Genomic DNA, 60,948 nt, shown 5'->3' with positions numbered 1-60,948 from the left:
TTTACTCTCAAGATCAGAGACCAGGACACATCTCTATTCTGAGTTGAAGAAAATTACTCCATTATTCACGCTCCTTTGCCTGCTTGATGCTTCTTTATGTACACAGCTCCTGTCAGTGTCTGCTCACACTTTGCTGACAGACTTTATTGTTTGCTGCTGGGAAACAATGATGATGTAACGCTTAAAAACAATTATGTGAAAGAAGCTTAACAAGTCAAAGTTGTATAAGTCCGTGGTTTTGTTAGGCCTAGCACATGTGCTCTATTTAATGCCTATGTGAATCCTAATTAGCACTGATACAGTCAATGCTTTAAGTTTGTACCATCCTGAAGTTTTCCTTCTTTTGAAGATGAAAAGGCACAAAAACACAGATATTAGTCTGTTAAATAACCAACATACCATACCTCTGTTTGCATCTCACATTTCATCTGAACCAGAAAAACCTGCCTTCATACATTTTGTCATGTTGTTATGCGTGACACGAGGCAGCTGTTAAAGCCTCAACCATTTATATCTTTAAATGCCTTGATGATGATCGCTCACTGCACGTGTTCTTACTGGTTCTGGTTGAAAGGCTTCTGTAGCATAACACCTACCACATCCAGGTTTAAACCCATAATTATATTAGAGAGTTCAAATACACTTACCCCACTGCTACAGTGACATTGTTAATAATAAAATAAAATAAAAGCTGCATTGTACACTATTTTTATAAATGTTTTGGAGTTGAAGGGGAGAGTGGGGTGAGTTGTGCCAGTTTTTACTTTAAGTGTCTTTAAAGCAAGGGGATGACAGTAATGCCTCCAACTACAATATGTACATACAGTGGATTTCAAAAGTCTCCACACCTCTGTAAAAATGAGACCAAGATAAATCATGTCAGAACTTTTTCCACCTTTAATGTGACCTATACCATGAACAATTCAATTGAATTTAAAACATATATATTTTAGGTGGAAGAATAAAAAATAAAACACTAAAATAATGTGGTTTCATTAGTGTACTGTCATGATCTGGCTCTTTTGTGTTTTGACCTCCCACCTGATCCTTTTTCTCTTTCTCCCTCAGCAGGTACATGCAGAGGGGCGGGGTCGATCTCCACGGGAGCGAGGCTCACAAGACACACCTGCCTCTCATCCCGCAATCAGCCCGGCTTCTTAAGCCTGCTCCAAATTCTCCTCAGTGCCAGAAGATTCCCGCTCATGCTCGTGTCTCGTGTGTCCTCGCTCTCGTGAAGATCTCCTGTCTTAAGGCTGTGCCCGAAACGGCCTGCTACATACTACTTACTCATGTAGTAGGCAGTAGGTATTGCCTACTACATACTGCGTTTGAATTTAGTATGTAGTATGACTGTTCTGTCCGATCTGTCATGCAGCATGCTGAGCCAGACTTCGCTGGATTTCCGGTTTCGGAAGGCGGAAGTAAACAACGGCGAAGCCGATAAATAAAATGCTTATTTAGCATCCATTTATGATTTAAAAAGTTAGGAAGTGGTTTATATGTAATTTGATAACTTTCACAGCACCCAAAAACGGATCCCCCCCCCCCCCGTCAAAAAATAAGGAAAAAGAAAAAGCAGAACGAGCGCTGTGCATTATGGGAAACAGTACGTGAGGCAGACTGGTCCAATCAAGCGGCAAACTCCGGTCTCAAACGATGAAGCCAATGCGGAAGTGATATAAACTGCAATACATCGAAAATCCGCTTGAGGCTGGCTGCAGAAACACCGGAAACCACATAGACATGAATGGGAAAAAGACGATCTTTGCAGCATTAATAAACATGTTTACAGCCTGGTTCAAAAAACGGCTTGGCCCTACAACGCTAATCTCTCTATCGGCACACACTGTACGGGGGGTGAATTTATTTCTAACGTGACGGTTCAGAAGATATTAAGATTATGAGTTTCGCCCAAATAAGGACATGACTGACGTGAATCCCGGTCGGGAACACACAGCCATTGGCTAAGAGACTCACACTACGTCACACTCTGCCTAGTTGAGTTCCGCATTACCAATATGGCTGCTGCCGTCGATTTGCTTCAAAACAGCTCTCAGGAACAGATGGGTGACGTCACGGATACTACGTCCATATTTTATACAGTCTATGGGTCCGATGCATACTGAGATATTTTCCCGGATCAGTAGACATCCGGGGAGTTTTGGCTTACTGCAGATTTTGCTCTTGTTCACATACTACTTACTACATACTGAATTTTGGACAAATCAGTACATACTGCTAGTATAGAAGGCGGTTTCGGAAACAGCCTAAAAGTATTTTTCTCAGCGTTTCTCTTGTAGTTACTCTAGTTTTAGTTTTCTGGCGAGTTTTTCCCTCCTGGACACTTTTAGTTATTTTTGCTTGTTCGTAGTCTCGTTTTCCCGTCAAGGTGATTTTTTTGTTTGTTACTTTGAAAATAAACAGTTTTTTGCTCGACTCTGCATCTGGGTTCTGGCTCTCCTTGAACACACCTGTAACATGTACACACCCTCTTATAACTGGGGATGTGGCTGTGTTCAAAATGAACCAATCACATTCAAACTCATGACAAATAGTAGTCAGTATACACGTGTCATCATTTAAAGTGACTTTGATTAATCCCAATAAAGATCAGCTGTTCTAATAATAATAATACATTTTATTTAAAGGTGCCTTTCTCTGCACTCAAGGACACTGCACAGATATAAATATATACATACACGAATTTACATTAAAGGAAACAAAATCAGAGTCAAAAATGAAAACAATATAAACTAACAAGGGGTAAGAAAATAGAAACATTAAAATGTGACAGTGCAATTGGAGTCAGACGGAGTAGGCGGTTTGGAACAGATATGTTTTGAGTTGTGATTTGAAATGGGGGAAAGAATCTGTGTTTCTGAGTTGAGGTGGTCATGAGTTCCAGAGACTGGGGAGCAGAGCGGCTGAATGCTCAGCTCCCCATAGTGGTGAGACGGGCGGAGGGGACAGACAGGTGTATGGAGGAAGAGGATCTGAGGGAGCGGGAGGGAGTGGGAACATGGAGGAGGTCAGACAGATATGGGGGGGCGAGGTTGTGGAACTGAACAGGGAGCCAGTGGAGCTGTTGGAGGACAGGAGTGATGTGGTGGATGGAGGGGGTTCGGGTAATGATACGGGCAGCTGAATTCTGGACCAGTTGGAGTTTATGGAGGGATTTGTGAGGGAGGCCGAAGAGGAGAGAGTTGCAGTAGTCCAGACGGGAAGTGACAAGGCTGTGGACAAGGATGGCGGCAGTGTGGGGGGTGAGGGAGGGGCGGAGACGATTGATGTTACGAAGATGGAAGTAGGCAGTCCGGGTGATGTTATTAATGTGTCATTGAAAGGATAATGTGCTGTCAAGGATCACACCCAGACTCTTAACCTGGGGGGAGGGTGAGACGGAGGAGTTATCAATGGTGAGTGAGAAACTGTTGGATTTGGATAGAGTGGATTTGGTGCCAATGAGGAGAACCCCGGTTTTATTGCTGTTTAATGTAAGGAAATTTAGGGTGAACCAGGTTTTTATTTCAGAGATGCAATCAGTGAGGGAGGTGGGTGGAGAGTGGACGAGGGGTTAGTGGTGAGGTAGAGCTGGGTGTCATCTGCGTAACAGTGGAAGTGAATGTTGAATTTGCGGAAGACAGGACAGAGCCCTGGGGCACCCCTGTAGTGACGGAGGAAGGAGTGGATTTAAAGGACTTGAGTTGAGTGTTCTAGGAGGATTTTCATCATGTCCTCGGTTTCATCTTACAGCAAAAGCCATGGTCCACAGAGAGCTTCCAAAGCATCAGAGGGATCTCATTATTGAAAGGTATCAGTCAGGAGAAGGGTACAAACGTGTTAGATATACCATAGACCACAGTGCAGACTTGCTGCGTTGGAGAAGACTTGAAATCAGAGTTTGAGATTGTGAACTTATGAGAGTTTACTGAGGGGATAAATCAGCTGAGGAGGAGCATTTTGTTATAGACTTCTGAACACTCATCACCTGCTGAACATTATAAAAAAGGTTTAGGAAATGTTTCAACATCTGAAACCAAAAGGCAGCGTTGCAGTCAAGTCACAAGACCTCCAATAAAGTCTGGAGTCCTTAGCGTTCGAGTCTCGGTCACCAAAGTCAAGCTTGAGTTGAGTCCCAGTCACCTGAGGTTGTCCCTCGTTGTCTTCTTGACGTTTTTCTTTTTCACATATCCAACATGTTGCACTTCCAGACCAGCTAACACTCCTCATTTAGGCATGAGTCCCACTAACTTATTCTCCCGCTGTACTCACGATTTGTTATTTCTCCCGACAATCTCCCACTGTCACGTTGATATCAATCAAATGAGTGTCCCTCAACTTCCTTTTCAAGAAGTCCTCTACTTGAGCCTTATATTCAAACCTCAAAAAACATCCACCCCTCCTCTCACTGTAGATGGTTTGATCCAAAGACGCTGCATGAGATGGTTTCTGACAGCAGGTAAACACAGACACCGAGAGACAGGTAGATCTGTGACACTGAAGTGTTCATTAGACAGATTGTTCTGAGTTCAACAAACTTCTTCTCTGTTTAAAGATTTGATCCATCCCTCATTAAAGTGGGTCAGCCCTATTCTTATAGCTAACTTAAGGTGTGACGTGCAATAACACAGCATCCTCTTTAAAGTTCATCAGGAGAGTTTAGAGCTGTGTGAGTCTGATGACAGAGTGCTGACAGTGTCACTATCACAATATCACAGGGGAAGTTATGAGATCACTAAACTCTACCTGATAACCTCAGGTGGAGATGCAGAGGAAATCTCATCCTTCTTTAAATAAAGAGCAGAAAGCAGCAGAGGCTGAGGATGCAGAGGTTACTGTAGGTCAGATCACATTTAGCTGTAGGTGATATATATCATTTAAAGGACCCAGATCAATGACTTTAAAAAACACAGATATGTAGATTCATGTTACAGAGACTCCTTCATTGAAATAATACTATAATGGTGTTAACATCCAAATATGGTGTCAACACAAACCTACCTGGAGTATGTGTGTGTTACTCCTCACTGCAGTGACTCACTCTACTCTCACTCTTCAACATGTTGATGAATTTTATCATATTTATAAGACATGGATTTTTTAAATGTTGTATGTTTTCATTCTATATTTTACTGCAAACCTTGAAATGAAGAGACATTTAAAGTAATGACTTACATATCAGTTTATTAAATGTATTCATCTGCAGTTCAGGGTCTATCTACGAAAAGGTGGACAAGCTAACCAAGCACCAGAGTAGCATCATGCTAACAGAGCTAACACCGGACACGAACGCCACATTGGAAGGATTTCACCTGCTGTGGGCGGACAGGATACAGGAGAGCAAGACTGAACTAACTGAGGAAGAAGGCCAGCTCAGTCCTGGACCCTGTGGAGGTGGTGGCTGACAGGAGGATTATGGCCAACCTGTCGTCTTTGATGAACATTTTTTTTCTATATTGTCTATCTTGTTGAAATTCTTCTTCTTGTTTGCTGCTGTAACTCCATGAATTTCCCAGTTGTGGGACGAATAAAGGAGTATCTTATCTTATCTCATATGGATGGGGTTGTAGGCTGATTTTATGATACTCAAGAAAATCTCCCAACTTATAACAGTCCAATGTTGGCAGGTATGCACCTCTCTTGCTTGTGCTTCCTGCAAAATCGTTGTGGTGCTTTTTTAAGCATCCTTGCAGGAGGGGTTGCAGAACACACACGCAGGTAAACACTCAGGCTAGCTGTTGGAAACTGCATAAATGATGGGGTCATATAAAAAACAACAACAAAACCAATAGGGCAATAAAGGAGGCTGTGGCTCAGTGGGTAGGGTTGGTCGTCTATCAATCGGAGGTTGGTGGTTTGATCCCAGCAGTCACATGCCGAAGTGTCCTTGAGCAAGACACTGAACCCCAAATTGCTCCCTCTGTTTTCAGAGGTGTGTGAATGAGATTAGCTAACACTGATGGTCCCTCACTACATAGCAGCTTCTACCATCAGTGAGTGAATGGGTATGAATGGGTGAACGTGACGAGTAGTGTAAAAGTGCTTTGAGTGGTCAGAAAGACTAGAAAAGCGCTATATAAGCACAAGTCCATTTCCCTTTCTTAAACAGTAAGCGGGCTTCATCAAAGAATAATCCCAATCTGACAACAACAATCACGAGTCACAGTTCCCTAAAACAATCCAGGGACAGTAACAGAAGTCTCTCTGTCAGACTCCTGCAGTGAGGCAGAGATCATATGTGTTGCAACAGTTCTCTGTGGTCTGAGATATTAAAGGCAGCTGAGGAATGAGGAACTCTTTACATAAGACATCTGCTTCAAATTATTAGAGGGTTAAATCAGGCTGCAGAAGTCATATTGAAATAAGTCCACTTCTTCACTTCTCTCATTTATTGAAAATGTTACATCATCCAGACAAGTACACGAAAACTGAGGAGATATCTGCTGTGGGAGTGGATGTGTTGGACATAAGCACCCTTCACTGTTTGTTTGTTTGTTTGTTTCACTCTCTGCAGTCCGGTCTGAAACATGTCAACCAAACGTGAAAACTGAAACACAAAATGAGTATGAGCAGAGACAGCAGAGCGCTCGCTAATGTAACTCTGCTCCTTCAGTGCATGTACGCAGTCCTGTTTCTTCCTGGATGGAAGTGAACGCATCGCACAGTGTTCATGACTAACCGCTTTCAAAAAAGCTCCATCTGACATGAGGTTTTCATTTACTTCAGACTTTGTTGTAGCAATGTGTGTGTGTGTGTGTGTGTGTGTGTGTGTGTGTGTGTGTGTGTGTGTGTGTGTGTGTGTGTGTGTGTGTGTGTGTGTGTGTGTGTGTGTCTGTTAGGAGGCCTGTGGTTGGCAGGCCTGAGCTTCTGCGCTGCTGTGTTCGTAGTCTTTGTGCAGATCCAGCGGTCCATACAGACCCTCCAGTACAGCCAGTACTCTGCTCTGGACTGAATCCACCTGCTCTACTGGACAGTACTCGTCCAGACTGGACCTGAAAACACATTTAAACAAACACATTTATGTACTTACACAGGGTTCTCAAGGATCCTTGAAAAGGAAAGCAACCACACTTCAAAAACACTGAAATATCCCTGTAAGATTCCCCATCTGAGAAATAAAACCCTGAGAGGAGGAGATGTGGATTCATTATATTAGACCAGGGGTGTCAAACATGCGGCCCGCGGGCCAAAACCGGCCCGCCAGAGGTTCCAATCCGGCTCGCGGAACGACTTTGCAAAGTGAAAAAATGACAGAGAAGACATTAACTGCAATTTTTCAATAAAAGTAACTACTATTTCAAATTTGTCCTCTAGGGGTTGCATAAAATCATAGCACTGAGGGAGCGCACCTGAACAGCACTTTTTTTTTTTTACCAGGACTTTTTTTCTCAAAGTGAGAAAATAGATTACTTGCTGTTTGCATAATTCAACAGCTGTTTTTGTAGAAAGATGGTTCATTAAATGTGAACATTTTCAGAATGTACTTGTACCTTTTTGCACTAAAACAAAAGGAAAATTTTGAGTTGTCGTTATTTATAGGTTATTATGTTGTGATTTTACTGGTCCGGCCCACTTCAGATCAACTTGGGCTGTATGTGGCCCCTGAACTGAAATGAGTTTGACGTCCCTGTATTAGACGCTCCTCTGTCCCTGCTGAGGGAACAAAACACCAATAAAAGTCCACACATCTTTGAGCTTTGAACATTTAATTAACGGTAGGTTGAATTAAACACAGAGTATTTCAATTATTGTATGTTCAGTGGATCTTGTACTCCTGACATGGTCACTGTGCATGGTCCGATGTAAACAACTCCAGCAGTAACTTGTTGACACCGCTAGCTGACCAGCTAACGCTAGCTTAGTAATAAGGTCTGTTTTCAGAGCCTGACTCTTTAATCCTGACAGTGTGGTGATTAAGTGTTCTTAGGTAAGTTAAGGAGATGGTTCATATTTAATGTTGAGGCCTGATGGTGAACTTTAGGAGGTAGAGACGGTTTAACACGTCTGAATGAATGGAAGCTGTCATGTTACTGCGCTCTTTTTTACCCTCCAGGCTGCTGCGGGGGTCACATGACTGAAAACTATGAATGCAGAATATTATAAATAAATGATGATATTATGTATGGAGGAATTCCCAGGCTACCTATGGGTATGTAAATCATAATATGTATGGAATTCAATTCAATTGAGCTCATTTTTTATAGGCCTCACTAATGCATTCAACATTACATTACATGGTGTGATAAATGTCCTGAGGTGGGCCGGCCTGCTTAATATCTCTTTTTTGGGGGGGGTCTACTAAAGCTGGTTAATTTGTTGAGTCATGATCTGGACTTCACTGTAAGCTGCATTTTCAGCCACGCATAAGTTAAAGCTCAACAGTGACGTTGTTTCTGTTACCCTACATCTGGAACAAAAAACCAATAATAAATAAAATAAGTAATCTGTTGTATGTTGAACATTTTCAGTGTAAATATTAGGGGTGCAGCAATACGTGTATCTGTATCGGACCATTCGATACAGTGGTCACAGTTCGGTACGCCCTATGAACCGAACAATATGCAATTTTATATTTATGTGATCAACTTCTGACGAGGCGCTCTGTGCTGAAAGTTCAGAGGATCTGCTCTGACTCCTCCGGGCTTCATTGTCGAGCGCAGGTCCACTGAACTGTGAGCTCCTCCCACATTCATTCAGTCCAAGCTGGTCACGTTTGTTTTAACTGTGCTTCATATGGAAATCTATATTTCACCATACGACGGTCTGCTGGGTTCATATGTTCACGTATGTGTGTGTGAGCGTGCCCGCATGAAAGGGAAGCACGAGTGTCCTCTTTGGTTGCAGAGCAGAGTTGTTCCATGGTCCTGTAGTGATGCTAGACTGGGTGATGTGGTTTTAAAGTGCGTATATGCATTACTTGTGGTCTTACACTGCATGCTGTGTATGACTTCAGCCTGATACTGGACAGTGTTTCCCCTGCTGTCATATTGGGGCGCACATGCTGGGTGCCGCCCCCCCTTGGAAGTCAAAGCAGAAGTGATTTAAGGTTCCCCTCTCTCATAGATCAGGTCTAAACCTTGTTCTTTTATTTAACAGACTAAATATTCGTATTTATCTTATTTACATGATGGGATGTCATGTCTTCTCTACATGGTCACGCGCTCACAATTCTCCTCTGCTCTCTATCGCGCATGGCAGATGCGCACGTAGACAGACACACTCACACGCACACATGCACACTCACTCACACTCACTCGCACTCGCTCGCACGCACGCAATCCCCCCATGCACATCAAAACATGTGTCAGGTGATACATTTGATTTATTTTAAAAACTGTGCTTTTGAGCTGGAACAAATGTTGGTAATTTCAATAAGCTACAAGTTAATAAAGGCATGGAAATTTCTCTTATTCTGTATCGAAAAAGTATAGAACTGAACCGAACTGTGAATTTTGTGAATCGTTGCACCCCTAGTAAATATATATCTTTCTGACTTTTCTCCCTGGGATGGTTGGGGGAGGAAACAACGATGATGATGCGACTTACAAAGTATTTAAAATAACTTTTGAACTTTGGATTTGGAGTTAGATTTTCCACACCTGGGTAAATTGATGTTTGTTCGGCTGCACAAAAACAGTTTTAAGATTTCTTCCATTAAGTCTTAAGAAGTCTAAAATTGGTTTCAATAAGTGTGTAGGAACTAGGGCTGTCAAAATTGCTCCAAAATGATGCTCGAATATTCGCTCTAAAAAAAAACATAGGTTCGAACCATTCAAATATCTATATTTGCACATTATGTCAATCACAGGTGGACAAACTAATACAAAAAGATAACTACTTTTATATGTGTTTTTATTTAAGATATAACATGCCTAAAACATACCTACACATTACAAAACAAGTAAATGACCTAATGGTCTATACCGTAACACTTTTAAGACCGGAGACTTTTCGCTCGCTCGCTCGCCCCCCTCTCTGTGTGTAATGCGCTGAGTGAGTGCTGAACAAGACTTGTGCGAACAATTAAAGGTCCCGACTCTTGTCCCTAATATAGGCAGGCTTCATTCAGTGATTGAAGCAAATATTATTAACATTAATTGAAGTTAAAAACGAAAAAGTAGTCTACTTACATTCTTGGCGCTTGTATAAAAAAAAGAGGAAAAACTGCATTTTATCCCAGTGTCACTGATTGTTGGGCTCTTTTAGTCCACTATCAATGTAGGGTCTTAGGCCTGACAGGTTATTTGCCAAAAACACAAGACAGTCAGTGTGAAGAGGCCCGATCTCTTTTTATTCACTGTATTCCCAGCAGAGGAAAAGACGCGTTCAGAGCACACTGAAGATCCGGGGACAGAAGATTTCTCTCTGCAGTCTGCTTCACGCTGTGCATGTGTGACTCCTGTGACCTGTCCCTGACCTGTCATGCAGTGCGCCCACTCGCAAAACAGCCGCCGATGTGTTTTTTTCCACAGTCGAATATTAATTTTCACAATCGAATCTCCGTTTTTTTTAAATATTCGAATATATATTCGAATTTAGAATATTCGTTGACAGCCCTAGTAGGAACCCTGTTACAATACACCTCAAACGATTTCTCTCCATGCATGTTCAAACCAAACGCTGACTTAATGTGGAACAAAAGTCTAACTGTTTGCAAATATACCAACGCAACCCAAATTCAGTTTCTGGAATGACATTCTAAACAAGTGTGCATCACTTCTGGTCTGAAGGTTCTTGAACTCTTCAGGTGTTTCAGGGTCTGGGGTATTTACCTGGACATAGTAACCAGCGTGGGTTTAGGCAGAGTCTTCAGAAACAGCTGCACAGCGGACACGAGTCTGTCGATCTCCTCGTCAGAGCTGACGTGATGAGGCAGCTCCATCGAGTCACAAGTCAATCCCGCCTGATGGACCTGAGAACACACACCTCCACTGTGAGACCAAACCGCTGCTCTAACAGAGGTCATTCAGGACTTCATCATCATCTTTACCCTGGAACTATGTGCGTTTTGACCAGAAGAACCAGGGTCTAAATTTAGTTCAGGGGTAGATAATCTCCCCCCTAAAATGCCCCTGCTAGGGGGGTAGTACTTTTCAAAGGTCCTGGGACTTTCAGGGGGCAGGGCCTGCAATGCTGAACGTGTCTGATTGGTAGATTAACCGCAGTGTTTTTATGCCGCCCTCCGTCCACAATAACATCACACACATCTGTGATTCTCTTGATTTCTCTTTCTTTCATTAGTTTTTATTTGTTCTATCTTTTTTGTATGTGTGTGTACTTTTCAAAAGAAGAAGCTGTGATTCTCTTGATTTAGCAGCTTGTAACAGTAGTCTTCTCTCAGCCCACCGTGAATGCGTCTCTCCCGGTGTTACGGTTTTAAAAGTGACCCTGTAAACTGGAGACCTTCAACTGAACGTGTCAGTGTTTGTGGAGTTTACACCAAGCCTGCAGGATACGGCCCTGGTGGTGAGGCTTTCAGCAGTGTGTCTGCCCCCTGGTGGCTGGCTGCAGTATAGGTCAAAGAATCCGTCGCTGCAGTCACACTTTAAAAAATAAATACACGTGGTAAGAATGTTTCTCCCATCTGTATGCTGTGGTGATATGTAGTTAGTATTTGACTGTTTTGTGTTCAAGTCCTCTTTTTTCTGAAAAGTTTCTTTTTCGTTAGTTATTAGAGTTTAAAAAACGGGGTTTCACTTCCTGGTTTCCTTTGATTCACAGCTGCTGTAGAGGGAAACTTCAAAGGACACACAGCTTCATATGACGCTACGCTGTAGGGCGGAGCTTATTACAGTGGCTTCAGAGGCTCTGGCTGCACAATGGCGGCGCCCAGGAGAGGGATTTTTTGGCTTCAGAACCGTACAACGGGAAGAGGCGGAGCAACACTGTCCATTTTTATTAACAGTCTATGGTTTACACAGCTGTTGAAACACAGAGGGAGTTCCTGGGAATGCAAACTAGTTTAGTTTTTATTAAGATTTCAAAATATCCTCATCAGATATTTAATGATCGTCTAAAGACGTTTATGAGGGATGCATCCGGCTGAGAGTCTCCAGTTAACAGGGTCGCTGTTTAAACCAAAACACCGGTCGATCTCTGCCACGGCTTTTTGAGTTGAAAAGGATTTTAAAGGCGTGTTGAAACGTCTTTGCTACTCGCGCTTATCTCCTCTCACGTGTTGATTCAGTGAATCCATCTGTGATGAAATATAGCACCATCTAAAACAGACCAGCTGAGTCTCTTCATGCTAACAGGCTAACTGTTGTGTTGCTCATAATGATACCTGCCTGTCCGTCTGCTTCTATGGTGTCATCTGTGATGAATGGCATTCCTCTTTGTTTTACTGCCCTCTACTGGTCTGGTGGTGTAGTGCATTTACTTTTTTTTCTCCATACATCACTAGGCTGATTTGCACAATCTACCCGGGACTTCAGCCCGCGGTTGAAACCAAACAACAATGGGGGCACAGGAAACTTTTAGTTCAGAGTAAAGTAGTTCTGGGGGCTAAAAGACCCTGGAACTCTTGGTCAAAATGCACCTTAGGGTTCTTGTAGCAGTGGTTTCACAGTTAAGAGGAGTGCACTGATATTCTTACCATTTCATAGTCAGGGGTTGTGTTTCTGGACTTCAGGCTGGAGATCAGTCGGGCTAATGAAGACATGCTGAAAACACGTGAGGAAGAACACAAGAAGACAAACGTTCAAAAACTCACATATTGACACTAAGGGAGCAGGAAACCTTTTCTGCAAACACCCAGCGAGCGAGGCCTGGCCTCCCCTCAGGACTGAGTGGGAGTAGCTCTGTGCTTACTGAACATGTGAGGAGTCCTTATGTTCTGTTGTGTACACTTTGAGGATTACTGAGGTGAAAAGTGAACTCAAATAAACAGAGAAGTTCATCAAAGCTGGTATATGTTCCTCTCTGAGACACTTTGCTGTCATAAGGACAGAGCTGTGCTTTTCTCACTCCTGTCTGCTGTTACATGGAGTCAAACCTTCTGTGGAAACGTGGATTTCTGTGGGTAGAGTGTATCTGCTTTGCTAACTGTGAAGATGGTACACAATGAGACACAGGTTGAGGACTGATGATGAGTGAGCAGGATCAGGGTTTGAAGGTTTCTTTGGATTCAAAGTGAAACAGACTTTACCCGGGGTTACTGGCCCAGCGTGTCACCGTCTCCTCTCCATCATCCTCCAGAAGATCAGCAAACGCTGCCTCCAAGTCTTCTAGCTGACGGACACGAAAATCTACACACTCGCCAAGCTCCTCCTGGACACACACACAGAGACACAGACACAGACACACACACACCTGAGATTAACATTTAAACAGAACAAGTAGCTTCACTTTCTCAGAATCACGTGTGTGGCTCCTAACACAAAGTAAAAGAACAACTCCAGGGACACAGAGAGTTTGTGTTCCTGCAGTCACAGAGAGTGGAGCTGGTCTGGATCAAATAAAGGTCTGTATGTGTGTAAATTCAGGCCTTCTCATCCACTCTCATATCTCTGGGCTTCACCTGAACTCTGCACATTTCCACATATCAGACAGTCGATGCTGTCTGGAGTAAGACCAGCACCTTAGACCATCTGACTCAGGGTTCCTGAGTGGCTTTTATCTGAAACTCAGTCTGAATCAAACTGTTTCATTATTGCATGAACAAAAAATCCAGCACTGCACATGTATGTTTGTCAAAGTTCTCCCTGAGAACAGCAGAGTCAGGGAGAAGATGTGTGACTTTTGAAACCTCTGCTCCTGTTTGGATGTTTTGTTTGACCAATCAGTGAATACATGTCATTCAAGAGGGACTAATCTGAGGTCAGGGTTCCTCTGGGATATGGATGGGTAATGATTTTCCAATATTCGTTTACTTTGTAAAAATGAAAAAGTTCCTTTGAATATTTTCTCATTTTAAGAGAACAATTTCAGATTCAGATTCAGATTCAGAAAACTTTATTGATCCCAAGAAGGGCAATTAATTTAAAGCTTGTCATCGTGTTTACCAGTGCCTGGTTGTAATACGGTATTCCCTCCAGACGGTGGCTACGGAGCGTCTTGAAGCTGTTTGCTAACCGCATTAAGTAACAGAAGAAGAAGAATGCTACCAACATTAAATCGCAAAAGAAGAAGAAAACAGTTACAGTGATTTTCTCCGTTTCTGAATCTTACACGACTACACACGTATTACCATTTCTTCTATTTCATGTATTGGCTGCCTCTTTAAGGTTGCTCAGGGTGATATGGTTTTGAGTTGAAGTGAAGGTGTCACATGTGTTCGATGTGCTGTTGTCCTATGTTCAGGAAGAGTCATTAAAGGCATCACGACACACAGCAGAAGTTGTCCTGTGCTCTTTCTTCCCCACAGCCCTCAAGTATAATTAATTAAGTTTCTAGTTAACGCTGTTAAAGTCTAACAGTTCTGGAGAGATTAAACAAGTTACGGCGTTACACTACCACCATGTAATATCCAACTAACTACACATCCTGTTTTTATAAGCAGCTCAACACAAAGTGATTGAGCTCATGCATCACAACAACAGACGCATTGTCCATGGATCTCTGTTGCAAACTTTCCAGCGTGGTCTGCCTCTGGCGAGAGGGAGGGGTCACTCTAGACTCGACGTACTCCAGGGGTAACTGAATTCACATGGACAGTAAATGCAGATAACTTTGGTCTTGTCCAGAGAACCATCTGGCAGTGCTTTAAAGCTGAACTTGCCATTCAAAACACCTTCTTTACTCTTCTTCTTGTCATCTGAAACGGATTTCACAAACTACGGGGCGGACCGAGGGTCATACACAGAACGTGCGCACATTAATCCCGCATCAAATAAATCAGTGGTGTTAAGGAGAATTTGAATTAACGCGTTTTTATCGCGTCAATTTCGACAGCCCTAATAGTAATACTATGGTCTCGACATGTGAGGCAAAGTGTACCCATAACCCCGTGCAGAGTTAACCCCTGGCTACAATCATAAACGTAATTTCAACAAGCAGGACCTCTGAACAGCTGGAGTCATGTGACCGAAGTTCTCCACCTCCTCTCCTCATCCATGTTGTCTTTCTGGTCCTCTGAAAACCTCTGACCTGTTGACTCCAGGCCTGGCTCCGCTCATCATGACTTTGGTTTGTTGTTGTAGTTAAGTGAAATACGATCTGGTGATAACACAGAGTGTTTTATTCTGAAAATTAACCGGATGTTTTCATTTTGTTTTGGTGAAACCTGACTTCCTGTCCCGCTCCATCTGCTCTGTTGAGATTGATGCGTCGTGCTCCGGCATCCGGCAAAAATAGAAGTCTTGTGTATCTGAACCAGAGGACTCTGACCTGCCGGGTCAGAGAGGCAGCCGGAACCCAACGGAGTGGATCCAGTGGAAGTTAACTCCCTTCGGAAACGGATCGGATACAAATCTGGTGGAATTTGGCCGTGAGACGCTCATGTGAGAAGACAGAAGCCTCAAATGAAGCCCTCTGTCTGACTGAAATACACGCTAACAGAGGCGCTAGTTGTTCTGCGGCCAGTTCAGGGAGTATTTAACCCTTTGGTGGCACGTCGGGAACTAAACAGAGTGGTTTTCTCTCATCCAACAAGTCAAAAAGCTGCCCAGTCCTTTGGTGAATCAGGCCCTGTGATGCTTTTTGAGTGTGTAAAAAGCACGGAGCCCTCAGATCCATCATTATGCGTCTGCGTGTGAAGCAGGGCTGTAATCTCTAGCTTAACGTCTCATAAAACAAACAGTCTCACCTCAGAGGCGTCGGGTCCGGGTCCTCTGAAGTTGTAGAGGACCTTCAGGATGTCGTACTCCTCCTAAACACGGAGGGAACACGGAGCTGAGGTCACTTCAAGGAAACATGTTCAGCTACAGAGAGAGGACTACAGTGATGGACTGAGGTTTAGATGGGGACACATTCACCCTGCGACAGTCTCAAAAAGGTGTTCATGAAGAAGTCAGCTGGACTATTATTTTACATTTCTACAGTTTATAAAAGAACTGATGAGTCCCTTTGTGTTCCTCAGCAGCTGATCATAAACACTTTCTTATATCTGTGTGCACATCAGATTACAGATTTGATAAAGACGGGTTCTCATTACAGATTCAAAGACTCTGAAACAGGAAACGCATCATGACAGGAAAAACACAAAACAGGCCGGGATCTTTCCAAACTCTGCTTTAATGAATCATATCCTGATTTACAGGAAGTTCATTCTCTCACTGCTGGAGAGGAAGAAAAAAGCCCCGTCAAAATAAGATGAGTGTGTATAAAACCTCTGTGTGTGTGATCAAACAAGAAATCACATGACGAGCAGAGGGGAGGGAAAACTGTGTGTGTGTGGTTGTGTGTGGTTGTCTGTGTGTGTGTGTGTGACACACCTGTGTGTACAGCTCCTTGAAGGGGTTCTTGCAGGAGAAGAAATCCAAATCGATGTCCAGGACGTACGGCTCGGCCTCGCTCAGCATCGTTGATAATCTCTTCACTACATAACCAGGGGATCCTTCTTCATCATCAGCCCCCTCAGTGCTCAGACCTGACTCTGTGCTGCCCCCTGCTGGCTGTGACGTGTCTGTACATGTGAAGAGGGTCTCTGAGCAGCCGGCCTCCTCAGCGGCCCCCCAGTCTGTCTTCTGTCTCTTTGAGAAGTGTCTCTCTGAGCCCTCGGCTGGTTTCTGTCCTGAAACGTCAAAAAAAAGCATTGATTAAAGACACGTCCAGGACTGTTTTTAATCTAAGATGTGAGAAATAAAACACCTTTATCAATGAAATGAATGATAACAGAACATTAATCCAAACTTAATAACAATACAGTCATGGCCAAAAGTTTTGAGTGACACAAATATTAAATTTTCACAAAGTCTGCTGCTTCAGGGTTTTTAGGTGTTTTTGTCAGATGTTTCTATGGTATAATGAAATACAATTAGAAACATTTCATAAGTATCAAAAGCTTTTATTGAGAATTACACAGAATTCATGCAATAAGTCAATATTTGCAGTGTTGACCCTTCTTTTTCAAGACCTCTGCAATTCTCCCTGGCATGCTGTCAGTCAACTTCTGGACCAAATCCTGACTGATGGCAGTCCATTCTTGCATAATCAATGCTTGGAGTTTGTCAGAATTTGGGGGTTTTTGATTGTCCACCCGCCTCTTGAGGATTGACCACAAGTTCTCAATGGGATTAAGATCTGGGGAGTTTCCTGGCCAAGGGCCCAAAATCTTAATGTTTTGTTCCCCGAGCCATTTTGTTCTGACTTTTGCTTTATGGCAAGGTGCTCCATCATGCTGGAAAAGGCATTCTTCATCACCAAACTGCCCTTGGATGGTTGGGAGAAGTTGCTCTCGGAGGACGTTCTGGTACCATTCTTTATTCATGGCTGTGTTTTTAGGCAAGATTGTGAGAGAGCCCACTCCCTTGACCGAAAAGCAACCCCACACATGAATGGTCTCAGGATGCTTCACTGTTGGCAAGAGACAGGACTGATGGTAGCGCTCACCTCGTCTTCTCCGAACAAGCCTTCCTCCAGATGCCCCAAACAATCAGAAAGGGGATTCATCAGAGAAAATGACTTTACCCCAGTCCTCAGCAGTCCAGTCCCTGTACCTTCTGCAGAATATCAGTCTGTCCCTGATGTTTTTACTGGAGAGAAGTGGCTTCTTTGCTGCCCTCCTTGACACCAGGCCTTCCTCCAAAAGTCTTCGCCTCACTGTGCGTGCAGATGCACTCACACCTGCCTGCTGCCATTCCTGAGCAAGCTCTGCACTGGTGGTGGCCCGATCCCACAGCTGTAACACCTTCAGGAGACGGTCCTGGCGCTTGCTGGACTTTCTTGGGCGCCCTTGAGCCTGTTTGGCAACAATTGAACCTCTCTCCTTGAAGTTCTTGATAATTGGATAGACGGTTGACTGAGGTGCAATCTTACTCGCTGCTATAAACTTCCCTGTTAGGCCCTTTTTGTGCAATGCAATGATGGCTGCACGTGTTTCCTTGCAGGTAACCATGGCTAACAGATGAGGAACAATGGTGTCATGCACCATCTTCCTTTTAAAGTGTCCAGTCACTCGATCATGACAGATTGATCGCCAGCCTTGTCCTCATCAACACCCACACCTGTGTTAATGTGTGTGACACCTGTGTGTCATTGAAATGATGTTAGCTGGTCCTTTTGTGGCAGGGCTGAAATGCAGTGGAAATGTGTTTTTGGTGATAAAGTTCATTTTCAAGGCAAAGAGGGACTTTGCAATTAATTGCAGTTGAGCTGATCACTCCTCATAACATTCTGGAGTATATGCAAATTGCCATTATAAAAAAATTGTGCAGATTACAACCAGAATGACTGAGTGATCAAATCCAAACACTGAAGAATCTAAATATTATGTAAAAATAAGTAAAGTACCTTGAAATAAATAATCTAACACTCTAAGATGTTTATTTTTTTTTAGCTGTAAGAATTCAAATGTAAAAATGTTTGAAACACTTTATTAAGTGCAGTGAGACGAGAATATATTACATTTTCTCTAATAACTGATTGAAATATTTTCTTGATACTCTAATATTTAAGATACCATCAGTAAGTCCAACGTCTGTTTTCAGTCAGATTAGTCAAGAGTAACTGGGTTTATTGTGTGGAGATTATGACTTTTAAAATAATTGAACACAAATACAATATACTTTATGTTTCGAGCATCTGTGAACAAAAGAGCTGCAGCCTGTTGCACCAGCTGTGAATAAGTTGTGTCCTAAGTTAGGGTGTAAAGTCCACACTAAACCAAACGTTGAAACTAGTTAGTTTGTAACTTAAGTTGTGTCATTGTTTGGTTTCACCACAGAGACGTAAGGTTCATCTCTAGTAGACAGTAACGTCCAAACTAACCAAGACATTGTTGCAGATATGACGTTGACACTTCCAGCAGCCAATCAGAGGAAAGCACCGGTTTTGATGCATTGTTATCTTTCATGCCTAATCGTCTCTGAACTGACGAAACAAACTTACGTTACTGTCACAAAACAACAACAGGAGGTATGTAAATCTTGATGATGTTATCACAGTAAGGTGATAACTATAGCCTAAATCCTTAATCTACAGTCATGGCCAAAAGTTTTGAGAATTACACAACTATTAATTTTCACAAAGTCTGCTGTTTCAGTTTTTATAATGGCAATTTGCATATACTCCAGAATGTTATGAGGAGTGATCAGCTCAACTGCAATTAATTGCAAAGTCCCTCTTTGCCTTGAAAATGAACTTTATCACCAAAAACACATTTCCACTGCATTTCAGCCCTGCCACAAAAGGACCAGCTAACATCATTTCAATGACACACAGGTGTCACACACATTAACACAGGTGTGGGTGTTGATGAGGACAAGGCTGGCGATCAATCTGTCATGATTGAGTGACTGGACACTTTAAAAGGAAGATGGTGCATGACACCATTGTTCCTCATCTGTTAGCCATGGTTACCTGCAAGGAAACATGTGCAGCCATCATTGCATTGCACAAAAAGGGCCTAACAGGGAAGTTTATAGCAGCGAGTAAGATTGCACCTCAGTCAACCGTCTATCGAATTATCAAGAACTTCAAGGAGAGAGGTTCAATTGTTGCCAAACAGGCTCCAGGGCGCCCAAGAAAGTCCAGCAAGCGCCAGGACCGTCTCCTGAAGGTGTTACAGCTGCGGGATCGGGCCACCACCAGTGCAGAGCTTGCTCAGGAATGGCAGCAGGCAGGTGTGAGTGCATCTGCACGCACAGTGAGGCGAAGACTTTTGGAGGAAGGCCTGGTGTCAAGCAGGGCAGCAAAGAAGCCACTTCTCTCCAGTAAAAACATCAGGGACAGACTGATATTCTGCAGAAGGTACAGGGACTGGACTGCTGAGGACTGGGGTAAAGTCATTTTCTCTGATGAATCCCCTTTCCCATTGTTTGGGGCATCTGGAGGAAGGCTTGTTCGGAGAAGGCGAGGTGAGCGCTACCATCAGTCCTGTCTCTTGCCAACAGTGAAGCATCCTGAGACCATTCATGTGTGGGGTTGCTTTTCGGTCAAGGGAGTGGGCTCTCTCACAATCTTGCCTAAAAACACAGCCATGAATAAAGAATGGTACCAGAACGTCCTCCGAGAGCAACTTCTCCCAACCATCCAAGGGCAGTTTGGTGATGAAGAATGCCTTTTCCAGCATGATGGAGCACCTTGCCATAAAGCAAAAGTCATAACAAAATGACTCGGGGAACAAAACATTAAGATTTTGGGCCCTTGGCCAGGAAACTCCCCAGATCTTAATCCCATTGAGAACTTGTGGTCAATCCTCAAGAGGCAGGTGGACAATCAAAAACCCACAAATTCTGACAAACTCCAAGCATTGATTATGCAAGAATGGACTGTCATCAGTCAGGATTTGGTCCAGAAGTTGATTGACAGCATGCCAGGGAGAATTGCAGAGGTCTTGAAAAAGAAGGGTCAACACTGCAAATATTGACTTATTGCATGAATTCTGTGTAATTCTCAATAAAAGCTTTTGATACTTATGAAATGCTTCTAATTGTATTTCATTATACCATAGAAACATCTGACAAAAACACCTAAAAACCCTGAAGCAGCAGACTTTGTGAAAATGTAATATTTGTGTCATTCTCAAAACTTTTGGCCATGACTGTACAGTGTTTATAATAACATTGACATCAAGTGGTGAAATTATCAACTACAACATTAATACTCAGGAGCACAAATCTTGGTCATCATATTTTCCAAAGGATGTAATCTCTCGAGGATGACATGCTGCCAAAGTAATCTAGCTGTGTGAACCCTCTGTATCTCCTCATCCTCCAAAATCATCCCACCTTTCAAAACGTCGCTCCTAGCAACCGGTACTCTATGGAGGACTTTACACCTTCTAGGAGCCAAGTATAAGAATTAAGTTGTAGCTTAGGCTGATGTTGGTTGGAACTATCTCAGCTGGTGCATTGCCCAAAACATTAGTAGAGTGTAAACTCCATCCTAAATGATAACATAGTTCAAACTAGGCTACATTTGAACTTATGCACAGCTGGTGAAACAGGCTGCTGAGAACCAGCTCTGTGTTTTTATCTGAGCTCCCTGCAGAATGATCCACTGCTGCTCCTGTTTAAACACTCTATATAAATATGTAATGCATACACTGCTTAAAAATGAAAGGACAAGGGTAATAAATGAATTGGTAAAGTTTATAAGATTTTGCAGGAATCATATTCTGTTGAAACTATGTTGCAAAATCGAATACATTCATGGAACCAGGATTTAGAGAGGAAGGATATTAATTTGAGATGGAAGGACTGTTGGAATTTAACGAGAGATATCACAGTCAATGAAGATTTGCGTTTAATCCAATGTAAAGAAATGTACAGAATTCACTGTACAAGGGATTAAATCAAAGAGGATGACAAAAATACTTCAGAGAACTGTCTGAAATGCAGACTCACAGATTCACTGATTCATGTATTTTGGAGTTGTAGTAAAGTTCAGAGGGTTTGGTTGAAATAGAGCGTTGGTTGTCTGAGGTTTACAGAGTGGAAATTAATTTCAATATTTATATTTGCATCTTTCAAGATGTCTCACATGTAAGAGTCAGATATCCACAAAGCTGGGTTATTCTTTTTTCCTCTGTTCTATTTAAAGAAAGATATTTTAAAACACTGGAAAGCTGCATGTCCTCCCTCACTTAAACACTGGAGGAATGAACTGCCATATTATTTGAAATTTGAAAAATCATTATCCTTTGATAAGAACAAAATATTTCATTTTGAAAACGTATGGGGTAAAGTTTTACACCCACTTAGTGTTTAAGTTTTAGTGAGAGTAGCACACAATTTGATTTGTGATCAAAGATTTTATGGTATTTGGATTTTTTTTTTAACATATGGAGCGACGCCTGCAGACAACTCGAGCTGCAATGCCATACACGTCACATGTCCCACTCTCATATCCATCATCCAATCCTGCCCTCTGCCTCTCAAATTGGCGGTCTATTTGAACTGGGGAAAAATCTCCCATCTCTCTCTCTGCCTGTCAACGCCTCTGCTGCTGCATGCCATTGCTGATATTTTCTTCTTCCGCGCCGCCTCCCCAGCTTCCACCTGCAGGCTCCGGGGGTGTTCATTATGTTTTGCTCATCACTCCTCAAAGTCTGCATGTAAACTTATCTGCAGGGAGTGATGAGGCCGGAGCCTGGGCGCCAAACATGAATATGTATGTGCTGCTACAATAAACAATTTAAACGTGAGTTGTCTGACTGAACTAACATTTATTTAAAGAAGAACAAAAAAAAGAAATGATAGAGGTCTAGCTTGTGGTTGTGAGGAGTGAGTTAATGTCTGTATAAGTCCTTTTTTTTGTTCTGTTTGTTGTTTTGTGTTACTGTTAATTCAATTGTCCCCTGTGTTTTATTGTTTGTTTGTTTGTTTTGGTGTTCATGTGTACAAAAAGAAAAGGGACACTTTTAATCAAAGTACAGCATCAAGTCAATTCAACCTCTGAAATATTGATCTGGTCAGTAAAGTCGCAGAAGTTAATCAGTGTCAGCAGGTTTGGTGTTTGTGAACTTTACAGCAGGTGCACTAGAGGGGCCACAATGAGACCGCACAAAAAAGGGACGGTTTTAAATGTGGAGGCCTCTGACATTATTTCCCTCCTCATCTTTCTGACTGTGTTTCATTAGTTTTAGGTTAAACTCACTCAACGTGCTGCCATGAAGAGGCATCCTCACATTACGAAGGCAGCAAACATTTCCAAAAAGTCATCACTCTGATACGGGACTTCCACCAGATCAGTGTCCGGTCCATCTCTGATCCGCTGTGGTCCAGATCTGTGCTCTCTCGTCTGTCAACACCCACCGGCTGCGTTTACAGAAAGCAGGACCTCCGGACAGCTGGAGTCATGTGACCGAGGTTTTCCTGCAGTAATCACTGAATCAAGGATTCTCCTCCTCCTCCTCTCCTCATCCATGTTGTCTTTCTGGTCCTCTGAAAACCTCTGACCTGTTGACTCCAGGCCTGGCTCCGCTCATCATGACTTTGGTTTGTTGTTGTAGTTAAGTGAAATACGATCTGGTGATAACACAGAGTGTTTGATTCTGAAAATTAACCGGATGTTTTCATTTTGTTTTGGTGAAACCTGACTTCCTGTCCCGCTCCATCTGCTCTGTTGAGATTGATGCGTCGTGCTCCGGCATCCGGCAACAATAGAAGTCTTGTGTATCTAAAACGCATCCGGAACGCAACAGCACTCACCTGTCCCCGACCTTTGACCTTCTCTGACCGGGTTCACTTTGACCACGTTCAGTCGGAGAGGTTTGGAGTTCTCCAGCTGCTCCTCACACACGTACAGACCGTCACTCAGGAAGTAGTGGTCGGTGCTTGTCACCCTGCAGACGAAGCAGAGGAGGAGAGAGAGAGCTCAGAGACAGACGTACTGGATCTTTAGTCACAGCACTATAAATCCATCTTTGATGGGGTATAATCTATACAAAGACTGCAGACTCTCCCACTTTACTCTAGGTATCTGTTTGTGGTGGACTTTTTTATAGAGATGTTAACACCATCAGGCCTCGTGGTACTAAGAGGCACTGAAAACAAAGTGTTTTATAGCGCTGTCAGTTGGGATTAGAGCAGAATCGGTTAGACAGAAATAATTATTCAGTGTTAATTAAAGAAATGTCATCTTTTAGTTCCCAGAGAGGCAGCATCACGTCTTTGTCCACGTCACTCTGATCATAAAACCTGATGTTTATTTAAAACTGCAAAAAGTGTTAAATTAAGAAGATGAACAGATGAACAGTGAGAGAAACAGACTAAAAAACTTTTATTTTATGGAAGTGAACTTTGTGTGTTTCTGAGTTTCCGTGAGGTCTCACTTCCTGAAATCTCTGCTATGAAGTTAAAACACCAAGTGAGTGATGAAGTGTCCTAACGGGATCAACCGTGGAGGGTTTTACAAACCAACCAATACTGAAGGGGACCAGAGCACAGAACTTGTTCAAGCCATCGACATCCTTTGCCTTTGGGCTCGATGGTTCCCTGATCGGTGCAGTCCGCTTGCAACACAATGACATCACTGATTGTGAGAGGCAGTCAGAGGGAACGACATCCAAGGAGTCGACGAAGATATCATGGCAGATGGGAGACAGCGGCGCTCCAAAGTGTGGCTTCATTTCACGCAAACAGATGCCAACAATGCAGTGTGCTGAAATATCAGGAGTGTCATGTGTTTGACGCTCATCGACCCCGGGGAGTCAGTTTGATGAGAGACCTTGTTAAGCAGGGACTATGCATCGGTGGTTGTCAGTTACCACAGCTGATAGTTAAAGCCTCTGGAAACTTCAATGGAATATTTAAAATGAATGTAGAATATCAAAATGTGTGATCAAGCTTCAACAAAAATCAGAGTGAAAATAAACATCCACAACTCTGAAGTCACTCTGTTCAAAAACATCTTATTTTACAGGTCAGAGCATTTCTCAGGACCGTGTGGGCGTGGCCTAACTATTTGATTGACAGGTCAAGAGAGAGTTCACAGCCTGCATGTTTGAGTCGTCTGACTCTGAATCTAAAGACATCAAAACTCCAGAATCTGAAAATGATTCATTTACAATGGTCTCTGAGTGCTGAGTCACAAAATACTTCAGAATCAGGACTTCTATCATTTATTAGTTTTATCACTCTGTAGTCTCCGGGGCATCAGGACCATGGGAGAGAGACAGCTATACAGACAGATTACAGGCAGTATGTGATTAGCAAACAAGCTAACAGCTTTCTCCAGTGTTAGCTTCTCTACACTGGCTCCCAATAAAATGTAGGATAGAATTTAAAATCCTTCTTTTAACCTACAAAGCCCTTAAAAATCAGACACCCTCGTATCTTAAAGAGCTCATAGTGCCCTATTACCCCTCTAGAACTCTACGCTCCCAACATGCAGGCTTGCTAGTTGTACCAAAAATCTCTAAAAGTAGTATGGGAGGTAGAACCTTCAGTTATCAGGCCCCTCTCCTTTGGAATCATCTACCAGTCAGGGTCCGGGAGGCAGACACCCTCTCCACTTTTAAGAGTAGGCTTAAAACTTTCCTTTTTGATAAAGCTTATAGTTAGAGCTGGATCAGGCTTGGACCAGCTTTTGTCATGCTGCTATAGGCCTAGACTGCCGGGGGAACTGGCACACTGACACACTGGGATCCTAGCTCACCCCCTTCCCCCCAACCCCCTCATCACTTACTTTAACTCTGCCTGTCCCATTAAAGTTACTAACCATAGACCTTTCTGGAGTCCCTGAGCTTCCTTGTCTCGTAGGTTCCTCTGAGCTGCCGTAGACGTTCTCCTGCTGCGGACGATCTGGACTCCAGCTGATACGGACGTGCTGGACTCCAGCGGCAACAGCTTCTACGACTCGTCTCATCACTATCACTTCTCTCTCTTACTCCCCTCTATCTGTCTTTCCAGACCCAACTCAGTCGAGGCAGATGTCTGTCTAACATGAGTCTGGTTCTGCTGGAGGTTTCTGCCTGTTAAAAGGAAGTTTTTCCTCTTTGCTGTAACTAGCTAAATACTGTGAGGTGCAATGCTCATGGTGGATTAAGGTGGGGTCAGACTGAGTCTTATCCTGTCTTGAAGTTGGGTCTCTGTTCATAATTTGACATAGAGTGGTCTAGACCTCCAATGTTTGTAAAAGCGTCTTGAGATAACGTTTGCTGTGATTTGGCGCTATACAAATAAAGATTGATTGATTGATTGATTGAAGACAACACTGAGGGGAGCTGGCTGAGACGTCAGGAGACGGTCTGAGCAGGAGCGGAGTAGTTTTGTTGAACATGTGTGCACGTGACTCAGTGTTTCATTTCTGATTGGTTAGATATTTATTACATAATAAATATCAGGTTAAACCAGCCCCCTTAAAACACAGTGTGAAAACATGTTAAAAAACGTAATTGAACATATTTGAAAATGGACCGAAGTTGAGTTCTAATATTTTTACATAGTTTTTAGTATTTACATATGGTGTGAAATATCAGAGGTAGAATGTTTTGGTTGATTTGGGTTACCAGAGGCTTTAAAACACAAAGTCTTAGTTTATTTTTCAATATAATGACAACATCATAAAAACCTCTTTCATGAAAACCTGAAGGTCTTCACCAGGGAGGTCTTCTCTACAAGAAGTGATCCATATTGTATAGATTCCCATCCCTCATTACCAACCAGTGAAATGTGTCACTGTGTCCAGGTTACTAATGCAATCAGACATTAGATGTGTCGTCAGGTGAGGCCAGGTGGAGCAGAGCAGGTTCAGACAGGGGCAGGTAACAGGAGTCCTGAGAGGAATGAGGGTTCAGAGGAGGAGACATGGAGGGCTGGACTATGTTCATGTCAGGGCTTTAAGGGAAGAATCATAAAGCAGCAGACAGAGAGTGTCTTACCCATTGACTGTATAAATAATGAACGTAGTATCCCTGACGTCACCCATCTGTTCCTGAGTGCTGTTTAGAAGCCAATCAGCGGTGGCAGCCATATTTGAAATGCTGAACTCAACCAGACTTAGTGTGAGGTAAAGAGGCGGGGGTTTGAGCCTCCTCGCCAACAGCTATGTGTTCTCGCCTGTCAATCAAGTCAGTCATGTCCTTATTTGGGCAAAACTTGTAATCTTAATGTAGTTATAAAAAAATTCAGCCCCGTACAGTGTGTGCTGATAGAGAAATGAGCTATGTAGAGCCAAGCTGTTTTTTGTACCAGGCTGTAAACATGTTTATTAATGCTGCAAAGATCGTCTTCTTTGAATGGGTGCTGTTGCTGCTTGGTCTTACCTGATGGTGGTGGTGGAAGAGTCACGTCCCACAGACATCCTGTGCTCCCCCTCCCTGATCTGCTGAGCCCAGTACGGATGAAGCCAGGCCACACAGGACACATGACCGGCGTACACCATGGGCATGATCCAGTTCTCTATGCTCAGCTCACTGGGAAACAACAGACATGGAGTCAAACACATCATCTCGCAGAGTACACTGTGATTTTTCAAACCTGGGCCTACTTTTACAGACACAATGCAGAGACTCAACGAGAACAGCTCCAGCAGATTGTTACTGTTATTGTCCGGCTGTAATGGCTGAAACATGATCCTCTGAAGAACACAACTGATCAAATTATGCCAACTAAAGGTTCTGGTTTTGGTCCCTGACAGTTTCAGGATGTTATTCAAACAGAAATCAGAAGACCAAGTGCTGTTCTGCTCTGCTGTCCTCCTCCCGTTTAGCAGCGGCTGCAGGCTCTGCTATGGCTCAACAATCCGGGGTAAGTTTAATCCAAAAGCTACAACTTGGTAGATTGGCACTATGATTGAGCCATTATTAAAAATGTTAAGTTATGGTGGCGTCCGTTTATTGACTGCTCAATCACAGCCCTAAGGCCTCACTTATAGGGAACATGCCTCAAATTCAGTGAGTGTGTAAGTGTGGACATTGAGGTTGGGCCATAGTTCTACAGTATGAGTGCTTACAGCCTCCTGCCCTCAAGTCACTTTACATGTGACGTCAATTAAGTCAAGAAGGACTCAGGGTTAGGAATGTAAGGATATACTGAACACGGTAAGAAATCGATACAAATAAGGGTGGATTAAAATCAATTCAACAACATTTGTATTGGGATATATTTTTTAAACAGAAGAAGGCACGTCTATCTGCATTATACTCCACTTCTGTTCAGTTGTCCTGCTGCAGTAAATCCACATGTTGAAGTCTGAGTCTTCACTCTATGACCATGAGTCCACAGAGATTATTTATAAGCCTGCTCCTCACGTTGATATTCAGAGTGTTTAACAGTTTAACCACCTCAATATGATCTGTAGCTGTTTAATACTGTCAGTAATATACACTGTGTCATGAAGGAACATTTGATTCAGGGGAAAAAAACACATTTGTCATTATTTTTGACATGGAGAACATTCAGGTTTTTTTTAATGATTAAATGATAATTGATCATTAACATTTTCAAAGGTCAATCAAGGAGAATACTTAAAATTTAAATCCCTAATTTAAAGAGATTTGACTTTTTTTTTATATTTAATACTTTCATTTGGGAATCATTCACTTTCCATTTCTCTATAATTATTCTGAAATTTTCCAACAAGGTATTTTTGTACGGTGATTTTAGTTTTTCTGCAAGTTGTGGAAAATAAATGTAGAGTGGTTTTATTTGAGTTCCAACACACCTTAAAAATGAGAAAGGATTACTTTGTTTACAAAGAAATATAAGAGAACAAATAAATATTGAACTGTCCATATCTGAGAATTGAAATAAAATAATAGTTATTTAAATTTTGAGTTCAATCCAGTTTTCTTGAAAACTGTTAGAGAATCCTGAGTGAATCTTATACGGGACCAAAAATTGTGATTCAAATTGAATTGTGGGATTAGTGTATCCTTACATCCATACTCAGGATTTAGGGTTTAGGGCTCAGGATTTAGGCTTTAGGGTTCAGGGCTCAGGATTTAGGACTCAGGGTTTAGGCCTCATGGTTTAGGGTTTAGGGTTTAGGGCTAAGGGTTTAGGGTTTAGGGTTTAGGGCTAAGGGTTTAGGGTTTGGGGCTCAGGGTTCAGGATTTATGACTCAGGGTTTAGGGCTCTGGGTTTCGAGTTCCATGTTTAGGGCTCAGGATTTAGGGTTTAGGACTCAGGGTTTAGGTTTTAGGGCTAAGGGCTACGGGTTTAGGGTTTAGGGCTCAGTGTTCTTGATTTATGACTCAGGGTTTAGGGCTCTGGGTTTCGAGTTCCATGTTTAGGGCTCAGGGTTTAGGGTTTAGGGCTCAGGATTCAGGATTTAGGACTCAAGGTTCAGGATTTAGGACTCCGGGTTTAGGGCTTAGGGCTAAGGGTTTAGGGCTCAGGGTTTAGGCTTTAGGGCTCAGGGTTCAGTGAGGACATTGAGATTGGGTCAGTGTGTGCAGTGACCAGGTGTGTGTTTGGTACCTGAAGAGCTTCTCCTTCTCAAACACCGTGTCTGCGCACATGTTGACGGGGATCAGCAGGTCCGGGTGGGAGTCCAGATGAACCATCTTGATGTTCTTCACCGGGAGGTGTCTGGACGCGATGGCTCGGTAGATGTGACACACCACCTGAGACACACAGACACACACACACCTGTAGAGACCACTCTAAGTCCTGAATGTGATGTGAGAAAAAGGACTTACATCGTGGTGGTCCTCCACAACCCACACCGGGAGCTCCGTGTAGACCCTCTTCATCGACACACCGCTCATGGTCCCGGAGATCCCGGGTCGGTGTTAGTCCGGTTACAGTGTTCTTATGCTTTATATTGGAGATATTATGTCACGTCATCGCAGCTTCTGGTCCAGATCAAATCCGGACCACGTTCAGGCAGAAAGAGGTCTTGAACGCTGCAGACAGCTGACTGAGAACACCGGGCTCAGAAACTGACACCGGAAGTGACGTCAGGGTTTGTTTATATGTCCGGGGAGAAACAAGAGTGAGAACAAAAGTTCTCAGAGTTGTATTGTTAAATTCCGTAGAGGTTAAATAAAGATCTGATAAAGATACATAATAATACAAAATAACAAGATAATAAATATGTTCATAAATAACTAATGAATAAGAAAAAAGTTAATATTAAATTCAAAAGATGTTAAAAAAAAAAAACGGATTTAAATTAGATGAAATAAAATAAATGAAATACATAACAAGCAGTTATACAAATATTGATAAGAATAAATAAAAACATACACTCATGGTTAAAAATAAACATCTGTAACAAATTATAAACAATTAAGGCAGAATATATGCAATTAAGACAGATTGTTGAAATATATATTCAGGAGAAAGTGTTACACAAAGGGTTTGAATGCACTTGGGTGTGTCTCATGTCGTGGTAGGAAAAGCAGTTCACCTGTTTGCTTTTGGACTCCTGCTCCTCTGACCTGAGGGCAGCAGGGATAGTAATGAGTCCTTCACGTCCCTTATGAACTTTGGAGGATGAAGAGCTTGTGCAGGCTGGGCAGCTCACACCCAGGGATGTGCTGGGCTGCGTGCACCACTCTTTATCATCCATGCTGGTGCAGCTGCTGCACTGGAAAAAATGTCCCTCCAAAAACAAGATAAAAACTTATTTCAAGGTACTTTTACCTTGAAATAAGCAAAAAAAAAAAAATCTGGCAAGAACAAGTTAAACAATTGCTTGGTAAGATTTCTTAAAATAAGTTAAAACTGTTAACAATTAGTATTTTTTCACTTAAAAAAAGATTTTTGGACTAATACATTTCATGTCAACTTCTTCATTTGAGATATATTCACCTTAATTTGAGTTGTATTATAGCAGCACTTCTCTAGGTTTAAGACCATCTTGTACTTGAAATAAGATGACAAAGTTTAATTTGAGTATTTTGAGATATAATGTCTTCTCATAGTGAGCTGGATATACTAATATTCAGTCATGTTGTACTTTAGGATAAGCCAGCTATGCTCTAAAGTAGGTGTTTCATTGTGTGCATGTAGTTTGACGATGTATATTTTTATCTGATTTAGAAGAAACAGTGCCTGAAAACTGAAACCCACCCTTAAAATAACAACTTTCTTTCTTTCTTTCTTTGTTTTATCAATGGAGCTGTTTTCTGATAGGTTCTCCAATAAAAGTCATTTCCTTAAATCAAGTAAAGTGTTTGTCTTAAATCAAGATTATCTGTCTTCTACAAATAAGATCTCAGCTTGAAAAATGTCTGAAATGTAAAATAAACCTTGTTTTTTCTAAATGACAACTCAAAACAAGATCATTTCAAGATTGTTTGACTGAACAAGATATTTAAGATGTCTTAAAACAAGTCCCTCTATCTTGCTCAAATGTTACTTGTTAAGTAAATGTATCTTAAATCAAGTGGGAGAAGACATTTTGACTAAAAATGATACGATTTCACTTGGTAAGATTTTGAGTTTTTGCAGTGTGTTCTCGGTGTTGAGGCTACACAGGGATCTACACAACAGACGTCCATGAGGATTCGGGGTCTTAAGTCCACTTTCTTTAAGCACCTGAGGTCTTTGTTGGACAACCACATCGATGTAGCTTGCAAGTCCTTGTGACGGTTAACCACAAAGTATCTGATACAGTCATCTCCACCTCTGTGCTGTTGATTGTTAGTCAGTGCCTCCTCTCCTCCTGGAGTCCATGAATGTCATATTAACACAAATATTTATATAAAATAATCACAAGATGAAATATATCTGAAACCTTTGTGTGTGAATCTTTCATGAAGTAGATAACAGTAGGAGATTGTATAGATAAATAAGGATTTGGTGGACATCAGACCCAAAGCTCTCAGCTGGGACAGGATCCCTGAAGTCAAACCTCCTGTGGATGAAATCTTTAATAGAGTATAACACAGATGACATTAGGAAACAGCCTGTCCTTGATCTTTGGATGAAATGGATATGAAAGTTTAAAAAAGACATCTCTACACTTCATGTTGAGCAAACAGCAGACAGAGATGATCAGAGACCGGCTGATGTAAAGTAGAGACCTGCCTCTCGTGGTCCGTGTTCAACAAGGAGAAATATCATAAGCATGAACCCGTTTAAACCCTCTCTTATTTTATTATTCATCAAACTTATGAAAGAATCAGAGCAGTCTTCTGAAGCCTCAAATATTCATCCAGATTTTAATTAAACAACACAAATATTTCAAATCAAAGACTCAGGCTTTCTGGGAGCTGTATCATTAAGTGGTGAGGGTGTCACATCTTAAGTTTAGTCAAACTGAAGAGACTCAGATCACATCACTGCTCTGCTGTGTTTGTTTTGTTTCTGCATCTCTGAAAGCTTAGCTGAATCATAGTTTGAGGGGAGCTGATGTTCTCTCTTTTTGAAAGCTACAGGCGAACAGTTAATTTTTAATTCTTCGTCTAATGCATCCTGTTTGCTTAAATTATGAAACACACAAACTTCCTCTTCAATTGTTAATGTTTCTGAAGAGGTTTTTTGGGGGGAGTATTCTGACTTATATTCTGAGTATTCCGGAATAAGAACAGTTTTAATCAATTCACATCACATCTGTCACTAAATCTACCCATGGCTTATTTCTAAAGCATGAACTTCTGATTCAGCTGGTGAATCAAATGAGAGGAGGGTTGTTGTCCCATTAAGGTAAAGATAGCTGCAGCGCTGCCTCAGCACCATCTAGTGGTGTTCTTAAAAGATGCAGCACAGCACAGTCTGGCCTCATGAGCACCAGGTGTCGCAGCATCCTCTCTCATGGTCAGCAGCAGAGATCCTGCAGGTGGTTCAGCAGTGACGGCTGATATCAGCTTAAACAGAGGAGAGGACAGAAACCTTTGGGTTTGAGATCAAGAAGGAAAGAAAGAGGGATGTTGCTCAGCTTGATAAGATGTAAATGATGTCTACATATTCTCTGGTTTAAAAGGTATGAGGCACCGTTTGTTGAAAGATATGCACACTAAAAAAAACAGCAACATTTCTCCACATTTAGCTCCAAAATGGCATAAAAATATAATGTGAATTTAAGTCATTTTTTAAATCACATTAAGAGCAATACTCACATTATTTTTTGTCGTGACAAATAGATTTAATATAAATCACTGTTTAATCTACAGTCATGGCCAAAAGTTTTGAGAATGACACAAATATTACATTTTCACAAAGTCTGCTGCTTCAGGGTTTTTAGGTGTTTTTGTCAGATGTTTCTATGGTATAATGAAATACAATTAGAAGCATTTCATAAGTATCAAAAGCTTTTATTGAGAATTACACAGAATTCATGCAATAAGTCAATATTTGCAGTGTTGACCCTTCTTTTTCAAGACCTCTGCAATTCTCCCTGGCATGCTGTCAATCAACTTCTGGACCAAATCCTGACTGATGGCAGTCCATTCTTGCATAATCAATGCTTGGAGTTTGTCAGAATTTGTGAGTTTTTGATTGTCCACCCGCCTCTTGAGGATTGACCACAAGTTCTCAATGGGATTAAGATCTGGGGAGTTTCCTGGCCAAGGGCCCAAAATCTTAATGTTTTGTTCCCCGAGCCATTTTGTTCTGACTTTTGCTTTATGGCAAGGTGCTCCATCATGCTGGAAAAGGCATTCTTCATCACCAAACTGCCCTTGGATGGTTGGGAGAAGTTGCTCTCGGAGGACGTTCTGGTACCATTCTTTATTCATGGCTGTGTTTTTAGGCAAGATTGTGAGAGAGCCCACTCCCTTGACCGAAAAGCATCCCCACACATGAATGGTCTCAAGATGCTTCACTGTTGGCAAGAGACAGGACTGATGGTAGCGCTCACCTCGTCTTCTCCGAACAAGCCTTCCTCCAGATGCCCCAAACAATGGGAAAGGGGATTCATCAGAGAAAATGACTTTACCCCAGTCCTCAGCAGTCCAGTCCCTGTACCTTCTGCAGAATATCAGTCTGTCCCTGATGTTTTTACTGGAGAGAAGTGGCTTCTTTGCTGCCCTCCTTGACACCAGGCCTTCCTCCAAAAGTCTTCACCTCACTGTGCGTGCAGATGCACTCACACCTGCCTGCTGCCATTCCTGAGCAAGCTCTGCACTGGTGGTGGCCCGATCCCGCAGCTGTAACACCTTCAGGAGACGGTCCTGGCACTAGCTGGACTTTCTTGGGCGCCCTGGAGCCTGTTTGGCAACAATTGAACCTCTCTCCTTGAAGTTCTTGATAATTCGATAGACGATTGACTGAGGTGCAATCTTACTCGCTGCTATAAACTTCCCTGTTAGGCCCTTTTTGTACAATGCAATGATGGCTGCACGTGTTTCCTTGCAGGTAACCATGGCTAACAGATGAGGAACAATGGTGTCATGCACCATCTTCCTTTTAAAGTGTCCAGTCACTCAATCATGACAGATTGATCGCCAGCCTTGTCCTCATCAACACCCACACCTGTGTTAATGTGTGTGACACCTGTGTGTCATTGAAATGATGTTAGCTGGTCCTTTTGTGGCAGGGCTGAAATGCAGTGGAAATGTGTTTTTGGTGATAAAGTTCATTTTCAAGGCAAAGAGGGACTTTGCAATTAATTGCAGTTGAGCTGATCACTCCTCATAACATTCTGGAGTATATGCAAATTGCCATTATAAAAACTGAAACAGCAGACTTTGTGAAAAAGAATAGTTGTGTCATTCCCAAAACTTTTGGCCATGACTGTATATGCTCAATATAAATCTAAATATTGAATATAACTCTAGAAGGTAAATGTTCAATATGAATCTAAATGTTAAATCTAAATGTTAGATGTTGCTCTGCGAACCGAAATATTAAGTGAATATGCAAATTCACACTGCCACCTAGCAGAAATACCAAAAAAAAAAGCTTCATAAAGCTTACATCCCAACCATGGTCTGTCAGCACTGTCTACAATGGTTTATTAGCCTGACTGCAAGCCGTCTAATGTTCAATGATTTAGCAGAAAATATTGAAAAGGCAGCTTTTGAGGTCATCAAGAGATTTCACAGCACTCAGAGTCAGCACTTAAACTGTCTCAGGTACGGACAAGCTCAGTTGGTATCGCTAATGAAGCTTTAATTTTGGTATTTCCACTAAGCGGCAGTGTGAATTTACATATTAGCTAAAGATTTAGATTGGCAGAGAAACATTTAACATTTTTATATAACATTTAGATTAATATTTAACATTTTTATATAACATTTTGATTTAGATTTAACTTTTAGATTTATATTTAACATTTATATGTAGCATTTATATTTAAAGGTGACATATCACGCTTTTTTCATCAATATATATTGGTCTAAGAGGTCCCCAAAACATGTCTTTAAAGTTTATGCTCAAAAAAACACTTTGAAATCAGATTTTGGTCTGCCTGAAAAACCCTCTTCTTCAGTCCTCCTCAGAACAGTCTGTTTTCTCTCTGACCACGCCCCCTCAGGAAGTGGATGTGGCCTCAGCTCTCCAGCACGTTGATCTAATGTTTACATGTTGGCTGAATATACACGGCTGCTCAGAGATCACGTTACTTCAACCCTCTGAATCTGATCCAGAATCTGATCCTGACGGAGAGGTGCCTGTAGCAGGACCTTTCTGAAGGATTGGTCACAGATTTAGTGTTTCTTGTTGTTTTACTTATCAGTATGTCGCCGTGTGTCTTGGTACACAGCTATGTGGCTATGCTAACTAGCGCTAGCACTTATCCATGATAAATAAAAATCATCCACTAGATCTTCAAATCTGCAGGCTTGGGGAGTAAAACTGACCTCTGCAAGAAAGGTAGCAGGATCTTTCTGAACCATTGGTCACAGATTTAGTGTTTCTTGTTGTTTTATTTGTCAGTATGTTGACGTGTGTCTTGGTACACAGCTACAGCTACAGCTATGAACATGTAGCTATGTGGCTATGCTAATCAGCGCAAGCACTTTTCCATGACAAATAAAAATCATCCACTAGATCTTCAAATCTGCAGACGTGGGGAGTCAAACCGACCTCCACCAGAGAGGCAGCGGGACCTTTTCTGAGGGATTGGTCACAGATTCTGTGTTTCTTGTTGTTTTATTTGTCAGTATATAGATGTGTGTCTTGGTACACAGCTACAGCTACGACATGTAGCTATGTAGCTATGCTAACTAGCGCTAGCACTTATCCATAATAAATAAAAATCATCCACTAGATCTTCAAATCTGCAGACGTGGGGAGTAAAACCGACCTTTGTGTTTATTAAGACAGCCTACGACTAGCATGCCTCCCTCCTAAGCTCCTTGTTAGCACACACATGTGCAGGTAATGAAAAACAGAGGAGGGATTCAGTATTATTTTATACAGTCTATGGGCTGAACAAGCTCCGAGCTCTGACTCCGTGACAGACGGGATATTGTTGTTACGTAACAAAAACACTGAAAACTGAAACGGCTGGTTTCACACACATTTACAGAAAGGTGTAGAAATCAGAACAGGGGCAGAATGGATTCTTTTCATTCTCGGGGGGTTTGTAGACATGCCAGGGAAACATATTTCAGGTAGAGAACCATTTTGCATGATATGTCACCTTTAACATTAGGTTTATATTTAATATTAAGATTTATATTTAACATTTATATTAATATTTAACATTTATATATAACATTTTGATTTAGATTCAACTTTTACATATATAATTAACATGTATATTTAACATTAGTTTTGTATTTAATATTTAGATTTATATTTAACATGATGTTCAACATTTAGATTTATATACACTACCGTTCAAAAGTTTGGGGTCACTTAGAAATGTCCTTATTTTTGAAAGAAAAGCACAGTTTTTTTCAATGAAGATAACATTAAATGAATCAGAAATACACTCTATACATTGTTAATGTGGTAAATGACTATTCTAGCTGCAAACGTCTGGTTCTTAATGGAATATCTACACAGGTGTATAGAGGCTCATTTCCAGCAACCATCCCTCCAGTGTTCTAATGGTACATTGTGTTTGCTAATCGCTTAAGAAAGCTAATGGATGATTAGAAACATCTTGAAAACCCTTGTGCAGTTACGTTAGCACAGCTGAAAACAGTTTTGCTGGTTAGAGAAGCTGTAAAACTGGCCTTTCTTTGAGCTAGTTGAGTATCTGGAGCATCACATTTGTGGGTTTCGATTATACTCTCAAAATGGCCAGAAAAAGAGAACTTTCATATGAAACTCCACAGTCTATTCTTGTTCTTAGAAATGAAGGCTATTCCATGCGAGAAATTTTCAAGAAACTGAAGATTTCCTACAACGATGTGTACTACTCCCTTCAGAGAACAGCACAAACAGGCTCTAACCAGAGTAGAAAGAGAAGTGGGAGGCCCCGGTGCACAACTGAACAAGAAGACACGTACAGTAGAGTCTCTAGTTTGAGAAATAGACGCCTCACAGGTCCTGAACTGGCAGCTTCATTAAATGGTACCCGCAAAACGCCAGTGTCAACGTCTACAGTGAAGAGGAGACTCCGGGATGCTGGCCTTCTAGGCAGAGTGGCAAAGAAAAAGCCACATCTGAGACTGGCCAATAAAAGGAAAAGATTAATATGTGCAAAAGAACACAGACATTGGACAGAGGAAGATTGGAAAAAGGTAAGGACGGACGAATCAAAGTTTGAGGTGTTTGGATCACACAGAAGAAGATTAGTGAGATACAGAACAAGTGAAAAGATGCTGGAAGAGTGCCTGACGCCATCTGTTAAGCATGGTGGAGGTAATGTGATGGTCTGGGGTTGCTTTGGTGCAGGTAAAGTGGGAGATTTGTACAAGATAAAAGGGATTTTGAATAATGAAGGCTATCACTCAATTTTGCAACGCCATGCCATAAGCACTGTCCAACCTGTGGACAGCGCTTGATTGGAGCCAATTTCCTCCTACAACAGGACAATGACCCAAAGCACACTTCCAGATTATGCAAGAACTATTTAGGGAAGAAGCAGGCAGCTGGTATTCTGTCTGTAATGGAGTGGACAGCACAGTCACCAGATCTCAACCCCATTGAGCTGTTGTGGGAGCAGCTTGACCGTATGGTACGCAAGAAGTGTCCATCAAGCTAATCCAACTTGTGGGAGGTGCTTCAGGAAGCGTGGGGTGAAATGTCTTCAGATTCCCTCAACAAATAAACAGCTAGAATGCCAAAGGTCTGCAATGCTGTAATTGCTGCAAAGGGAGCATTCTTTGATGAAAGCAAAGTTTGAAGGACAAAATTATTATTTCAACTAAAAATCATTATTTCTAACATTCTCAATGTCTTGACTATATTTTCTATTCATTTTGTAACTCATTTGATAAATAAAAGTGTGAGTTTTCATGAAAAACACAAAATTGTCTGGGTGACCCCAAACTTTTGAACGGTAGTGTATATTTAACATTTATATTTAACATCCATATTTCTTTTCAACTTTTAGATTTATATTTAACATTTATAATTAACATGTGTATTTAACATTAGGTTTATATGTAATATTTATATTTATATTTAACATGATATTCAACATTTAGATTTATATTTACCATCCATATTTAATATCCATATTTATTTTTAACATTTATATATCAATTTACTATATTAAAATCATTTGTAACAGCAAAAAATAAATGTGAAGAAGATCACAATTATTCCTCTAAATGTGATAAAAAAGTGACTTTTAAAAATTCACTGTTTTCATGACACTTTGGAGCTAAATGTGGAGAATTGCTTCTTTTTTTTTCAGTGTGCACAACTTTACAAACGCCGCCCCATATCCATCCATTGTAAAACATCACACTGTGACTTCTGCAGAGTCTATTTATCATCATTTGGGTTCTCCTGAGGACCCCCTAATCTGACGGGGGTTACTCTGTGCTTTGAGGTGCCATGAGAGGACAGTCAACTCAGAGCTTCTGAATTTTTCTAGAGAGTTCCTTGAGTGCATGTGTGGAGACAGCAACAACGCTGAGTGCTGCTGCCTGAGCTCAAACAAAAGTCGAGTGAACCAAACATCTGAGTCCTGTGCTTAAATATTTACACTGGCTTCCAGTTATTTACAGAATGTATTTCAAAGATCAGTCTGTAATCTCAGACCAGAACACATTGTGATCTCTTTGTAGCAGAAAAACCCAGCTGAGCCCTGAGATCTGCAATCAGCTGGATTCTTCTTGTTACTGTGCTTATGGATGTTTCATATTCTCTGTAGGATCTGGAGCAGCTCATGCTGTCTCTTACAACTTTTATTGGACAGTGTTTTATCTCTAATGATTGATTTGATCCTGTCCTTGTTGATCTAATTGTGCTTTTTATTGTCCCTGCTCATAAATGAAGCTGCTTTGTTTTAACGACCATGACCACTACCGGTAACAAAGGTCAGATTATTAGCATGCAGCGGTGTTTGTAAAATGGATTCATGCGCGACAGAATAATTACAGTCATGATTGTTGGACTAATCACAGGGCTGCTGTGTGTGAATGCATAATGTAAGTATGTGTGTCTGAACCAGGTGAAGCTAGCAGCAGATGAAAACGTGAACGGACCGCTTCAGTGATCGGATGGAAATAAAATAATTTATTTCAAGGGCTCGCTTGGACATTATTTTTCTCCTATTTGCTTTTTCTAGCAATGATGGGAGAAAAACAGGAAATGATGGATTTAATGGGGCTGTAGAAATCTGAATCCAAGTTCAGGATAACATCTGGAGTTCTTCTTTGACTCGTCGCTAAGAAAGAGAGAGAGACATCCTGGAACAATACTGCCAGAACTGGGCATTGGAGGTCAATTTTAAGAAGACACAAATAATGATCTTTCAAAAAAAGCCCAGATGTCTTGAAAATAAATATATTTTTACTCTGAATAACATTCAAATTAAACACACAAAGAATTATACTTACCTTGGTCTGAACATATCTGCATCAGGAAATTTTAACATGGCAATAAATGCACTTAAAGAAAAAGCACAGAGGGCAATCTATGCATTAAAAACCAAATTATTCAAGATTAACATTCCAATTAGAATCTGGACCAAAATATTTGATAGTGTGATTGTACCTACAGCTCTGTATGGAAGTGAGATCTGGGGCCCCCTCAGTAGACTGGAGCAGGCTCATGGGACAAACACCCAATAGAAGCTCTCCATACTGAATTCTGTAGACGTCTGACGTTTCCCATTACTATTAAACATTCAGAAACGGGCAATCAAATTTTGGACCCATCTAAATTTAAGCCCCAAAGACTCACTTCAATATAAAGCACTAAAACCCCAAGAACTGAACCCTGAAAACTGTCCCCTTAGTCAGCTGGTGAGGAAGCTAATCAGCCAGACTCCAATCAGCACTGATCCAAAACACAACCAAATTAAACACATCATGAAGCACTCCAAAGATCTGTATTTAGATCACTGGAGAAACCAAACAAAGACCCAAAGTAGAATGAATTGTTATTTGACCCTAAACCGTGATTATAAATGATCTGAATATCTGTACAGCGTCAGAGATACAAAACAAAGATGTATCCTGACCAAATACAGGCTGGCTATAGAGACAGGGAGATACAGACAGACATGGCTGCCAAGAGAGGAGCATCTATGTGCTCACTGCTCTACAGGGGACATAGAGACAGAGATGCACTTCCTCCTCCACTGCAGCAAGTTCTCTTCTCTAAGAGATGCCCACTACAGGGACATTACTAACATGGTACCAAACTTCCCAACATTAACCCCAGAAGAGAAACTGTCAGTTCTCCTGGGGGAAGGGTCAGCAGCTCCTCTGGCTGCTAAATATGTGTCTGCCTGTCACAGCCTGAGGGACGCACCATCCCATGGTGTTTGATTTTGGGTGGAGGTTTTATGAGCGCACCACATCGGGTGAGGACATTGAGATATGCTGTATAGGTGACATCATTGTTCATTAATACATATAAAATATGTAATATATGGTTGATATGTATGTGATGAATATAATATGTAATGAATATGGTGTGTGATTAATAGTCGAATATTGCACTATTCCTTCTAATGAGTCTTAGTCGACTGCCAATCTCATAGTCGAATATTTGCATATGAAACGTGGATCATTCCATTCAAACCATGGGGGTGCTCAATGTCTAATTTTACATTATTTTTCTGTTTCCCGTAAAAATAGTGTCTCATATATCCTATATTGATATAAATATAGACTTATTTAATGTAATTCTGAGAACAGCTCTTGAAGTGTTAAATCTCCTTAAAGTGGTAATTAAATCTCCCCTGGTAATTAAAGGTGGACTCTCCCATTTAGCGGGACCTGTGGAGCAGACGTACCTCAGCTGGCTTTTAAATCTTTCTACGTTCATGGTAGCTCAAAATGTCAGGAAATAAAACTTCAGATGATCCTAAAAACTAGTGATGAAGATGAGGAGCAGCTTCATGAAGAGGGCTGTGAGATCAAGGATTACTGGACCACACAAAAACTGTACGGGGCCAAAAGAACCAGGAGGGATACCCAAAGCTGTCCGAAGCCTCAAAAACAATTCACAGCATCCTATCCACCTCCACACCATCAGAGAGGATATTCTCAAAGACAGGATTTACAGTCAACAAAGACAGGAGCGCACTTCTGCCCGTACACACGATGGTTTTCCTCACGTACAATTTGAAAAGAGTCAAGCGGACAAAGACGTGATGAAAGACTGTTTTAAAAGGTTCTGTTAAGAGATTTAAAAACCCTTTAGCTGGTTCAGGTTTGATTTTGAACATTATACAAATGTTTAGTCTTAAGTTGGACAAACTACCCTCTGCAGTGCTGCTCTCCTCTGTGTGAACACTGTTTAAATATCTCCTGATTCCTTATTCTATAGTGGAGCGTTGTTCCATGTTTAACGGATGGTGGCCTTATTTGAGTTTTCTCTCCTTCATCACCTCGTTGTTTTTGCAATATAGATTTAAAAAATGTAAGTTTTATACTTATAATATTCTGTTGTCTCTTTTACTTTAAGCTATGAGTCTCTTAATTGTAAAGGGTTATGTGTAATATTGTCATGCGGTCACCATCATGCAGACTTTGGGTCAATAAGGAAAAACAACAAACATTCCACTATTCGTCTACTATGGGCAAAATCTGATGAATCAGATTCGACTAAGCAAATCCATTGTCGACCTCACCCCTAGTGATTAGTGTATATATGGTGAGTGTAGTGTGTTGTGAATATATATAATGTACTGTATGAATTTATGTGCTTTGGCAATAACATCTCGTTGTTCATGCCAATAAAGCAAATTTGAATTGAAATTGAAAATTGAGAGAGAGAGAGATCATTATTATTGTTATTTTTATTATCATTATTATCTTTATTATTCATATATTTTCTTTCTTCTATACAGCTCTGTTAGTTTAACATTGAATCGTATTATTCTGTAATTGTTTGTAATTTTGTGTTTTATTTCTTTTTAAGCTTTAGCAATGATTATGTATGTTTTCCATGCTAATAAAGCCCTTTGAATTGAATTGAATTGAATTGAGAGAGAGAGAGAGAGAGAGAGAGAGAGAGAGAGAGAGAGAGAGAGAGAGAGATACTGAAGGTGAGAGCTGACTCTCTCTCTCTTTTAGCTCAATGGCAGTTAAGTAGATCTTATTTGTAAACTGAGCTCCAGTGTTGTAGTCAAGTTAACAAACCTCAAGTCCAAGTTGAGTCTTGAGTCCCAGCTTCTCCTCGATGGTTTTTCTACTTATCGAACATGTTGCACTCCTCTCGCTTTCAATTGCTGTAGAATCTTTGAAAGACAGTCACATGAATCATGGCGAGTCATTGTGCATCCTGACAGAAACTGAACGAGGATGCAGGTGAACACATGGGTCAGCTGCTCCGTACTGAATAAATGATCAGGGCCTTAGATAACAACTACAGAAACATGTGATCAATGAACAAGTCTGAGACCACCTCTCATTGTTGTCTGCGTTTCAATTGCAGGCTGAAGTCCCGGGTAGATTGTGCAAATCAGGCCAGTGACATATGGAGAAAAAAAAAGTAAATGCACTACACCACCAGACCAGTAGAGGGCAGTAAAACAAAGACGAATGCCATTCATCACACCATAGAAGCAGACGGACAGGCAGGTATCATTATGAGCAACACAACAGTTAGCCTGTTAGCATGGAAGAGACTCAGCTGGTGCTGTTGCAGTTTCATTGACTGTCATTCAAGCTGACTTGTTTTTGCTCTCCGTGAAGTCCCCCCCCCTGCTGGCTATTAAAGAGAATGCATCCTCTTCTTCTACTCAGTCAGAACCAGAGGAAATAACAGATGAAGCTTTCTCCTGTACAGACGTGTTGTCTTAAACTCTCTGAGCTGCAGCGGTGAACAGCATTGTTTCTGTACGTCTGTGTGTGAGCGAATGTTTCCAGCATGTGGAGACAGTCTGCTCATATATCCTCACTTTGATCTCGTGGCCTTTGAGAGTGTTGGGATGCTTTGATCTCGCTTCTTTTTGCCTTGGACCGCGGCCCATCGGAGATGACAGCAGGAAGATGAGTGCAGGCAGCAGCACGGAGCGAGGAGGCTGAATGTTAGCGAGGAAGAAAGAAGGAGAAAAAGATTAAAAAGTGCAGCAGCGTGTTTGGTTCAGGTGGGGGGGGAGACAGAAGAGGAACAAAAACACAGCAGGAAGTTTGCAGCAGATGAAAGCAGGAGAGTAATGGGAGCAAATGGAAAAGACAGGAAGAAGGACCTTTGGGTTGCATGCAGAGGGATTCTGCATTAACTGGCTTCAATTCAATCTGCTACAAAGAGTCCGCTCACCCAGAAGTACAAAGACAGACATACTCAGAGTTTCTTCATCACTTCAAAGTTTATTAAAGTATTTCAGCTACGGGGTTGATTTTCAACCTTCACGCCAGAGAGGAGGGAGTCATTTGTTTCCACCTGTTCATCCACCCTAACTCAGAGAACATGAAGATGTTCAATTCTCCTTAAATACTGTTCTTATGAGAGAGTTTCAAATGAGCAGAAAGTGTTGGGTGTGTTTGTTTAAATATGGAGGGATTTTAAAGGCATTGTTCCATGTGACAGAAATTAATTCAGTAAGAATAAAACTCTGTTATTATTGCAGAGGTTGATCCACACATGATGCAGTCAGACATGCAGTAGCTCCAAACCAACCTAAGGTTATTCAGGACTTCAAACAAAAGCAGTCCAGAGACGGCAGGACCATATCCTGTATAATAAATGGACGTAGTCTCTGTGACGTCACCCATCTGTTTTTTAAAGCTGAGTTTTGAAGCCTACCGTGGGCGGGTGCCCATATAGGAAATGCTGAAGTCAACCTAACTTCTGTGGAGCTAGTGTGAGGTGAAGGGTCGCGCCTTTAACCTCCTCGCTTACAGCTACCTGTCAATCAAGTCAGTCACGCCCTTATTTGGGCAAAACTCATAGGTTTAATATCTTCAAAAATAATGAGTTGTAAATAAACAGTGCGCAGTGTGTGAAGATAGAGAAATGAGCTGTTCAGACCTAAACTGTTTTTTGATCCAGGATGTAAACATGTTTATTTCTGCTGTAAAGATCGTCTTCTTTGAATGGGTGTGTATGTGGTTTCTGGTGTTTCTTCAGCCAGCCTCTAGTGGACACTTGAGGAACTGCAGTTTTTAGCACTTCCACATTGGCTTCATATTTTAAGACCAGAGGTTGCTGCTTGGTCAGGACCCTGCTGCAGATTGATCAGGCAGGGCAGGGTGGCTGAGGAGAGCAGTGTGTTGGATTTAGTGCCCCCTGGTGGTGAGAGTGTGGTTCAGCTTGCACACCTCCTCAGAGCAGATGAGGGCTTGTCTGTTTTGATCAGATACAATAATGGCCTTTATTTTAAAATGATAAAATCTGATTTATATTTTTATTCTATGTGATTATGATGAAAACATTTCCACTGAAAGACTTCCACTGCTGAACACATGATCAAAGTGGTTCATTTATCACACCTACACACACTTCTCCTCTCCTCATACACACACCAGCTGGCCCCGCCTCTTTCTGATGATTCAGCCCATCAGCTGTGGGTTTCAATAACTCTAATCTTAACTCAAATTTAAATTGTTTTCACCTGCAACCTGTTTCTACTGCAGCTGTGTTAAACACCTGATTCTGATTGGTCAAACCTTTAGACATCGTTTATTCATTCTGAATAGAAAAGGCTATGTTAGGGAAACCTGACTACGCACATCATTCATATCCAGCGCTGGACAGTAACATAGTAAATGTACTTGAGTACATGTTTTCAGTATCTGCTCTTAACTTGAGTATTATTCTTTGGGGATCTTATTACTTTGACTCCATTTAAAGACAAATCTCATCCTTTTGACTCCTCTACATTTCTATCAGTGCTCTAGTTACTCACTACTTTATCTTTGAAGTCAGCTGATGAGTCTTCTTTTCTGAAATCAGATCCCAAAGACCGTAAACTGTTGGTGTCCTTGTGTTTGGTTTGTCTCAGTGGTGTAGCCGTACCTGGGTTGAGCGTAGATCAAACGTTCTTCAGATCAGTGCGTTCATTTAGTCGTGGTGATGATGGCTATGACTGAGCAGGATGATGATTCTCTACCTGAGCACCACGGCCATATTTTAAACCCACGTTTGAGCTTTTGAAATAAAGAAAGATTTTTTGTATTGTTGTAAATCTCTGATCTGTTTACCACACAAACTTCATCACAGCCAACAAAACATCAGCATCTAACCTGAGAAAGCATGTGGAGGTCTGGAGCTAACACACTGCTTTGATTCCAGAGGAACATTGTAAACTTGTCTGTGCTTGTAGTAACTTCATGGTTTACTTTTTACATATGAAATCATGTTTTCTAGATAAACAGAACGGAGCAGAATTTTCACCCATGCATTCTTGACTGACCTCATGCTTTGTGAAAATACGTTTAGAGATATTTGAAAAAGTACTTTGAATACTTCAGTATTTTTAAAAGCAAGTACTCCAGGACTTTTACTCAAATCACAATCTGACTGAACAACTTTCACTTGAGTTGGAGTAATGTTTGACCAGGAGGATCTATACTCTGACTGAAGTCATGAAGACGTGTTCTTTGTCCACCACTGCTCATATCCAACCAGTCAGTTGAGAGGAGTTACAGCACATCTGGAGCACGGTTTATGATCTCACCTCCTCCTGTTGACCATGTGACTTAAACACATTACTTTCCATCTGCAGACAACATGGAGGACATTTTAAATGTTTCTCTTAAGAGCACAAAACTTTAGATCGGGGAGGAGTCACCAGCCGAGCTGTTAAGAAGACAAGAAGTGGTACAAGAGCAAGTGGTGCCGTATAGGGGGGAAAAGTTAGGATGATTCTAAGGGCCCATGACTGACAGGGGGCCCCGAAAATAATAATAGTTTAAAAAAAAAATCATAATTAATATTTTATTCAGAATAAGGTAATTAAAAAAACGGTCCCGTTGTCTTCATATAAGACCCCCCCCCCCCCTGTATCGGCATGAAATGGTACAGCCCAGCCTGAGTCGCGCTAATCAGCTGTGCCTCGCTGTCAGACAGAAGTTGCACAGTGCACAGAGGGCCTGATCTACTAAGATCTCAAATAACGAGCGCTAAATTGCATGTGCAAACTAAAACATTGCACACGCAATTTCTGGGTGTGTTGCTGGTGATCTACTATGACTGCGTGCGCAATTGATAACAAGTGCAAAAGTGGAACGGACCGCCCTTAAATGAGGATTTTGCGTGTGCTAAATCGGCTGTCACCATGGAGAGTTTTGGAGAGCAGAGTGGCCGTTAACTAAAAATGAGGTTTTAGTGGAGGACGCAAATAAACACATGGGTGAACTCCAGCAGAGACATCTCAGCGTTTTTGGGAGGCCTGTGAAAAGTTGAGAAAAAAACAGAAGATCTGCCGATGAAATAAAAAGAAGATGGCAAAATATCTGCAGAAGAAAATAGGAAAAACTTTCCCTTAATAAAATCTCTAATATTGGACACATTTAATTAGTTCAAAAGTCTGCCAGTCTTCCTCTAGCTACTTAATTGGGAAGTAAATCGCAGTTTGAAACAACCAGGGCCAGAAAAGTTAGGCATCACTTTGATGAAGACAGTCGCCTCACTGACGCAGAGAGCAACTTTCGGGTGAACGTTTTTAATGCCTTTCTTGATATCATCATCCAGCAACTGTCCCAAAGATTCACCAGCTTAAATGGCTTAGTGAGCAGTACAGTCGGGACATCGCCCCCAGCTTCCCTGACCAACTGCTTTCTTTTAGAACCTCTTTCAGGGACCAGATACCAAAGCAAAAGTCTGTTAGGGATCTGGCAAAAATGCTCATTGTCAACCACCCAGCAGTGAGGTTTGTGCCCTCCTGTTACTTTTTACTCTTCCCGTCACTTCCAGCACAACTTCTGAGCGCTCATTCTCCAAGTTAAAACGAATTAAAAACCCTTGAGGAGCACGATGGGACGGGAGAGACTGAGTGGAGTTGCCACATTCATTGAGCAAGAGCGAAAAAAATGGACATACAGCACACCGCGGACAAGTCTGTGGAGCTTAAGGCTCGTCCAAACAGTGGTGAGTAGGCCGAGTACTTCAGATTGATTTTTTGTTTGTATGTGAACATGTGGGCCGCTCTGCCAATTTTACTAAACTTTATATCTGTTGATACAGTGACCTACTATGCTCTCATTATTGAAACAGTTAAAGTGGGTGTCAGAATGATGCGGTCGCTATCCGTGGTGCTGAACATGCTATGAATTTGTGTTGCTTTATTATTTTTTATTACAAGAAAATGCAGTGTTGCAAGGAGTTTTCTCCATAGGAGATATGGCATGGCTCCTTTTTGTGACTGCCATGTGTGTGTAACGCTGTGCCAGTTTACACCTGCCTTTCAAACCTGCTAAATAAAGACGCAAAAATACCGAACGCTATCTGCTTCAGGGTTTGATAAATCACATTGCGTGTGCTAAAGGATTACATTTGCATCTCCTCCTCCCAGTATTTTGCGCGTTCTGATGATCTACAGGTATTCTTCATATTCATGAAGGCAAACACGCTAAATGGATAGGGAGTGGTATTTTGCTCATTTGACAGACGCAATCCTCGGTGCTCCCGGTTAGTACGTCAGCTTTGCGCACGCTATCAAGTTTGCACGTGTTTATATACACGCAAACCTTTAGTAGATCGGGCCCAGAGTGCGCTAAAGGCAGCTCAAATGTCTGGAAAGACAAAGTCTGGGTCCCAGAAAGGAGGGAAAGAAAGGAGAGAGAGGAGAGAGAAGAAAGGGCGACAGTATGTCACCCAGTTTTTCTCCAGGAAAGGTCGGTTTAGTCTTTGAGTGGGTAAAATCAACCTGTTTGCTAGTTTGATGTCCACAATGAGATGAACTACTTTTGAGCTAATTATACTAAATGGGTTTCCACGCGCTCCCTACCAGACTCAGCAGCTGATATGTCAGCAGGTGCACTGTCTCCCCACAACTCTCCCCAACCCAATGAACAAGAATGTGAGCATAATATAATAAAAGAAGGGGCAAATTAGTCACCTTGTGTGCAGGGAATCCTTCATTTTTGCCAGTCATACAGTAAATATTTGACTCCAAGAGGCAAGACAGCTGAAAAGGTATGAAGGGTATGTAAGCTTCGACTGGGTCGAGTGGATCCTGGAGGGCTCTTGTGGCCTTTGGTGATGGGGCCCAATGTGATCTTTTTTCACGGGGCCCAAAATCCCTGGTGGCGCCCCTGACAAGAGCACAGAAACAAGGAGGAATGTTAGAACACACGGGGAGCTGAGGGAAAGAGACGTGGAGCAAATTGAAGGAAACCCACAGAAAGAGCTACAGGACCATCTGAGAGAGAAGAAAACAACAACACAGGGAAGTTACAGGAGGATGACCTGATACAGGTGCTGCTGTTGATTTCTCCAACACTGATGTTTAAACTTTACTGTGAACATGTTCAGTTTACTGTGCTTTATAACATGGCAGCCATCACGTCTTCTTTCACTGCTGCAGGCTGGATTAAACTACAGAGCAGGTCAACACATTATTACATATATTAGTTATTTAGACCACAAATATCTAAAAACAGGACCTAGATAATGACATTCCATTTTAACTGAGAGCTGACAGGAATGACAGAATATTCATCAGTTCATTTCTCTCTCTAACATCAGCATGTTATTCATTATCATGTTGGTTTTAAATGATAATGCGCTCAGACGTGTGAGGAGCTGCAGAAAAAGCTCTCTAAAGCTTGTAGCCCTCTGCGCACGTGTGTGTGTGTGTCTATGTGTGTGTGTGTGCAGGCCATGTTTATGATGGATCACTTTAATGAAATGTGCTCAGAGTGTTGTTCACTAACACCTCAACGTCCTCTCTCTCCCTCTCTCTGCTGCTCATCCTTTACTCCTCTCTCATTTTGCTCTGAAATGAAAAGTGTAAATTGTTTTTCGTCTGATCAAAAGGATGAAGGCATGTCTGTGCTCTCCTCTGCTGATTGCCGTGGGTTAGGTGTGAATGGAGCGACATAGATTTGGAAGTTCCTGAATCATCCCCCTCACAACGCAGCATCAGACCTCAGAGTTCAAAGGGAGCGTTTGAATGGAGCTCAGCCGCTTCACTTTGTGTCTGTCAACTCTGATTACACAAACCAACCCGGAAGTGTTGTCTTTCAAAATAAAAGGGATCTGGTCCAGAGACAGCATACTTCTCAGATAGTCAGAGGGGTCTGCAGACTAGAGGCTAAAACATATTCAGGAATCCCACAGGTCACGTGAATCCCGCGGGATGGGAGTCAACTATACTATTAATCACGTGATTGGGACGGTGCAGGATCAATAAGTTAACAGGAGCAGACAGGAGTGGGAAGGTCTAGAGGGACTGTTGTTAAGTTTTCCTGCCCCCCTTCCTGCCCCCCTTCCTGCCCCCCCTATTTTAATCCACCTCCCCTATTTTAATCCACCTCACTAGCAAACATACATACAACAAAAAAAACAAAAACAAAATTCAAATCATATGACACAAACACAGATCAGGTTTGGCGGGGCCTTAGTGTTTGGCTCGGCCCTACTCGTTGGGGGTCCATCGGGGCTGGGTGGGTGGCTGGTGTCCCTGTCACCCTCCGTCCCCCTGCTGTCCCCTCCCCTGCGGGGACCTGGTCCGCAGCCGCCCTCGGGGACGGGTTTCCCGGGGTTCCCTCACGGTCCTTTTTGGGGGGTGGGGTGGCGCGTAGCTGGGGGGGGTGTTAGTACGGCAGCCATTGGGGTGTTCCTCCATGCCCCCGCGGCCTGGTCCATCAGTCGCGGGGCGTAGGTGGGGGGCGTGGCTGGGGGGAGTGGTCGGGCCGGCTGGGGGGGGGCGGGGGGGATTGGCCCTGCCGCCTCCGCCCTCCCCCCACTCCGGCGCACCGGTTGGCGGGCTCTGGTCCTGGTCCTGCCCGGCTGCCTGGCTGTCTGCTCCTGGTGCTGGGCCCCCTCGGCCCTGGTGGCTCCTTTGCCTCTGTCTTGGGGGGGTGTGGGGGCGGTGTTGTGGAGGTGTTCCTTCGGGGGGCTCTCTCCCCCCTCGCCCCCCTTTCCTCCTGCTGGGTGACCTGGGGGTCGCCCTGGGCGCTCCGGCGGTACCTGTTTGCTTCCGGTCTGGGTCCTTGGCTTGTCCCCTGGCCTGGGTCTCCCGTGGCGCGTTTGGTCCTTCGGTCTGACTGCTCTCGCGGCCCGGGTGATGGGCTGAACCGCTCGGCTGATCTGACCCAAGTGGTTTCATCTGCACCAGTGGTGGTCTTGTTACACAAATAGAACACATATACAATAGCTGATACATGTTGCTGTTTATCATACAGATATGATTACATGAAGAAGAGAGAGGAGGAGAGGAAACACACAGATGATGTGCAGCCTATGTCCGGGATCCCGGAAGTCCTCTAAATGCAGGAAACACAATGCCCCCGGCGGACCAATCACAGGGCTTGCAGCCCGCTTAGATTCTACGCCTACATTTTGGAGGAGGTGCACGTCAGCTACATGTGTAGGCCTCTGTGTAGGTACGGGAGCTACGTGGACCCCCTGCGTAGGGTACGCCGTCAATTCGACACAGAAGTATAAATCAGCCTGAAGGAGCGCTACACTGAGAAGATAAACCAAGTTAAAGATTTCTTCTTATCTAGTTTGTGGTGAGTGTCAACACATCTGTTGAGATGGTTGTAGGCTGCATTTAAAACACAGGCAGAACAGGCTTACTCCGCTCAACGTTGACAAGGAGGCAGATGGATGCAGCAAAATTAGTACAGTGGACATCTGGTCTGTTTTGATAGTCGCTGTGTCAGATCAGACAATCAGAGCCATAGATTCATGCCGTGACTCCACCGACAGACATGAAAGACTTCACAGCTGTACCCGATCAAACATCATAACTTTCACCCTGTCACATAGTAACCCTCAGTGGATCTAACCTAGAGCAGGTCTTTCAATACAAGTATCTGGGTATTTGTCTGGACAACACACTATCATTCCTCCCCCATATCAATAAACTGCAAACTAAGGTCAAATAAAAAATTGGGTTTCTGTACAGAATGCGGTCTTCCTTCACTCTCTCTGCTAGACTGACCCTGGTTAAAATGACAGTTCTTCCCATGTTGGATTATGGTGTCACTATCTACCGTTCTGCCTCCAAATCTACTCTGCAAAAGCTGGACTCTCTCTATCACTCTGCCATACGTTTCGCCACAAATGCCCATTTCAGAACTCACCACTGCACTTCATACTCCTCTGTAAACTGGCCATCCTTACACACCCGCCGTGAAATCCACTGGTACATGCTCATATACAAAACTCTCCTTGGACTGTCACCTCCGTATCTATGTAGCCTGTTACAATCTGCACCTGCCACTTAGAACACACATTCAGCCGACCTGATCCTGCTGAAAATCCCCAAAACGCATTCAGTCATCGGTCAGTCATCATTTCAGTCTGCTGTGCCCACAGACTGGAACCATTTACAGAAAACTTTAAAACTGGTCCACTACATCTCAAGATCAGCCTTCAGGAACTCTCTCATGGACTCCCTCAAACACACCTGCACCTGCTTTTAATCCTTTTAATCCTGGACTCCTGCTGACGCTGTTCGTTGTTTGCTCTGTTCTGTCCTGTCATGTTTAACTTGTCATTAAGAATTTGTTCTTAATGACCTACCTGGTTAAATAAAGGTTAAATCAAATAAAAAAATTAAAAAATAACTTAAGTAATGATGTGGACAGAAGAGGGGCTGGGCTAGACGACACCTGGAAATGCTAATGAAAGTTACTCACCAGGTTGCAGCAGTGTGTCTGTCATTGCCGTCCCTCCTGACATGTCATGAAGGCAGGGATGTTGTTCCCAGAGCTCGACTAACCTTCCCTCTGTCTCATACCTCCATCTCACAGCGCTAACTTTGTTTCCTCTTTCACTTGGCCATTGTATTTGTTTTCACTCTAGACTTTTACGCTTGCAGGGCACTCTGTATTCTCACTGGTCAATCTCACTGATGCAGATGGAAAAAATAAGCATACAATACTTGCTGTTGGGAGGTTGTGGCCTTAATTGTCATTAACTGTGACATTCTGCACAGTGTCCAACAACCTTCAGAGCCCACAGGTCCTAAAACACTACGTCTGCCAGATCAGGCTATAATCATGCTTTTAACATGTAGTTTGACTTGGCATTAGAAGCTTGTGTAGACAAGAATCCAACAGTTGTTACTGTAAAGGGCAAACATCAGGAGCCCAGAAAAGACGGTCAAAAAGGGAAAGACGGTCAGACAGGTGTACACACAGGGTCGTGACTAATCAGCGGATTTAAACCTGGCTTAAATGTTCATGTTTTTATAAAACCAGTCATCCTCACTGACAGTATAACAGCACAGAAGGTGACGCATGTGTTTGTCTTTAATAATGATAATAATAATAATAATAATAATAATAATAATAATAATAATAATAATAACAATAATAATGATTCTGATAATGATTGTTAAAATAATAATAATAATAATAATAATAATAATAATAATAATAATAATAATAGTAATAGTAATAATAATGATTCTGATAATAATTGTTAAAATAATGATATTAATAATAATAATAATAATAATAATAATAATAATAATAAAAATAATAATGACTATAATGATAATAATAATAATAATAGTAATGATATAATAATTACAATAATAATCATAATAATAACAATAATTATAATAATAATAATAATGATAAGAACAACAATAGTAGTGATGATAATAACAACAACAATAAAAAACACTTATAATATAATTACTATTACTAATAACAGTTATATGGATAATAACAGTAGTAATAATAATAATAATAATAACAATAATAATTATAATTATAATGATGATAGTATAAATAACCATCGCCATAATAGTAATCATAATAACAATAAAATAATAACAACAATTTAATAATAACAACAACAACAATACTACTACTACTACTAATTAGAAGAAGAAGAAGAAGAAGAAGAAGAAGAAGAAGAAGAAGAAGAAGAAGAAGAAGAAGAAGAAGAAGAAGAAGAAGAAGAACAAGAACAAGAACAAGAAGAACAAGAAGACCAAGAACACAGATAAACTACAGGCATTTTCCTGACAGTTCATTTTGTGGACTTATTTTTTCACACACCTCTGACTCAGAGCTGCCCCTGACCAATGTGAGGCCCTAAACAACATTTATTATGCTAAAATTTACTCAGTATGACCTCCATGTTATCAATGAAGCACTCTGTTCAGCAGAGCTGAAAGCAGAGAGCAGACAAAGGCGTTGGAAAGACATTCAGTGAGCAGTGAATGCTGTTGCTGAAGAATAACTACATGTCTTGTCACAGAGCGTGTCCTCGTCTGTCCTCGCTCCTCGGCTCAGGATTATATGCTGAGCAAGTTTAACATTTTATTCAACAAACCTGCCGTCGAGTGAAGCACAAGTTTCTCTGTGTTTCACCTCTTCCTTCTCTCACTTGCTCCAGACTGGAAGTTCTTACCATCTCTTAAGTGCTCGAGCAGCTGTTGTCTCTGATTGGTCAGAAGTTGACTGATCATTGCAGTTATGCGTGCAGTGTCACATGACTGGACAGGTCTCCTCTCTCTCCTCTGACTTAGTGCACTAAGCAGGTGGTTCCTCACCTTTTTATCTTTGGACCCCGCTACTCTCTAAAGCCTGACCCTCAGCACAGGTGCACCACCAGAATGTGAGCTCTACTCCCTCTCACAAACACAATCAAAGCGTATGCAGACAACTCAAGAGTGGTGGGACTTCTCTTATAAGCCTACAGAGACAGAGACAGAGGAGCTTCTCACTGACTTCAGACTGCAACAGGAGGAGCACCTTCCACTCAGAACAGGAGAGGAGGACGTGGAGATGGTCGCCAGTTGTTCTTCTGTGCTCCTGTGCTCGGCAAAGACTACACTTCCTCAGGACGCTGAGGGGGGTCAACCTCCCTTAAACATGGAGTCTTTGTGACCTGACAGCCACACATGCACTGAACTCTCGTCCGCGAACACGCTCCTTCCCCCACCACCTGGGCGCCAATGCTCTAAATGCAATATGTCTGCGCCCTTTGAGGCGTTGTTTTGGCTTCATATCTCATTATTGGAGAAGATGAAGGTGCCCTGTTTATATTAATATTCATCTGCTGAAGTCTGAGCTCACCCTCACTTTACCCACTCTGAGTAACACGGGGGAAAAAAGCATCTGATTGAATCCAGGGGTCAGCAGATTCAGATGTTTTTCCACATGTAGCTCACCTGAGCGGTGTTCAGGACTGCAGTGCTGGTGGGAAAGGGCTTATTTCTAGAGCCTTAAAACAAACAAACACACTTTATCCACCAAATGAACCTGCAGATGATCTGTGTGATGACTTTATCTTTCATGTAATGCTGAGCGTAGAATCGTGTCTGAGTGAGGTCTGTTTGTTTTCCATATCAGGACACATCACCTCCAATTTCATCATATGATTTACATTTGTTTTAAAATACTTGAAGTCCATGTTTATAAAACATTTAAAATGTTTTTCTCACCTTACGTGTCTTTGAAAATCCAACCAACATGAACCACTGCTGACACAGTGAGAGCTCTTTCAGGCTGCTGCTTTCTAACAACCTCTGCAAACACAGAAACAGCAGCTCCACGTGTGTGCATCCATCCGTCCATCAGGAGACTCAGAAACACAGAGTTCAGACGGATCAGCTGACCGACATCACACGGAAAACAGAAAGCATTTGATCCATTAAATATGATTCAGCTTCAGCGCAGGAAGTGAAGGAGCTGATGTTAGTTATCATGTTGTGTTTGCGGTCTGCTCCCTGCAACAAAACTATCAGCCTTATTAAAACCTCAGATTCATCAAATCCATCTCAACTCCAGCTTTCCAGGACGAGTGACCGTGTGATATTTGAATGCAGAAGATACGAAGCTGTGTTTAAATTCACAGACGTGCACAGCAGAGTTTATCAGAAGGCGTTTTTTGACCAGAGGAATTTTAGGGGTAGATAATCTCCCCCCTGAAAAGCCCCTGCTAGGGGGGTAGAACTTCTCAAAGGTCCAGGGACTTTCGGGGGGCAGGGCCTGTAATGCTGAATGTGTCTGATTGGTAGATTAACCTCAGTGTTTTTATTCCTCCCTCCGTCCACAATAACATCACACACATCTGTGATTCACTTGATTTCTCTTTCTTTAATTAGTTTTTATTTGTTCTATCTTTTTTGTATGTGTGTGTACTTTTCAAAAGAAGAAGCTGTGATTCTCTTGATTTAGCAGCTTGTAACAGTAGTCTTCTCTCAGCCCACCGTGAATGCGTCTCTCCTCCCGGTGTTCCGGTTTTAAAAGTGACCCTGTAAACTGGAGACCTTCAGCTGAACGTGTCAGTGTTTGTGGAGTTTACACAGCTGTTGAAACACAGAGGGAGCTCCTGGGAATGCAAACTAGTTTAGTTTTTATTAAGATTTCAAAATATCCTCATCAGATATTTAATGATGGTCTAAAGACGTTTATGAGGGATGCATCCGGCTGAAAGACTCCAGTTAACAGGGTCGCTGTTTAAAACAAAACACCGGCCGATCTCTGCCACAGCTTTTTAAAGCCGTGTTGAAGCGTCTTTGCTACTCGTGCTTATCTCCTCTCACGTGTTGATTCAGTGAATCCATCTGTGATGAAATATAGCACCATCTAAAACAGACCAGCTGAGTCTCTTCATGCTAACAGGCTAACTGTTGTGTTGCTCATAATGATCCCTTCCTGTCCGTCTGCTTCTATGGTGTCATCTGTAATGAATGGCATTCCTCTTTGTTTTACTGCCCTCTACTGGTCTGGTGGTGTAGTGCATTTACTGTTTTTTTCTCCATATGTCACTGGCTTGATTTATACAATCTACCCGGGACTTCAGCCCGTGGTCAAAACACAGACAACAATGGGGGCACAGAACCTTTAGTAAAGCAGTTCTAGGGGCTAAAAGATCCCGGAACTCTTGGTCGAAGTGCACCATATAGTGGTCAGCATTGGTGCTAACGTTAGCTGTCTGTCTGAGTTAGACTCAGAGGTGAAACAGTGTGTACCTCACTTTGATTTATTGATCTAACTCAAATGATCAACCCTGATCCACGACAAGACAAGTATTCCTCCTCGTCCATGAGCACGTGCCTTAAGAAAATAACTGCCTGCCTGTGAGAGAGAACAGCTCTCCTGGAGCAACAGAGAGGGATGGCATTAGAGGTCGGTACTGTTATTATGATGTTAATGTTTGTTTCATTATGACACAGTGTATGCAATTATCAGGACACACTGGAGCGTATGTGGTGTATGTATATGTACTGTGAGTGTGAGTGATGCTGCGGGCTGCAGTGACTGCTCTCTTAGTCTCATTATAAGGTAATGAGCTGCACGCGGGGTCAGGAGGGTCAGGCCTGCATCATAAAGAGACTTAATTATTCTCACGTCCACTCTCAGCGGCGTCTCTGTGGTGCAGTATTAATGTGATTTACTGTGACTGATTGTTCACCACCTTATCTATGTGGGTGTTATGTTTAATTATGTTGTAATTTACAAAAAACAAGTGGGTGTTGCGCGTCAAAGTTAAACTGCAGCTGAGGAAAGTTACAGAGCGTCAGTAATGGCTGATCCAAACTTCATTTCACAAACAAGCATTTTAAAGTTGTTTCTGGACTCTTCCTTAAAGGTGACATATCACGCTTTTTTCATCAATATATATTGGTCTATGAGGTCCCCAAAACATGTCTTTAAAGTTTATGCTCAAAAAAACACTTTGAAATCAGATTCTGGTCTGCCTGAAAATCCCTCTTCTTCATCCTCCTCAGAACAGTCTGTTTTCTCTCTGACCACGCCCCCTCAGGAAGTGGATGTGCCTCGGCTCTCCAGCACGTTGATCTAATGTGTACATGTTGGCTGAATATACACGGCTGCTCAGAGATCGCGTTACTTCAACCCTCTGAATCTGATCCAGAATCTGATCCTGACGGAGAGGCGCCTGTAGCAGGACCTTTCTGAAGGATTGGTCATAGATTTAGTGTTTCTTGTTGTTTTATTTATCAGTATGTAGACGTGTGTCTTGGTATACAGCTACGAACATGTAGCTATGTGGCTATGCTAACTAGCGCTAGCACTTATCCATGATAAATAAAAATCATCCACTAGATCTTCAAATCTGCAGACGTGGGGAGTGAAACCGACCTCTGCCAGAAAGGCAGCAGGACCTTTCTGAAGGATTGGTCACAGATTCTGTGTTTCTTGTTGTTTTATTTGTCAGTATGTCGACGTGTGTCTTGGTACACAGCTACAGCTACAGCTACAGCTACAGCTATGAACATATAGCTATGTGGCTATGCTAATTAGCGCTAGCACTTATCCATGACAAATAAAAATCATCCACTAGATCTTCAAATCTGCAGACGTGGGGAGTAAAACCGACCTTTGTGTTTATTAAGACAGCCTACAACTAGCATGCCTCCCTCCTAAGCTCCTTGTTAGCACACATTTGCGCAGGTAATGAAAAACGGAGGAGGGATTCAGTATTATTTTATACAGTCTATGGGCTGAACAAGCTCCGAGCTCTGACTCCGTGACAGACCGGATATTGTTGTTACGTAACAAAAACACGGAAGTCTGAAACGGCTCGTTTCACACACATTTACAGAAAGGTGGAGAAATCAGAACAGGGGCAGAATGGATTTTTTTCATTCTCGGGGGGTTTGTAGACATGCCAGGGACACATATTTCAGGTAAAGAACCATTAAAAAGTCCATTTTGCATGATATGTCACCTTTAAATCATCAACTCAGACTCTTTACAAAATCTGCATCATGATGTTTTTACTTCAGCATCCTTTAGCCTGTTTATTTGGGTTCACAGCGCTGCAGTCAGGCAGATTTCAGATGACTTCAGTGTGACTTGTTAGATACAGTCAAACTGAGACCCAGCAGAGACAGATGGACATAGCAATCGCAATTTTATTCATAAAGCACATTTCATCACACGTAAGCTCAATGTGATTTACATGGAGAATTAAAAACATAAAACATTTTTAGAAAATCAATAAAAACAATAGATACAGCCAACATACATCAAACACAGCGAACAGTAAGTGTTGCTGCACATGCATCCAGTCACAACAGTCATCATATCATTCATACGCTCTGGAAAAGAAATATGTTTTGAGTTTTGTTTTGGAGTTTTGAGTAGTGATGGACCTTAGGTCAGCAGGCATTGATTGAGTGTACTCTGGGTATGGTTAAAAGTCTTCCACCTGCTGACCTAAGAATCCGGGTCGGGTTAGACACTGTGAGAAAGTCAGACATGTACTGGGGAGCTGAACCATTGAGTGCTCTATGGACTAGTAATATGATTTTGAAAGTGATTCTGTATTGAACAGGGAGCCAATGAAGTGTTTTGAGAACCGGGGTGATATGTTCAAATGTTCCTGTGTATGTCAGGATTCTAGCTGCTGTGTTCTGGATGAGCTGGAGCCGTCGTATGGAGCGTTTGGATAGACCTGTGTACAGTGTGTTGCAATAATCTAACCAGGTTGATAAGTATGAGTAGACTCATTTCCTCGTTGTCGTTGTTTGGGATATGAATGATTGGAGTTTGGAGATGTTTTTTAAATAGTAAAATTATGTTCTTGTTATATTGGTTAAGTGGTACTCAAAGAATTCTGTCTTTCTCATAGTGTTTTAAAGAAATTGCATGTAATTGGTGTCCTTAGACAACAACCACTCTTCTTCTTCTCTTTCTTCTTCGCCATCCAAATGGTGCGTTTCACTCAGCCACTTACTAAATACAACACTGCACCTTTAAATACTGTACAGTCATGGCCAAAAGTTTTGAGAATGACACAACTATTAATTTTCACAAAGTCTGCTGCTTCGGGGTTTTTAGGTGTTTTTGTCAGATGTTTCTATGGTATAATGAAATACAATTAGAAGCATTTCATAAGTATCAAAAGCTTTTATTGAGAATTACACAGAATTCATGCAATAAGTCAATATTTGCAGTGTTGACCCTTCTTTTTCAAGACCTCTGCAATTCTCCCTGGCATGCTGTCAATCAACTTCTGGACCAAATCCTGACTGATGGCAGTCCGTTCTTGCATAATCAAAGCTTGGAGTTTGTCAGAATTTGTGGGTTTTTGATTGTCCACCCGCCTCTTGAGGATTGACCACAAGTTCTCAATGGGATTAAGATCTGGGGAGTTTCCTGGCCAAGGGCCCAAAATCTTAATGTTTTGTTCCCCGAGCCATTTTGTTATGACTTCTGCTTTATGGCAAGGTGCTCCATCATGCTGGAAAAGGCATTCTTCATCACCAAACTGCCCTTGGATGGTTGGGAGAAGTTGCTCTCGGAGGACGTTCTGGTACCATTCTTTATTCATGGCTGTGTTTTTAGGCAAGATTGTGAGAGAGCCCACTCCCTTGACCGAAAAGCAACCCCACACATGAATGGTCTCAGGATGCTTCACTGTTGGCAAGAGACAGGACTGATGGTAGCGCTCACCTCGTCTTCTCCGAACAAGCCTTCCTCCAGATGCCCCAAACAATCGGAAAGGGGATTCATCAGAGAAAATGACTTTACCCCAGTCCTCAGCAGTCCAGTCCCTTTACCTTCTGCAGAATATCAGTCTGTCCCTGATGTTTTTACTGGAGAGAAGTGGCTTCTTTGCTGCCCTCCTTGACACCAGGCCTTCCTCCAAAAGTCTTCGCCTCACTGTGCGTGCAGATGCACTCACACCTGCCTGCTGCCATTCCTGAGCAAGCTCTGCACTGGTGGTGGCCCGATCCCGCAGCTGTAACACCTTCAGGAGACGGTCCTGGCGCTTGCTGGACTTTCTTGGGCGCCCTGGAGCCTGTTTGGCAACAATTGAACCTCTCTCCTTGAAGTTCTTGATATTTCGATAGGCGGTTGACTGAGGTGCAATCTTACTCGCTGCTATAAACTTCCCTGTTAGGCCCTTTTTGTGCAATGCAATGATGGCTGCACGTGTTTCCTTGGTGTCATGCACCATCTTCCTTTTAAAGTGTCCAGTCACTCAATCATGACAGATTGATCGCCAGCCTTGTCCTCATCAACACCCACACCTGTGTTAATGTGTGTGACACCTGTGTGTCATTGAAATGATGTTAGCTGGTCCTTTTGTGGCAGGGCTGAAATGCAGTGGAAATGTGTTTTTGGTGATAAAGTTCATTTTCAAGGCAAAGAGGGACTTTGCAATTAATTGCAGTTGAGCTGATCACTCCTCATAACATTCTGGAGTATATGCAAATTGCCATTATAAAAACTGAAACAGCAGACTTTGTAAAAATGTAATATTTGTGTCATTCTCAAAACTTTTGGCCATGACTGTACACTAAGGTGTGTGAGGTGTGTTTATTACTCGTTGTCAGCGTTGTTGTAATTCAGGTGTTAAAGCAGTAAACAGAAGTCTCTCATGAGATGCGTGTTTGACATTAAACCACTCAGTTTAAAACAACCATGCAAAACATAGGTCACTAACTGGCGGACTGCTGTCCGGGTCCGGACCGAGAAGCAGTCCCATACAGACCCGGACCGTCAGCCAAAACAGAAGGTTCTGAATTCAATTTGATGGGCGCTTCTGTTTTAACTGGCAAAGCTTTTGTAGTCTTTACGGTAGTGGTTAAGCAGATGAGGAAACGCACAGACCAATTGCATGTGAGTTAAGCCATCCCACGTGATACTACTCAGCCAATCAAGTCTTTGCATTGCAGGCAGTAAACATTACGACTGTACAGATCAGACAGATAAGAAGTAAGTTAGACGGGAAAAGACGGTAGAAAGAAAAAAATATATAGCATTTAAAGCTGGGGTTGGTAATCAGATTTAGATCCACTTTTTGTTATACTGGTTAAAATGATCTTTATGTCCCGATGGCAATCAATACATAATGTGTTCTTTAAAAAGAGGTAAAAAAAGACACTATCTACAGCCGGAGTAAACCTGGGAAAACACCAACCAAT

General features: G+C 42.1%; 1 protein-coding gene and 1 long non-coding RNA gene across 2 annotated transcripts; both read right to left on the bottom strand.

Annotated features, from left to right (window-relative positions):
* Positions 1-6,371: 6,371 nt before the first annotated feature.
* c15h5orf22 (chromosome 15 C5orf22 homolog) lies at positions 6,372-29,460 on the bottom strand. Its single transcript, XM_034703754.1, has 10 exons — positions 29,189-29,460; positions 28,968-29,113; positions 26,810-26,959; positions 23,253-23,386; positions 16,374-16,672; positions 15,746-15,808; positions 13,148-13,269; positions 12,596-12,662; positions 10,773-10,912; positions 6,372-6,992 (listed from the first exon to the last, which is right to left on the bottom strand). The coding sequence occupies exons 1-10, from the start codon at positions 29,255-29,257 to the stop codon at positions 6,836-6,838; spliced, it is 1,347 nt and encodes a 448-aa protein (XP_034559645.1). The 5' UTR covers positions 29,258-29,460; the 3' UTR covers positions 6,372-6,835.
* An 18,511-nt stretch (positions 29,461-47,971) lies between these two features.
* Positions 47,972-51,829, bottom strand: LOC117827338. Its single transcript, XR_004634191.1, has 2 exons — positions 51,722-51,829; positions 47,972-48,163 (listed from the first exon to the last, which is right to left on the bottom strand). It is a non-coding gene; the product is annotated as an uncharacterized LOC117827338 (long non-coding RNA).
* Positions 51,830-60,948: the final 9,119 nt, after the last annotated feature.

The sequence above is a fragment of the Notolabrus celidotus genome, chromosome 15, assembly GCF_009762535.1.
Source record: "Notolabrus celidotus isolate fNotCel1 chromosome 15, fNotCel1.pri, whole genome shotgun sequence".
NCBI classification, from domain to species: domain Eukaryota; kingdom Metazoa; phylum Chordata; class Actinopteri; order Labriformes; family Labridae; genus Notolabrus; species Notolabrus celidotus.
The sequence above is the reverse complement of the archived record's forward strand: the minus strand, read 5'-3'. Positions and strand labels throughout refer to the sequence as shown.

Excerpts from the sequence above, each read along its gene's own strand:
- c15h5orf22 (XM_034703754.1), bottom strand. The coding sequence starts at position 29,257 with ATGAGCGGTGTGTCGATGAAGAGGGTCTACACGGAGCTCCCGGTGTGG. Across the intron at positions 10,913-12,595 it reads CAACCCCTGACTATGAAATG|GTCCATCAGGCGGGATTGAC; the intron begins GTAAGAATATCA and ends GTGTGTTCTCAG. Across the intron at positions 6,993-10,772 it reads ACGCTGGTTACTATGTCCAG|GTCCAGTCTGGACGAGTACT; the intron begins GTAAATACCCCA and ends ATGTGTTTTCAG.